Source organism: Gossypium arboreum, chromosome 7 (assembly GCF_025698485.1).
Source record: "Gossypium arboreum isolate Shixiya-1 chromosome 7, ASM2569848v2, whole genome shotgun sequence".
Taxonomy (NCBI): Eukaryota; Viridiplantae; Streptophyta; class Magnoliopsida; order Malvales; family Malvaceae; genus Gossypium; species Gossypium arboreum.
In genome coordinates this window covers 90,370,637-90,442,725 of record NC_069076.1, presented here as the reverse complement: position 1 = coordinate 90,442,725, position 72,089 = coordinate 90,370,637, and the positions used below count along the sequence as shown (strand labels likewise).

At 33.4% G+C, this 72,089-nt stretch overlaps 2 protein-coding genes and 1 long non-coding RNA gene across 13 annotated transcripts; 2 read left to right on the top strand and 1 right to left on the bottom strand.

Annotated features, from left to right (window-relative positions):
- Window positions 1-15,507: 15,507 nt before the first annotated feature.
- LOC108473174 (glutamate receptor 1.4-like) lies at window positions 15,508-21,322 on the top strand. The gene is made up of 4 exons (XM_017774718.2): window positions 15,508-15,763; window positions 18,954-19,796; window positions 20,090-20,481; window positions 20,957-21,322. Exons 1-4 carry the CDS (start codon window positions 15,508-15,510, stop codon window positions 21,320-21,322), a joined length of 1,857 nt encoding a protein of 618 aa, XP_017630207.1.
- Window positions 21,323-60,998: 39,676 nt separating this feature from the next.
- LOC108457719 (uncharacterized) lies at window positions 60,999-68,423 on the top strand. 11 transcript variants are annotated; one of them, XR_008285737.1, is made up of 7 exons: window positions 61,124-61,398; window positions 62,037-62,183; window positions 62,987-63,062; window positions 63,153-63,318; window positions 64,947-65,016; window positions 65,234-65,886; window positions 65,977-66,800. XR_008285737.1 is itself a non-coding variant. In XM_053030709.1 (5 exons), exons 3-5 carry the CDS (start codon window positions 63,011-63,013, stop codon window positions 68,266-68,268), a joined length of 828 nt encoding a protein of 275 aa, XP_052886669.1. In that variant the 5' UTR covers window positions 60,999-61,115; window positions 62,037-62,183; window positions 62,987-63,010; the 3' UTR covers window positions 68,269-68,423. The 11 variants fall into 11 exon arrangements, 10 of the variants coding, with proteins under 10 accessions (XP_052886669.1, XP_052886670.1, XP_052886667.1 ...); XM_053030709.1 differs by lacking the exons at window positions 61,124-61,398; window positions 64,947-65,016; window positions 65,234-65,886; window positions 65,977-66,800 and adding exons at window positions 60,999-61,115; window positions 67,659-68,423; XM_053030710.1 differs by lacking the exons at window positions 64,947-65,016; window positions 65,234-65,886; window positions 65,977-66,800 and adding an exon at window positions 67,659-68,423 and having other exon boundaries at window positions 61,118-61,250; window positions 62,061-62,183.
- Window positions 68,424-68,889: 466 nt separating this feature from the next.
- On the bottom strand, window positions 68,890-70,200 carry LOC128295629 (uncharacterized). Its single transcript, XR_008286184.1, has 2 exons — window positions 70,019-70,200; window positions 68,890-69,658 (listed from the first exon to the last, which is right to left on the bottom strand). It is a non-coding gene; the product is annotated as an uncharacterized LOC128295629 (long non-coding RNA).
- Window positions 70,201-72,089: the final 1,889 nt, after the last annotated feature.

The following is a 72,089-nucleotide window of genomic DNA, read 5'->3' as shown; positions in this document are numbered from 1 at the left end:
CTATCGTTAAATTCGTAATCATATCTAATGCTTTATTGAAGGTGTTAAATCAAGCTTATGTGGCCAACAACATATCCGTCGAGAAGCTTGATAGGTGGGTAAACAATCAATGCGGACAATTTCATCTCTTTTAGTGATGATGAGATACTGCCAAATGGTAGAGGCTTGGTGAAAGATCTGCATATCACGACTCGTTGTAAGGGATACATAATACCAAACGTACTCATCGATAATGGGTCAGCGTTAAATGTTATGCCATTGGCCACGCTTTCTAGAATACCGATAGATTTGTCCTACTTAAGGCCCTGTCATTCCACGGTAAGGGCATTCGACGGGACGAGGCCGAAGTCATGGGAAAGATTGAAATCCCTTTGGAAGTGGGCCCTTACATTTCTGATGTCGAGTTCCAAGTCATGGACATTACACCTTCTTATAATTGCCTTCTGGAAAGACCTTGGATCCATTCTGCTGGAGCAGTCCCATCATCCCTCCATCAAAAGGCGAAATTTATCATGGATGGCTGTTTGGTCACAGTCGAGGGCGAAGAAGACATTGTCACATCTATCTCTGCTGATGCACCATACCTGGAAGTAAGCAAGGACGCAGTGGAATGTTCCTTTCGATCCCTTGAATTCGTCAATGCCACTTTCGTCGCTGAGGGAAACAGAATTCCAATGCCAAAACTATCGAGAAATACCGAATGGGTGTCAAGTTGATCAGAGGAAGGGAGCTCGTGCGAGAAGAGGTTTAGGAGACATCGCAAGGAATAGTTAGGGCTTTAAAGCCGATTGCACCACAAGGCCCGACACAGTTTGGGGTTCCAATGACATGCGTCAAAGAAGAAGACAGTGGAAGAAGGATCAAGAGAGAAGAATTGCAAGAACTTTGGGCCGAGAACCGGAAGGGAACCAATAGAGTACTCTCCTTTGTCAAAAACATTTACATCTCGGGAATGATGTACACCGGACAAGATGATCCACGAAACATATGGGGTTAATTGAAAGGGTTTTCGAATGTCAGTATAAACGTCATTGACAAAGGGGCTGGTGTAAGTAAAGGTGTCTCGAGGATACGCCCTTGTCCCCTGGGTTTCAAGTTGAACAATTGGACTACCGAGGAACTTCTTGTAGTTTATAAGTCTTCAGAGTAATGCTCAAACGTTAACATTCTGTTATGTCTTTAGATATAATAGAATTCTTTTGTAAGAGCCTGCATTCGCTCTTTATCATTCAAATGAATATCAATGAAGATGCATTTCGTCATAATCTTTCACATTATCACTAATTTCATAATCATTTTCTCATTTCATAGCCAATCTTTACATTTGCCTCATCCCATGCCATAACATTTCATTTGTTGGTTTCAATACTTGGATGCCCTCTATAGTTCCTTTTTCATTCAACTTTCAGTGCTCGGATGTCAACAAAGATGAACAAACCCGTTACAAGTCCCGAAATCGATTTTGAGAATTTGTTTGTTTAGGAGAATTAAGTCAAGAAAATGTCAAGACTATGTCTCGCCTCCGATTTGCTAAGAATGGTAGAAAAGAGGATAAACAGATTTTGCCTCATCAAGAATCCGTTGAAACAATAAACTGGGAACCAAGAAAGGAAACAAGAAGTGAAGATTGGGACTTCTATTTCAGAGAGTACCAGGCATAGTTTGATCACTTTACTCCGCAAATACAAAGATGTTTTCGCATGGTCATACCAGGACATGCCAGGGTTAAATGAAGATTTAGTGGTCCACAAGCTCCCATTAAAGCCAGAATGCAAGCCCATACAGCAAAAATTAAGATGGATGAGACCCGAAATGCTGCTAAAAATAAAAGAGGAAGTCAAGAAACAATTTGATGCTGGCTTCCTACAAGCTTCCAAATATCCAGAATGGGTGGCTAACATAGTCCCGGTACCAAAGAAAGATGGCAAAGTATGAATGTACGTGGATTACCGTGACCTGAATCGAGCAAGCCCAAAAGATAATTTTCCCTTGCCACATATTGACACGTTAGTGGACAACACAGCAAAACATTCATTGTTTTCTTTTATGGACGGATTCTCAGGGTATAATCAGATCAAGATGGCCCCTGAGGATATGGAGAAAACTACCTTCATAACAATGTGGGGAACGTTCTGTTACAAGGTGATGCCATTCGGGTTAAAGAATGCTGGGGAAACATATCAAAGGGCTATGGTGACGTTATTCCATGACATGATGCATAAAGAAATAGAGGTCTACGTCGACGACATGATTGCTAAATCCCGAGGGGAAGAAGAGCATGTAATGCACCTCAAGAAGTTGTTCGAAAGGCTGAGAAAGTTTTAGCTAAAGCTTAATCCAGCCAAATGCACATTTGGGGCTACCTCGGGAAAGTTGCTAGGCTTCATTGTCAGTGAAAGAGGTATCGAAGTTGATCCAGATAAAATAAAAGCCATCCAAGAGTTACCACCTCCGCGCACGCAAAAGGAAGTTAGAGGATTTTTAGGGAGATTAAACTACATCGCCTGATTTATCGCTCAACTTACCAACCAATGTGACCCAATCTTTCGGCTTCTTCGAAAACATAACCCGGGAGAATGGAACGAGGAATGCCAGGTGGCCTTTGATAAGATAAAACGATATTTGTCCAGTCCTCCAGTGCTAGTACCACCAACTCTTGGAAGACCACTGATTTTGTATTTAACTGTGTTCGAAAATTCAATGGGTTGCGTACTGGGGCAACATGACGAGTTAGGAAAGAAGGAAAAGGCGATCTACTACCTCAGCAAAAAGTTCACTGAATATGAGGTAAAGTATTCGTCCATTGAAAAATTTTGTTGCGCTCTGGTTTGGGTAGCTCGGAGACTCAGACAATACATGTTGTACCATACGACATGGTTGATTTCAAAGCTGGACCCAATAAAATACATGATGGAGTCGCCAAGCACTATCGTGAAGAATGGCACGATGGCGCATCCTCCTTTCGAATATGACATTGCCTATGTAAGTCAGAAGTCGATAAAAGGGAGCGCAATAGCTGACTTCTTAGCAACTCGAACGACAAAAGAATATGAGCCTTTAAGATTCGATTTCCCAGACGAAGACTTAATGTGCATCACAGAAATAGAATTCGAGTCATCAAAAGAGAAGTCATGGAAGATGTGCTTTGATGGTGCGTCAAATGCTTTAGGGCATGGAATTGGCGCAATCTCGGTATCACCAGACGGAATCATTATCCGCTCACCGCAAGACCGAACTTCTTCGTACCAATAATATCGCAGAATATGAGGCTCAGATCATGGGCTTCGTGCAGCTATCAAACGAAACATCGAAATCTTGGAGGTGTACGGGGACTCAACCCTAGTGATTTACCAAATCCGTGGAGAGTGGGAAGTGAGGGACTCAAAATTGATTAAGTACAGCGATTTAGTGGCTGGATTGATCAAGGAATTCAAATAAATAACTTTTCATTACTTCCCACGAGAAGAGAACCAACTGGCTGATGCCCTGGCCACTTTGGCTTCAATGTTCAAAGCAAGTAGAGAAGCAGAAATAATGCCCCTCAAAATGAGCATATACGAGGTCCCTGCACACTGTTGTAACATTGAGAAAGAAGTAGACAGACGGCCTTGGTTCCATGATATCTTAGAATATATCAAGAATCAAAGGTATCCCGAACAAGCGAATGAGAACGATAAAAGAACAATTAGAAGAATGGCAGCGGGATTTGTTCTTGATGGGGATATCCTGTATAAAAGAGGAAAGGATCAGACTCTTTTGAGATGTGTGGATGATGTTGAAGCCAGAAAAATACTTGAAGAGGTCCATGAGGGAATTTGCGGAACGCATGCCAATGGTTTCAATATGGCCAGAAAGATCATGAGACTCGGTTATTATTGGCTGACAATGGAAAGTGACTGCATCAATTTTGCCAGAAAATGCCACAAATGTCAAATCTACGGCGATAAAATTCATGTAGCCCCTTCACCCCTTCATGTCATAACTTCTCCGTGGCCTTTTTCTATGTGGGGCATGGATGTTATAGGGCCAATTTCTCCAAAAGCATCAAATGGACATCGATTCATTTTGTGGTTATCGATTACTTCACAAAATGGATAGAAGCCGCTTTGTTTGCCAATGTGACGAAGACCTGCAGTTTGTAAGTTTTGAAAAGGAAATCATTTGCGGTATGGTTTGTTCGAAAGAATCATTTCAGATAATGCCACGAATCTGAACAATAAGATGATGAAAGAAATGTGCGAGCAATTCAAAATAAAGCATCATAATTCCTCGCTCTATCGCCTAAAGATGAACGGGTCATTGAGGCGACTAACAAGAATATCAAGAGGATCATTGGGAAAATGATGAGACATATAAAGATTGGCACGAGAAACTTCCATTTGCTTTGTTTGCATATCGGACATCCGTGCGAACATCTACGGAGCAACTCCTTTCTCTAGTCTATGGAATGGAAGTGCTACCTATCGAGGTTGAGATCCCCTCTCTGCGAGTATTGATGGAATCAAAGTTAGAAGAAGCAGAATGGATTCGAGCTCGATATGATCAGTTGAACCTCATTGAAGAAAAACGCCTAAGGGCAATTTGTCACGGGCAAATGTACCAAAAGAGAATGATCGCAGCCCATGACAAGAAGGTACGACCAAGAGAATTCCATGAATGAGAACTCGTGCTGAGAAAGATTCTCCCAGTACAAAAAGACCTGCGAGGAAAATTGGCACCAAATTGGGAAGGACCATACGTTGTAAAAAAAGAGCTTTGATCCTTACCGAGATGGATGGGAAAGAGTTGTCGAATCCAGTGAACTCAGATGCAGTGAAGAAATATTATGCTTAGGATGAAAACCCGAAAAGGGAATCTAAAAAAAAAAAAGGATCAGAGCGAAAACCCGAAAAGGGCGCTTTGGTTAAACATAAAAGATTAGGATGAAAACCCAAGAGGGCGTTCTAATGAAGCAAATATTCGGCTTACAAGGCAAGGCGTTTTAAACTGTACGACAAACAGTGAGACTACAGTATTTGAAGCATCTTTGAAAGCTTGAAATCTTCTACGCAAGAAGCCATGCTCGAAAAGATTATTGATTGAGGAACGTGGAAGAGTTCATGTGTTGAATATCTAGAGCATTTGTATCCGTTGAATACGACCCTTTCTTTTTTTTTGACATTTTTTGTACTATCATCAGTTAACTTTCTTTGTTTGCCACATTTGAAATAAAGGAATACGAGATATCCTTTTTGTCCCTACCTGACTATTTTCATTATGTGTTTATTTACATGATAAATGGTGAAATGACATGCTCTAAACAAAAGAAATGTTAAGCATTACCTGGATGAAAAGTTAATAAGCGCAAGAGTCTCAAAGTAAGAACAAAGTTCAATCGGGGCAGAAGAGTGATATCGAGAAACGCCGATCACTCAAAGACGGCACGAGGCTCAAGAGGAAGTCGAGAATCAAAGCAATGAACGCAGATCCTCAACAATCAGGGCGAAAAGGACATACGACAGATATGCTTAAGGAGCACTGCATAATCACGTAGGGATTAAGCCATTTAAGATAAACATGTGCATATCATGATGACATCATGCATGGCATATACAGGTAATCCAGTAAAGCAAGAGGACGTGATGATAGCTGACCGAATCAAAGGAAAAGACACCGAGTTCTACCAAGTGATGAGTAAAATCAACTCACATTGCGAGAGGTGAGTTGAGCCTCAAGACACGTTGAGGTAATTTCAATTTATGTTTCAAAATCAACTCATATTGCGAGAGGTGAGTTAAGCCTCAAGACACGTTGAGGTAATTTCAATTTATGTTTCAAAATCAACTCATATTGCGAGAGGTGAGTTGAGCCTCAAAACACGTTGAGGTAATTTCAATTTTCAATTTATGTTTCAAAATCAACTCATATGGCGAGAGGTGAGTTGAGCCTCAAGACACGTTGAGGTAATTTCAATTTATGTTTCAAAAATCAACTCATATTGCGAGAGGTGAGTTAAGCCTCAAGACACGTTGAGGTAATTTCAATTTATGTTTCAAAATCAATTCATATTGCGAGAGGTGAGTTGAGCCTCAAAACACGTTGAGGTAATTTCAATTTTCAATTTATGTTTCAAAATCAACTCATATGGCGAGAGGTGAGTTGAGCCTCAAGACACGTTGAGGTAATTTCAATTTATGTTTCAAAAATCAACTCATAGGTGAGTTGAGCCTCGGGGCACGCTGAGGTATTTTCAGTCTCTACTTTCCAATTCCTGTTTTTCAAAAATCAACTCACATTGCGAGAGGTGAGTTGAGCCTGTTAATTTCTGTCTTTCAAAAAGCAACTCATATTGCGAGAGGTGAGTTGTACCTTTTTGTTTTTCAAAAATCAACTCATATTGCGAGAAATGAGTTGAGCCTTAGGTCATATGTCGAGGTATTTTCAAAATCTCTTTTTCAAATTAAGTTTCAAAAGACTAGCTCATGTTGTGAGAGATGAGTTGAGCTTTGGCTCACGTGCTGAGTTATTTTCAATTTCTGTTTTTAATGTTTGCTTTTAAAGAGTCAATTCCTATTGCGAGAAATGAGTTGAGCTCAAGATCACATGCTGAATAAAGAATAAAGATTAAAGCTGATGGAAGACACCAGATTTGGCCTCCCTGAAGAGAAGACCCAAACCTTATTTCACTGAAGCAATAGAAGAGCAGATTGAAGTTGTAGATCTTATCTTCCTAAAGTGGCAGTGAAGCAGATCGAAGCTACAAATTTCATATCCTCGAAGTTACTTTGGAATAGATTAAAGCTACGAGGCACATATCAGAAGGTGCAGTGGATTGAATCAAAGCTACAGGATGCAATGGACTAGAAGGAGACTACCTGAGCAAGAAGAGCTGAGGAGGTCAAGATTCGCAAGACGGGCAAAATTGGTCTTTCTTTGTATCTTTGCTCTATTCCTGCTATACGACAATAAGCAAAGAGGGGCATTGTTGTAGGCCAATTTTGGCCCGCTTACAAAATACCCAGCCCATTAAACCATTTAACCCATCCTCAAACCCAAAACCTAAAATTAACCTAGCCCAACATCCAAGCCCAATTCCAAAACCCTAGACTCCCACTTGCCTCTTCCCACTCTCCCATGCATTCGCCACCAGCACCATTCCCACTCTCCCATGCCGCGTCTCGCCACCAAAGACCACTCCCACTCTCCCATGCCGTCTGCCTGCCAAAGACCATCACATACCCCATTGTCCATGCCCATTGCCCGCAAACAAGCAAAAATGAAGCAAGAATAGAGAATAATAATAAAGTATGTAAAAATTAGGCTATATAAAGCCACCCAAACAACAAAAAAGGGAAGGGATAAAAAGTTTGTATCAAGAACACAAAAAAGGAAAGCTCGGAAGGTGAACTTCAATTTTTCTCTGTTATCTCAATCTTTCTGCTTATCTTTGCTTTGTTTTATTTTTTTCTTTAACTTACTTTAAAACGAAAAAGAATCAAGGAAGAAAAGAGTATTACGGATCTACCCGTGGCTACTCCCTTTCCGTTCTAACACGGTGAATCATTGGTGATGATGGGTGTTAAAACCTTAATCAAGAAAGGAGGAGAGATAAAGAGGGAAGCAAAAAAAAATCCAAAGAAAAATTCCAGCCAAAAAAAAATTTCGAGAAAAAATTTCCAAAAAATAAAAACCAAAAAAAAACAATAGAACGACCCAAAACAAATTCAAATTAGAGATTGAAGAAACAAAAAATCTAAGGTGATTTTTTTATATTTTATTTTAATCCGATTTTAAGTTTTTAACCTATATATATTAAAACATAAAATATAAATAAAATAAAATAAAAAAAAAAAAAAAAGAAGATTTTTTTTTACCTTTCCTAAGAATCAGACGGTGGCGGTGGCACGGCCACGCATGAGCCTCCGGTGACCGGTCGCCTGACCGGATTTCCTTCTCTCTTCCTCTCTCTTCCTTTTTTTTCTTTCCCTCCTCCAAATGATTTTTTGGGTTATTTTTGGCCTATATAGCCTTTCAAAACCACGTCGTTTTGGGGTTGTCATTAACCCCAAAACGACGTCGTTTTGACTTGGACCTGTTCGACCCAACCCGACCCGCCTAGGATCCGCGTGTTTTTTAAAGGAAGGGCAAATTGCGCTTTTAGCCCTTCCGCTTTTATTACTTTACAATTAAGTCATTTTTGTTTTTTAATTTGGCCCCGAATTTGTCGCGATTTTCAATTTAGTCCACAATGATGTCTGCATTTTATGGGAAGGAATATTTGCTGTTTTGGTCCCCGATGTTTCGCGTGTGTTTAGTATAGTCCTTTCCTTTTATTTTTATTTCAATTTTGCCCCAAATATTTTGTTTTAGCTCAACTTAATCCTTTTTAGTTATTTTACTATTTAAATCAATTATTTTAGTATTATTATTATATTTTATTCACTTATGTAGTGTGTTAATATTTTTATCATTTCTAATATATATATATATATATATATTATGTGTATTATATATATATATTATGTATATATGCCATTAGTTATATATTTCTTATGTATATATTCTTAAATACTATTATATACATATATATATATATATGTATATTTTAAATTCCATATTGTGTATATATTATTATTACAAATTATTACTATTGCTAGTATTATTATAACTATTATTATATTAGTGTATATTTTATATACATATGTATATATATATATATATATATATATATTTTTGCACATATCATTATTTTATATTATTGTTATAAATTTTTATGTATATATTTTTATGTACGTTTCCCAATATTTTCTTTTATTGTAGATATTATTATTATTATTACATACTTTTATTATATATATATATACATATATATGTATTTTATGTACATATTATTATTTTATATTATTATTACCAAATATATCATTTTTCCTATTTTATTATTAGTACATGACTTGTTTCTATTTTGTAAATATCATTATTATTGTTATTTTAATATTCTAGTATTCCATGTTAATATTTTTTATTAATGATATCATTTTTTTTTGCGTTCTTTATCTATTTTAATTTCTCACTTTAAGAATATTTTTCTCATGTTTTAATTAATTTCAAAAATAAGGCAATGTACCGATTTAATATTAAGCTATCGATTTCATCGCTATGTTGGGTGAAATTGCCGGCTTGTGAAACGGGACACCCTTTCTAAAAAAAATCGAAAACTAAAATTCCTATTTTCAATCGGATCACGATTAAATATTATATTGAACTCGTATTTTGAAAATCAAGTCAATACATGTTTATGAGATACCAATTTTGGGCGCCGTGAGGGTGCTAATACCTTCCTCACAGAATCGACTCCGAACCCCAATTTTTCTCTCGAACTTTCACGTAGACTAAAATTTGGCCTTCTTTTTGTTTTAAAATAATTTTATTAGGTGTCCGATCACACCTATAAAAAGGATCGGTGGCGACTCCCTTTGTTAATAAAATCGGAAGTTGGTTTTCAAATGTTTAATAAATCACCATAATTAGCGACCAAGCGTAAAATTTTTTTTCGTCGCAACAGCAATATATTTATTTTATATGATGCATTGAATCGGTAAGTATTTTAATTTTTTTGAAGTTATCTGCAAATGGTAGTAATGCTCCGAAACCCTGTTCTGGCAGCGGATACGAGTTAGGGGTGTTACAAGATTTGATCCGACCTGCTGCAACTTCAAAGGTATAGGATTTATAGCTTTAATTTGCTCTACTGTAACTTTAGAGAGATAAGATTTGCTATCTTGAGTGTACTCCACTGCAACTTCAGGGAGATAAGACTTGTAACTTCAACCTGCTCCATTGTAACTTCAGGGAGATAAGGCTGGTGGTTTCAATCTGCTTCGCTGCAACTTCAGGAAAATAAGATTCGCCGTATTTGATCTGCTCCGTTGCAACTTCAGGGAGATAAGACTAGTGACTTCAACCTACTCCACTGCAACTTCAGGGAGATAACATTTGTAATCTGTAGCTTTGATTTACTCTACTGTAACTTCAGAGAGATAAGATCTGCTATTTGTAGTCTGCCCCACTGCAACTTCAAGGGGATAAGACTAGTAAATTCAACCTACTCCAGTGCAACTTCAGGGAGATAAGGTTTGAGATAAGGTTTGGTATTTGTAACTTCAGTCTGCTCCACTGCAACTTCAGGGAGATAAGATTTGTAATCTGTAGCTTTGATCTACTCTACTGTAACTTCAGAGAGATAAGATCTTCTATTTGTAGTCTGCCGCACTGCAACTTCAGGGAGATAAGACTAGGAACTTCAACCTACTCCACTGCAACTTCAGGGAGATAAGGTTTGTGATTTGTAACTTCAATCTGCTCCACTGCAACTTCAGGGAGATAAGACTAGTAACTTCAACCTACTCCATTGCAACTTCAGGGAGATAAGGTTTGTGGATTCACCGATCTTGCAACCCTGATCTTGCAACACCATTAATCAAAAAACAAAACAGAAGTTTCGAAAAAGTTGATCTTTTCACTATCTATTTTCATTTTTTTGCTTTTTTATTTTATTTTTTTTTATTTTTATGACACAAATCTTTCAAAATAAAAAAAGGGAGAAGAAATAAACTTACCTGAGTAGCCTCACGCCCCTCCGCCGCCGAGGGTGTTTCACCGTCGCCGAGGGCCTCAAAATCTTTTAAGGTTTGGCCTTGGCTTTGATGGCTGCGTCGGCTATGTAGAAGGACCGAAAAGTCCTCTTTTATTTGGTTTTTTTGTTGCAAATAAGAGGCTAGACCTCTAGATCTGGTCAAAACGGGGCTAAACAAGCCTATCTTCTCGCATCGTCAGCCACCGAGAATGGTGGTGGTGCGACGATCACGACGGTGGCAATGAAGGATTCTCCTAACCCTAGCAGAGAAAAGAAAATGGAAAGAGGGGTATCCTCTGAATTTTTTTTTAAAAAAAGGGGAAGCAAATGAAAAAAAAACAAAAAAAAAACTGACTTAAATATTAAGGGCAAAACGGTGCCGTTTTGCACCTGGGTGTCTAACGCCGAAACAGTGTCATTCGTAGTGTGCCCGTGAGCGACCCGACCCATTCCAAGGGGTCTGCGCGTTTCTTTTAAGTGGTAAAATATCCACTTTGGTCCCTCCGCATTTTTCTGTCCCTTTATTTAATCCCATTTTGTTTTTTTTGTTTTTTAAAATCTCGCCCATCCATGGCTTGGACGATTAAAATGCAGCGCATTAGGACTTGGAATATTACCCCATTTTGTCCTTGCGAATTTAAGCGCGTTTTGATTTAGTCCCTAGTGGCCTTCCCTTTTTTATTTGTAATTGGTACCCCGAATTCTGATCCATTCCATCATGTCCTGAATCCTTTATTTCATTTATTTATTTATTTGTTTTAAAATGTTTTATTAATATGTTATTTTAAATATTTTATAGGTCATTTACATTAGATTGTTTATGTGTATTATTTATCTTAACTTGTTTTAATATGTTGCTTATTTAAAATTGTGTTATTACTGCTCCAAATTGTTTCTTTTACATTATGTATTCTAAACTGCTTTTGTATATATTATATATATTTTGGCTCTTTTCATATATTATCTATATAGCATTTCAAATCGTTTTTATACACATATTATTAAAAAACTGCTTTTGTATATTGTTTCTTTAAATCTCTCTTTTACTTTAGATTCTTATTTATTATTTTTAAAATCTTTAAATCTCTCTTTTACTTTAGATTCTTATTTATTATTTTTAAAATTGACTTATATATTATTTATTTTAAAATTGTTTTATATATCTTATGTTAAACTCTTTTATTTATTTAAAATGGTTTTATTATTATTTACTTTAGGTTTTTTATATATTATTTATTTTACACTTTTGTATATGTGTATATATATATATTATCTATTTTAAAATTACTCATATGAATCCTTTTTAATTTGCTTTGTGTAATATAGATTTTAAAATTTTTTACATTATTTATTTTAAACTCGCTTTATGTATTATTCATTTTAAATTGTTTTATTATTTACTTTAAAATTTTATATATATTATCAATTTCAAATTGTTATATCTATTTTTTTATATATACTAGTTATTTCTTTGATATCTTGTATATTACCTATTTTAAAATTTCTTTTACATATACTCTATTTTTAAATTGTTTTGTACATTGTTGATATTAAATTTCTTTTTCACATTATTTATTTTAAATTCATTTATTATCATTTTAAAATTTGTTTTACATTTTATTTATTTTAATTTGCTTTATAATTTTTTTAAATTGTTATATATATTATTTAATTCATTGGTCTTTAATTATTAATGTTAGTATTTAAATGATGCATGTTGTGAGATTATTGCCATTGCATGTACTATGATTCGTTTATTTGTATTTTCATATTATTGTCATTCACTTGTGTAATTTTTTTATTCATGTATCATCGTTTCATGTCGCACTATACTTTTATTTCATATCATCGCCCCATGAATCAAGCCTCGTTACATTCATCCAATAAATTGTTTTATTTTTAATCCAAACGAATAACGTACTTTATTAAACATTATACTCGCTATATTTCAAAAAGAAAAATTTCTAAATAAGGCAATGTTTTGCGTTTTGGAACATTGAGGAATTGTGCCCTAACTTACGGGGTTTCGATTTTCTCGTTGATTCTAAATAGCCAAATATCCTTTCGAGTTTTAAAATACATGGAATTCCAATTGAAATTAAAGACAAACTTTCGCTCGGGAGTTCATGGTATCGTGTCCTAACTTACGGGATGTGATACTCCGATATCTCGAGACGAGGAAATCTTTAGCAATCGTTTTGATCTAATTCAAGTGTTTTTTTTAAAATTGAAGTTAACAAAAAAGGGATCGTATTTTAAATCTATTCCCAATTTTCAACTTTCGACATTAAGGCACTAACTAATCAATTCGGTACCAATTTTGGGCGTGACAAGGGTGCTAATCCTTCCTCGCACGTAACCGACTCTCGAAACCGTTCTCTCGAGTTTCGTAGACCAAAAACACCGTTTTAGTAAATTAAAATGTTTTATTAAAACAAGGGTGATCCGATCACACCTAATAAAGATCGGTGGTGGCTCCCGTTTTAATCTTCGCTTTCAAACAAAGTTGATTCCCGTTTTTCAAAAAAATAGTTTCGACAATTAACATATAAAGAAAAAAAATGATTGAATATTAATTCGGTTGGTATCCACATTGTTGCTAGTACAAGAGGACGAGGGGTTGAACACGCTAATGCTCGCCTTTATCCTTATTTAAGGGTTGAGGAGGGGTTTCTTAGATAAAACACCTTAGCTAACAAAATAAATTAATTATAAATAAACACATGTGAAATAAAATATAAATTTATCAAATACGAAAATCAAATAAAACCACAATAAACAGTTGAAATAAAGGAGAATCGAGATTTTACGAAATGATGAGGCTCGTGAAATACAGTTTCCTCAAAACAAATTCAGTCGCTCCTACGGTACTTAGAGTAATATACAACAACAACAGTGATCAATGTAGCAGCACCTCTACAACAATCAACAAATGAACAATGCCTTTTTCTTTCACCGGAATGTTTGAAAATACGAAGGAAGAAAGAAAGAGTTTTGAGAGGAACATAGTTTCGGCAAGAGAAATTATAAGAGAGTTTGAGGGCGTAAAAACCCTTCAGAAATCATGACCTTTTATAGGCATGGAGACTGTTGGAATTTTGAAAAAAATATCCATTAATTTTGCCATTGAATCAATTTGATTTAAAATTTTAATCAGATTTAGTGGAATAATTCTGCCATTGAATCAATTTGATTTAAAATTTTAATCAAATTTAGTGGAATCAAATCAATAAGATAAGTTTCCATATATATGCAGATTTTGTCTGTTGAGGAAAATAAATTCGTGTTTGGGCTAAATATCTACAAAACTATTTGGGTCCAAACATTTCGCATCACCCATGTCCTGAGAGTATGTCCCAACCCCGTCAAGTTTGGACCTATACCCCCCTTGTGTGCGAGCCAATGTTACAAGATTAGTCATTCAAATATCTTTTGAGAGAGTTCTCATATATAAACACATCTCACACTTGGTATCTAACTAATGTGGGATCTGAGCCTTTACTTTTCCTCAACAATATTTCCAAGTAGCTTACTTTGAGCATCAATTTCTCGTTCACGTACCATTCAACCATTTTGAACATATGATATTGTAAAGGTCTCATGGAGTAGAATATGAAACCATAATTTTATAATTCAACTCTCTACCTATACCTATTGAGAATATGCCTCAAAGTTCCCATAAAAGCAATTTTTTCAATAGGGTTATGGGTGGCTTTAAGCATTATATCCAAAAAAAATATATATATATATATATATATATATATATAAAAGTTTAAACAATTCAAAATAAAAGTTACATCAATTTGAATGGAGACAAAATCGACGGTAAAGTTAAAAACTTAAAGATGAAAATTAAATTATATATTTTCATAAAAGTTAAAATGCAATTTATGTTATGATTATTTATAGCCTCAAAACTAAGATTTCTAAGATAAAATTTATACCTCTCCTATGTATCACCGAAGTAAATTAATCAAATAATTTCATTATTATCACTTCAAGGGACGGATGCATCTTCCTTCCTAGTGTCTGGGTGCAAAGTTTCTAATATACTATTATTCTTAAAATAAAATAAATGATTATATATATATATATATATATATATATATATATATATCGATTTTCTCTATTAGTTCATATTTGAGATTTGTGGTTGCACATTTTAATATTGTCGTTTGATTCATTTCGTAGATTCAAATTAACATCATCTCTTTAATAATACAATATATATTATCAATTCATACTAATATTTGTCAATAATTATATACTAAAACCGATCTCCAATCCTTATCTCATGGCCGGCTATGGCTAACAAACTCTATTTTATTAAATTACAAAGAACCATAGGATAACTCATTTTACTGCATTTTTATTACAAAGGCTCAAATTCCAGTTAATTTCATCTTTGAAGTTCAATTTGTTTAATAAATCATTGGATAAAAAACTTGACTTTGTTATTGACCTGACCTGGTAAATAAGTTAAACTTAAATCTCAATTTTAATCATCTTTATTGTTTGTCGTGTGCTTCCCCTTTAAATTTATTTTACCTGGTGGAAATTACTTTGAACGGAGCAGTTGAGAATGAAAATTGTTGGAAATAAGTGCCATATACAAAATTGCATTGTAGCTTCGTCAATTAAAATAAAAAGTTTTATCATTTTGATTGGAGACAAAATATTTATCTTTCTTTTAAGTTAAAAACATGTAATTCTAATCAATAAGAAGCTGCGATGATGGTGTCATTTAGGTAAGGGCCTAGTGGATGCTGAGATGGTTTATTAGTAGATGATTGGCTGCCGAGGGGTTGAGAGCTTGGGATATACGTGTATATATATACATATCACCAGTTAGGTTACATATGGGAAATTAAATCGGATTACGTACCAAAAACAAAATGTTGCTGTTTTTTGCTTTCTACTTTAGTCTTCTCGGTGAACTAAGTGGCCAAGTTGGTGGCCTTAGACCGGCTGGTGGTGGCGAGGTTGGTGTCGGGTTAATCGTTGATACGGGATCGAGGGAAGGAAAGCTTATATATAGCTTTGTTTCCATGGCGATTTCCGATTTCAATAGCTTTCGTAGGGACAATCAAATGAGGATAGCTCTTCATACAATAGACTCCAAAGGGAACCCTTTACATTCTTCATCTGACGGTAAGTAAGCTATTTGAAGTTAATTTATCATTATTAATAAATATTGAATGCAATAATAAATCATATGAAATTGAATACGAATTTGTTGAGAGACGCAATAATAAATTTGGAAAAGATTAATCTCTATAAAATAAAATGGACAGATAAAATCCTTAGTATCTATTTTTTGTAATAAGTTAGATATAAAATTAAATTATATCCCACTTATAACGTGGATATTTTATAAAAAAATTTAAAAATTGTTCAATAATAATTATAGATGAAGTGATAAATAACTTACAAATTTTGAAATTGAAACTTCCGGTTATCCAATAAAAATATGAGATCCCTAATAATAAACTAAAATGCCTATCCGATTAGTTACAAACGCTTTTTGACAAGCGTTTGCCGCAGCGGGTTGTGTGAACCTAAAACATATTAATAGATAAGAACACATTCCAACTAATTCCCAACAAATATAAATTTGCATCAAATTCGAACTAGTAACTAATCCCAACATTGAAGTATTGAACAAACTCATATAAGCAAAAAATCTCAAATATTCTTGATCATGAGACATATAATTGTCACTATAAATAAGAACAAAAATTCCAACCGTAGTGATTAATATTGACATAATAGGGGTAAGTGAATCAATAAGGTAGCCAATTAAACTCGAAAGAAAAAATCATTATTGATGGTCCAAGACCATACATATTGATAGATAGAACTTCCATTTATTTGCTGAATAGACAGATTGATTGAAAAATTCATAACTACACTCAACAAAGCCCACATACAACGAAGATTTTTTGTTGTTGTCGGAAAAAGTAGGAGTCTTATTCCTATTAATAGGAATGGGAAGTGGAACAAAAGGTATGATCCATGAAAACTGATATGCATGTTCCATAAAAACTTAGTCTTAGGCTTTAAGTTAAAGGCATCATGGTATAATTGTCGAGGTACCGTAAGACCTAAGAGATCGAATGGAAGGGTGCATAAACAAGTAAATCTCTTATGGCACTCCTTTAATTTTAATATAAGAGGATTCAACATTCGAGGGTAAGTAGACTGCTCAAGAATTTCAGATTTTATTATGTCTTAATTATGAATTGAATAAAGAATTAAGAAAATCTAAATCTATAAAAGAAGAATAAATCAATGAAATGTTTCTTGGAACTTGAGTAAAGAGCAAACCTTTTTTGGGGTTCTAGAATTTGAAAGCAAGAATTCCTTTACTTTATCTTTATTTGGTGTAACTGCTTGAGTCTGATGAGAGGAAACTCTCATGTCCGATTTTGAGGGGGGATCTCGTAGGGCCCTATCCTAATTTTTCTTTTGATAAGTCATAGCTAAAAAACCTACTTTCTTACAATTACGAGGTTGTACATTAGTTTTATTAACCACATATTTGATACTTAGATATATTATTTTTAATTATTTTATTTAAATATTATATAAAATTATGAAAATACAAAAATACCCATCATAACAATATTGCCTATCATTTAAAAGAAAAAGTGTATTAACCGTTTTTCCAACTAACTCAACACCCCAATAAATGTAACACTAATTTAATCAATGTTTTATGATAAATATTGATAGAGATATCAATTTTACCAAAAAAAAAAATGTCTAATTTTGAAATGATTAGCATTAGTCCATTTTACTGATTGGTTAGCATTAGTCCCATAATAATATGGAATATTATATTTTAGGAATATCTAAATATACAGTATATTATCATATATCTTTTAGGCATATATTTAGGAATATATTTGTTACTCCAGACCATATTCCTGTTTCTCGATTTAGACGACCAAACATTTGTTGTCGGTGGTTGGTCGTCCTCCTTGTTTTGTTTTGTTTTCTGATATCTTCTTCTCAATTTAATAATCCCTTTTGGAGGTCTTGTCTGGGCTTTTTTCTTTTTTTGCCAGCAACTTTTCTTGTTTTTCTGTCTACTTGTATTTTTGAGTTAGTTAATTGTGATTTATAGGGTTTTTATGACATTGGTTGATGTTGTGCCTCGGTCTTTCGTTGAGGCTATGTTTAGGTTTATGACTTCTATCACTTGTAAGCTCAAGTGGTTGAAAGCCTTACTATTGAGTTTAGATGTTCATCATCCTAAAGTTTTTTTTTTTTTATAGTCAATTTGCATTATATATTGCAATTGAAGTGAATTGTCGCTTTGTTTGGAATGCAATCCGGGATGAGTTGATTGCACCTTCTTATGTTTAGACCTTGGTTCAGTTGGCTAATATTTTTACAAAGGGGGTGTTAGGATATTATTACGAGATACTATCTTTTAAAAATATCTAAATATATCGTATATTATTGTATATCTTTTAGGCATAATTTAGGAATATATATATATATATATATATATATATATATCTTTCCATATATTTAGTAATATATTATACATCTTTCCTATTCTTACGTGACTACTGCAATATAAATATTATGTATCTTGATAAGATCTCTATTAATAAAATTGAAAGGGATTATCTTATTCTTGTCACATACTGTTAACAAAATGGTGTTGGTTTTTTCCTTTCTACTTTAGTCTTCTTAGTGAACTAAGTGGCCAAGCTGGTGGCCATATAAAAATATTTTTTAAAAAGTTTATATATATTTGTACATATAAAAATATATATTATTTTCTCAATATTTTAATATTTACTAATTTTATATAATATTTATTTTATTAAAATTTTAAACATAAACAATTTAAATATGTTTTAATATTTAAATTATAATATTATATATATATACTTAAATCATATTACATAAATTTTATTATATATAATAAACATAACATATTATTAAATTAGAAAATAGATCAAGATTAAATTGAGTTCAAGTCTTGAATGTTAAATCTCAAATCTAACTGATTTTTAAAATAAACTTAATTTTTCTCTAAACCCATTTGATTACTTTCAAAAATATTCAATTTTTAATTTGACTGACTTTTTAAAATAAATTTTTTTCCCTAAACTCATTTGAATATTTTCTCTACCTTTATTTGATCATTTTGAAAGTTTAGTTTTCTATTCAAACAGTTTTGTTTAATTATTATATGAACCTTTTGAAAAGTTCAATATTTCTAATCAAGTACCCATGAACACTAGTTTTCTCAAATTTCAATCTAAAAATTTAGATTCAAATTTTTAACCTATTATCATCATGCTCTACATATCCTATCCAGCATTTTACCTCTTGGAGAAGGCGAAAGTCAAGGTCATCCTGATCAGTGCACAAAAATCAACATTAGACACAAAGGTTTTGGCTGAGTTTGGAAATCAAACCAAAATTCCAGTAATCTCAATTTCAAGCTCCACCATTGATGACGACCTGAACACATTACTATGGCCTGGTGGGACATCAACCATTACCAAAGGTCGAATGATGCAAACAAGAACTAATAAGACCCTGAAGATTGCTGTTCCAAAGTCAAACGGGTTCCCTCAATTACTGAAAGTGGACCCTGATCTTCAAACCAATACCACCATTTTCTCTGGTTTCTGCATAGCTGTTTTCGAAGCTGCAATAGCGGGTTTGAAGTATCAAGGGTCATATGAGTTTGTCCCCTTCGAATATAATAACCCAAACATCGGTGAGGCTTACAATGATCTTATCTACCAAGTATATCTCCAGGTATGGTTCGTAACAATTTTATCTGGTTCGTTTATGCCACTTGCTTTCACTGATTGTGCTATGGATAAACAAAAACAGAAGTACGATGGTGCTGTTGGGGACATAACAATCAATGCAAATAGATCTTTGTACGTAGATTTCACTATGCCATTTACCGATATAGGAGTGGGGATGGTTACTCGGTTAACTCCAAAGGACAACCAAAACTTGTGGATTTTCTTGAAACCACTAACACCAGGACTTTGGCTTACAATTGTGGGAGCTTATGTGTTAGCAACTTTTGTTATTTGGCTAATCGAACGTCCTGCATTAGCTGAGCAACAAACCCAGCAATCAAATGGGCAAATTGGAAGGATGATTAGCTTCTCCTTCTCCATCCTTGTTTTTGCACAATGTAGGCACACTCTCGCACATCTATTTTGTTCGAAGCGTAATTTTACTATTGGTGACTGAATTTTCACGTGATTTGATTGAGTAAAAATACATTTAGCAATTAAAAAAGTTTTTAGACATATTAAAATAGAGGGACTAAATCTTAAATTTTAGCATAATAGACGGATTAAAGCTATCATTAGACCCAAAAAATAATCCATTTGTTCAATGCCTTTTTCTATAAGCTGTTTATACTTGTTTTATTTATCTTAATTTTTTTTAAATGATGGTTTCTTTGAAAATGTGAATTTACAGGGGAGAAATTAACCAGCAATTTGTCGAGATCCGTGGTTGTTTTGTGGGTGTTTGAGATGTTCATAGTGGGTTCGAATTACACCGCGACCTTGACATCAATGTTGACGGTCCAACATATCGAGTTCATCTCAAAGGTGGACAACATAGGACATCGATTAGGTCCTGTTACCCAAGAAGTTGTTGGCATTCTAAACATCCAGAATTCTAGTTCAACTTCTAAATGGCTTACTTCACCTGCAGAATTTGAAAAAGCTTTATCGGAAGGTAGTAAAAATGGTGGCTTCTCTGCTATAATTGATGAGATGCCATACATCAACGTCTTCCTAGAAAAATATTCAACACATTATTCTATGGTCGGCCCTGTCAATCGTACCACCAATGGCTTTGGCTTTGTAAGTTATCAATTACTCCTAATTGTTTTACATGCATATACTTTTAGGGCAAACTTGATTATGGAGGGATCGAGTTGACTTACCGTTTAGCCCCTTTTTTTTTTTCGTTTAAGCCCATTGGACGTGAGAATGAAGTTAAGATTTTAGTGATGAGGTTCAACATAAAATTATAAATTTTAGGGTACACAATTTAAAATACTTTTTTTTCATTTAATCTAGAGGGTAAAAGGACTTGAGTTATTATCTTTTGGAGGGGTAAAATTGTGACTTTTGCATTGAGATTTTGTAAAAAGTCTCATTTAAGGTTTTAGGTTAGAATCCAAAAAATGCATGTTTCAAGATACAAAATTTTAAGATATTGTGAGTATTCGGATAATAAATGTGTGAAGAGATATCCAAATTTCGACACATATGAGGACTATTTATATGCTTGTGTATTAGACCTATTGTTTTAACTTTATTTTGAAACCTTCAGGTATTTTCAAAGGGTTCAACCTTGGCTCGAGACATATCAAGGGAAATAGCAAAACTCAGAGAAGATGGGAGACTTGAAATGCTTGAAAATGTGTGGTTCAAAAGTTCAACCACTAATTTCGATTCAAGGGATACTTTCAACAGTGTGAACCCACTTACAATAAGTGACTTTCGAGGCTTATTCTTTTTCAGTGGAACCTTTTCAGCTTTAGCCGTTCTCTTGTTTTTTGCTTCCTTGCTTCGCAAAAACTTTCATGTTATGAAAAAATGGGGACAACCTAAGATTGTGAAACAATACGTTTGCATGAAATTTTTCAAAAATAGAAAAGACGCCAATGTAATACACCCAGAGTTTGATAATCTCTAAAGTTCATGAAGTTATATCATGAGCCTCGAATTGTATGAAACTGTGATTCCACGTCATCCTTATGCCTTTTCAATAGGAGAATGACAAATCAGATTTTTCCTCCTGATTTTTAGCATTATTAGTTGGATTTGAATTTGTTTTCAGGAGGAAAAAGCTGGAAATCAAGAGGAAAAATCTGATTTGTCATTCTGCTATTGGAAAAGGATAAAAATAATGTGGAATTACAGTTTCATACAATCTTTTCTCCTCCTTATATATAAGTTCCTAGTATGTTTTGTTTCAAAAGAATATTTTCACTACTTCTTAATACCTTGTTTTCCGTCATATAGGTTATTTTGATGGTAATAAATTTATTTCATAGAGTATTAGTAGTTTCTAATCTCAAGAAATGTATTAGTTAAGTTGTATGTATCAATTAAAACATAATTATAATTATAAAATTTGTAGCATTTTAAATTTATTATAATTGAGAAAGTAAAAATAATATAATATAAATGTTTTATTTTTAAAAATTTAATATTTTGTATTACCATCAATTTAAATTAAGAAAAGTTAAATTTTAAAATAAACTTAAATTATTTACTAATATTCATCAAATTGACCAAAATTTAAAATTTAAAAAATCTTGAAATCAATTTACTCATTTTTAATAGTATAAATAGATGAAATTTTAATAGAAAAGTTCAGTTTACCCTTTGATCCTAACGTATAAAGATTAAATTATCTATTTTTTAATAAAATTGATCAAATACAATTTAACTCTTAATATAAAATCATCCATAATACTTTTATCATAAAATTTCCAATAATCATCGCATCAAACAACCGATGCCTCTTCTTTTGCCAGTGTCTAGGTGCAAAGTTTGTTAAATAAAGCTTTGAAGTTGAACTTGTCCAATTTTTGAAGTTACCTATTAATAAATGGTTAAATAAAAACTCGAACGTTAACTTTGTTATTGACTTTGATCATCCTTGTCGTTGCTTGATAAACACATTCCCTTTGATTTATTCTACTTGGGAGGAAGTTACTTTACTCGGAGCAGTTAGGAATGAAAATGTTGGAAAATAAGTGATATATCTAACTTCCATATTACATTATTTATTAAATCACCTCAAAATTATTTGTCTTGTGGATATCACATTAGTAAAGTTAATCAATGCTAATTTTTTCATCTATTTTAGGATGATTTGACAATCAATACGAAATTAAAAGCTAAAAGAGACAAAAAATTAAATAAATCAACTCTATTGTTTCAATAAACTATCTATTTGCTTTATACCATTACACCATAATCATCAGAACCTTTGTCTTGTAGTAAGCCAAATAGCTTCGATACAACTCACCAACCCAAACACTGAGTCTCAAGCTCAACCTAAGCGAGTCACAAGTAAAATAAACAAAAGAAATTGGTTGAATGGATCCAAGCTTCATGTAATGACTTACTTCATGGACGAGTCTATGGCACTAGATGGCCTTGGTTCATGGGGGAATAACTCCATTGGTAAAAGTTCAGCTCTTGCAATTGAGTCGTTGAAAAACACAAGTGAGACAAAAAATTTACTGAGTAATATAATTTATTTAGTCAACCTCTTAATTTTATTTGTTAAAAAAAAAAGAAAAACTCTTATTTTTGTTGCGTACCTATATATATGTATTGGAACAGTGTACGTACCAAGAACAAAAGCAATAAATATTCAAACAAGAAAATACAGCATTTGGCCAAATGATGAAGATGAAAAATCATATGTTGGTCTTATTTGCAGCCTACTTTAGTCTTGTTGGTAAATTAAGTGGCTTTAGACCAGCGGGGGGCGGCGACGAGATTGATGTTGGGTTAATCGTTGATATGGGATCAAGGGAGGGAAAGATTATTTATAACTGTGTTTCCATGACGGTTTCAGATTTCTATAGCTTACATAGGGACTACCAAATGAGGATAGGTCTTCATACAAGAGACTCTAAAGGAGACACTTTGTTGGCTCTATCCGCAGGTAATAAGCTTTTCTTCTGATAGGCAGAAGTCTTATGCGGATCTGAAGAGGAGAGATATTGAGTACTCTGTGGGGGACTTCGTGTTTCTTAAGGTTTCTCCATAGAAGAAAGTTCTGAGATTCGGTCATAAGGGCAAGTTGAGACCTAGGTTCATTGGGTCGTACCAGATTCTGAAGCTTGTGGGACCGGTTACTTATCAATTAGAGTTAGATCGTATCCATGATGTGTTTCATGTCTCAATGTTGAGACGGTATCGGTCTAACCCATCTCACATTGTTTCAATTAAGGAAATCGAGATTAGGCCGGATTTGACTTTTGAGGAGGAGCTGATTCAGATTCTGGATCGTGATATTAAGGTTCTGAGAAGGAAGTCCATACTGTTAGTGAAGGTTCTGTGGTAGAATCATGACACTGAGGAAGCCAAGTGGGAACTTGAGGACTCAATGCGTCAATAGTATCCTCATCTGTTCTACTTAGGTGAATTTTTAGGTCGAAATTTTTTTTAGAGGGTAGAGTTATAACGCCATGAATAATTTATTTCTGTTTCTGTAAATATCTTACACAACTGGGTATCTACTTTTATGGTTAAGTGTTCTGGGGTTGTGTATGAGGTCTTGAGTTCAAGTCCCAGATTTGTTAATTTTGTTATTCTTGATCTAAGCCTTACCTTTGTTCAATGGGCTTTTATATAACTTTTTGTGAATCTATATCAGAATGAGCATGGGCATTATTTTTGCTCAATTGTCTAATAGAGTTTCAGTGGAGCTAAAATTCTGAGGTGGTTGTGAGTTAGTGAGTTAGTGGGAGGAAAATTAGGAAGGTTATCAGATTGCTAAATCTGTCCAATTTTGAATTCTTTTTCCCAAGATTTCTGTTCCTGGCGTTTTTCTTTCTTTCCTTATCTCTCACTTTCGTTCTTTTTTTTTTTTTGTTCTTCTTTGGATTTCTGTTGTTCTCTTGTTCGACTGATTGTTGCTACGGTTTTTTTAGAATCGTTAATCGATTTGGAGAAGATTGTGAGGTAGGAAATCACTTCTCGACGGCTTGATTCGAGGTGTTGGTCATTTTTATGTAAGCGGTATTGGTGGTTTCGGGAGTGATTTCACAGTGAAAATGAATCAGTTATGTACTCGAAACATAGAAAATCGAGCTTCGGCGAAAGTCAAAAAACCTCACTGTCGACGCTACACTGGTGTGTGGCTGGCCGTGTGGCTGGCCGTGTGGCTGGCCGTGTGCGAGACACGGCAGTGTGATCGACGAAGGCATGGCTGTGCACAGGGCACGACCGTGTGTAGTAGGAGTGTGGCCGTGTAGGCTATACGAGCTAGGCCAAGTTGGGCGTGTGGGCCCACACGGGCATTCCACATGGGCGTGTGGGTTTTTGGGCCAGGCCGTGTGGGCGACACAGGTAAGGCCAATCTGGGCTTGTGGGCCACATAGGCATGTGGGCCCACACGGACATGTGGGCCCATATTTCTATAATTTTTCCCAGGGTTGTACGAGTCGCTCCGATCGACTATGAGCCTTCTGTAGGGTCGGTAAGGGCTAATTAAACCCCATTTCGTGTGTTAAGATATTTGATAGACTGAGCTGAGTAGGATACTAAGTGTATGCCTGACTGTACTACAATATGTATATCTGTATCTATATATAAGTCTGATAAGCATGTTTAAGCTGTTACATTTGTATCTGATTATCAGTATCTGTTATTGGGGTGGGATTTGGATATGATGAGGAAGTATTCTGTACGGCGATCATCGCCTATATTCTGGCAGCTGGGCTGCATATTATCTTACATGTGTCGTAATGGCACAATATGGTGTGTAAGGATGGGTGAGTGTTGTTAACCCTACATGGTGTGTTGAGATAGTCAGAGTTGGTGTGTAGAGGATGGAGGTAGGATTCTGTTTATGTAACACCCCATACCCGAGTCCGCTGCCGGAGTCGGACACGAGGGGTTAACGGCTTAAAACATTCACTTTCGCAGTCCATTTTAAAAATTTTCCAGGCAGTTGGCTAACTGCGTCACTGTCACTTTAAAAATCATATCTTGAGTTCCAAAACTCGAAAACCAGTTTCGTAATTTTTCTCTGAAACTAGACTCATATATGTATCTACAGATTTTTTTCTAGAATTTTTGGTCGGGCCAATTAGTACAGTTTATTAGTTAAAGTCTCCACTGTTACAGGGTGCGACTACACTGACCTTCATGCATTACGACCTGGATATCTCCCTGTACAGGGCTTCAATACTGATGCCGTTTGTTTCTATAGAAACTAGACTCAAAGAGGAATCTATAAATATATGGAATGACTCCTAATTATCTCTGGTTAATCTAAAATGAATTTCCAAAGTCAGAACAGGGAATCCAGAAACCGTTCTGGCCCTGTTTCACGAAAACCTAAATATCTCTTAACATACAACTCATATGACCGTTTTGTTTCTTCCATATGAAAGTAGATTCATCAAGGTTCATTTACATAATTTATTCACTATTTAATTCCATTCCTACTATTTTTAGTGATTTTTCACATCCACATCACTGCAGCTGTCAACCTCTGTCCTTAAGGTAGATTTTACCTACTTCATAATTTCCTTGATTCAACTAGCCCTTTTAGCATACATGGCACAAAAGATGATCACGATTAACCATTCCAAGGGCTAATCGATTCCAAACATTTCCACATCTCTTAATGAACAACATACAAAATGATTATGATACCATGCCAAAGTGTATACAAGCCATTTTCGCATGGCTATCCAAATTTATACAAAATCAAAGGGTCTATGACCAACAAACGAAAGAGTAGCCCTATACATTAACCAAAATATCCTCTCACTACTAGTCTATTCTATACATGCCATAAGATATTCCAAAACATAGCAGTACCAAACAGTGGATAGTGATAGTGTGACTAGTTGCTGACGATCCCCGAGCCCGGTAGCTTCGCAATGAGACCTATAAGGCGAGGAAACAGAGTAAACGGAGTAAGCATTACAATGCTTAGTAAGTTTTAAGCAGTGTCAACAGATAACAATCAAATTATAACATAGTTGTTCGTATTTTTATTTCACTCTTCCTTCGGGCATACCATCCCTTTACCGAATATGCACATCTCATCATATACAATAGACAGATAAACTCTCACACTAATCCGATGTCACATAATCATAGGAATAGTCCCATAGATTGCTCTCGTATGCATCATATATAAACTTGGAGTACATACCTGTTTAACCTTTCGCATTGCGTATATTTATAAGCAATTCTTATTACGAAGTCTTACCCGGACATAATCTCCACACGTAGTCATCGGGTCGTACCTGGACATAATCTCCACACGTAGTCATCGGGTCGTACCCGGACATAATCTCCATACGTAGTCATCGGGTCGTACCCGGACATAATCTCCACACGTAGTCATCGGGTCTCACCCGGAACATATTTCTAAGTTTCATGTACACTTAATCACATGTTACAACATTCACATTAGCCATTCGGCTTTACCACATATATATATACACTTTCACATTCATCACGTCGGCCATTAGGCCTTATCCCATATATATACATTTTCACATTCATCACATCGGCCATTAGGCCTTATCACATATATATACAGTTTCACATTCATCACCTCGGCCATTAGGCCTTATCACATATGTATACAGTTTCACATTCATCACGTCGGCCATTAGGCCTTATCACATATGTATACATTTTCACATTCATCACGTCGGCCATTAGGCCTTATCACATATATTATTATGTACAGACTTAGTCTTGGCCGAATCTACATCAATCATTTTCCAACGAATAATTCAATTTCACGCCATACTATCATTTCATATTCGAATACTCATAAACTTACAATTTCACAAATTTTGATATCAAAGATCCATCTAACACTCATGTATCATTTTACAATATCACAATTTAGAATTCAAGTATGGGATCAATCAATAGCTTATGAGCAACTAAAACAAGTTTTTATCCATGTTTACAACAAAATCACATATTCGCTACGAGCTGTTTTCCTGAGCAATGGTCACTAAATTATTTATACCCGGAGCTACAAGACTCCAAATCACTTGCCGTTAATTTTTTCAGAATGTAGACTCATATATCTTCCATACATGAAATTTTAAGAATTTTTGGTTTGGCCAATCAATACCATATTTTTCTTAAAGTTACCCCTGTTTCACTGTTTGACTAATCTGACCACTCTTCGCTACGAATCAAATTTTTCATTGTACAGAATTCATAATGTGTTCTATTTGATTCCATTTGAAACTAGACTCATTAACGAGTCTAAGCATATAAATCTTATCTTATAACCATTTTTGTACAAATTATAATGATTTTCCAAAAACAGAACAGGGGATTTCGGAGTCATTCCGACACTGTCCCGGACAACTTTAAATATCTCTTTATAGGAAATTTCTTTGCTTCCACGGTCTCTTTTATAAGAAACTAGACCAACTAAGCTTTGATTACATATTTTATTCAGCCTATAATTCCACACCGACAATTTATAGTGATTTTCTAAAATCACATTACTGCTACTGTCCAAGCAAATTATTACAATTTACTCTTAAATTTCCAAGTCCAAACACTTATGAACTTACCATTTGGGTTTAAGACATATCATAGCCACATCATATCTTATTAAATCAACTCATTATGTCCTATTATGATTGAATTTACTCAACATTTAATCACTTAAAACTTACCTCGAAAGTGGTCGACAACTAGATATCCACGGCTATTCGTTTACTTCCTCTTTTCCCTTATCCGACTTTGATCCTCTAGGCTCTTGAGCTAAATCAAACAATTTACTTCCCAATCAAACACAATCACACGGCATCCATATACATTTTAGAACCATTCTTAACATATTTACTACTCAAGCATGTAACTTAACAACTTAACCATTAGTTGCCGAACCACAAACAAAACATATTCATACGTCAATATCTCAAACCTTACCATAACAACCAATATGCAAGATATCACGTATACATAACTTAGCTTATGAGAACATATGTATTACATCATAAACACATCTTCTACCAATTACCTCCCTTAAGCCAAATTTTTATAATCAACCACAAAGAAAAATATACCACAAATCACACTTCCAAAATGAGCTACCTCCATGGCCGATTATACTTCATCATTAACATATCTCATTTTGAATCATATAATCAACATTTGTTCAAGACATCAAACCTCTTTAATTTGGCTATTACTAATATAAACATTCACAAATCATATTCTTAGGAAGACCGATTTCTTTTCATAACACATTCATCATCAATACATAGACGAAACAATCAAAATCCCTTCCTTTATACCCTAGCCGAATGCTCCAATCATCCATCAAAATTACAAATTTTAGCATGGGCTAAGTAAGAACCATGATTATTTACCTAAAACAAGTTAAAATTTCACCATTTGACATAATATACTAACCTTCTTAATGACTCAAGTGACCAAAATTCTTCCCCTCCTTTGTTTCTTCTATTCGGCCATGTTGAACAACCAAGAAAGAATTTTGTTTCTCCTCCCCTTTCTCTAGTCACGGCAATGGGGGGGGAAACATGGATGAGACAACTTTGTTCTCATCACCCCTCCCATCCATTTCTTTATTACTAACCCTTTGTTTTATTCTTTCTCCCATAACACACTAACACAACATGTTTCCAACATGTTTCACCCCATAACATTTTGTCCATCCTCATGCTCATGGCCGGCCACTACATATTAGGGGGGAAAATTGACATGCAAGTCCTCCCTTTTGACTACATGCACTATTAGATCCTTGTAGATTAGCCTATCACATTTCAAAAGTGTCACACAAGTCCTTTTGACTAAATTCACATGCAATTTACTAAATCGAAGCTTAAAAATTTTCGCACATTCATATTCACATATTTTAGACCATAAATATCACATCCAAATAATTTGGTGACTCGGTTTAGCGGTCCCAAAACCGCTTTCCGACTAGGGTCACTTTAGGGCTGTCACAGTTTATCTAATCTGTATATCTGATTATGTATACTGTATCTGAAAAGGGCATTAGCCCGACTCTGTATCTGTATGAGTGCATACTTAATTCTGTTGGGTTACACATTGAGTTTACGAAAACTTACATTCGTTTGTCTGTTTTGTTCAGGTAATCCACAGTCTTAGGCCGACTGGTGCGACGAAGCCTCTTGGCGACCACGAGTTCGTAAACTAGTTATGTTTATGGTTTTTATTTTAAGGATTATTTCTGGATTTTTGTAACAATTGGACTTTTCGAACTTTTTGGTTGATTTTCTTTTGGATTTGAATTTTCGTTTCAATACTTAATTTGCGACTGATATCTAAAAACTTTGGTTTCTACTAAAACAAAGGTTTTCTGAAAATACGAACTAATTTCTTAAAATACAATGTTTTCGTAAGCTTCCGCTATAAAATACGTTTTAAGGAAAATTAATTAATTGAATAAACGTTTTGACAATGGATAAAGGAAAATAAGAGTTTTAAAACTGAAATGGTTTTAACATGTAGAGTTCGGTATCAAAACCCATTCTTTTTGACACATCCTAATTTGGCCATAACGTTTAGGCCGAATTTAGAGTGTTACAAGTCATCCAAAAGAAATAAAGAAATAACTATAAAAAAGAACAAGGTAGGTTAAAATAAAGAAATAAATAATGAATATGTAAATAAAAGAAATGAATAAAATAAACGAATAAAGAGATCATATTAATTTCATCAATTTTGGCGCCGCTTTATGTAGGAATTGAGGCATGGTATAAGCTTTTATAAATTGTAACATTCAGTCAATACTTAAAATTAAGAAGGAAAAAATAAACATTAAAATGAATAATTTTAAAAAAGAAAACAAAATTACCTCACCAGCATTTGGATCAAGTTCTTCCTTATACATTTGAATCAAATTCGAATTTTGTAGTTATTTTTTTTAATTAAAAGATAATATTAAAAAAATCTAAAGCAAAAGTTCAATTGGTAACTAAGAAATATGAGACTCACGAGACTCAAACCAAAAGTATGAGGTGGAAATGAATTAAAACTAAGCAGGGAACATTCCAAGTTCACCCAGTCCCAATTTGGCAAGTCCATCAATTAAGCAATTAAGCAACTGATATCTCCTATGTCACTATGAAACGAGTCAATGTCAGAAACCACCTTCTAGAACCTCTAAGGCCTTTGAATAGTACTCAAACTTGGAGTCGATATTGTTGAGAGGATTTTACTTAAACCTTACTTGAACAGTATTATATTCAAATTGTAAAACGAATATTAACATTTTTTTAACAAAGTTGAATCACTCAAGTACTCAAGTAGATAACAAAAAATATATGAAATTTATGTTTACAATGGACTGCACCTATGTTCATGTTTAGGATTCGTAGATGCGCCTTTTAATATTGTCATTTGGCTCATTTCTTAGATTCAAACCAACATCATATCTTTGAGAATATAATATATCTTATCACTACATTTAATACATATCAATAATATATATATATATATATATATATATATACACATACCAAAGTTATCTCCCATCCTTATCTCACGGCCGGCCTCGATTGAAAAGAAAGTCTATTTGATTAAATTACAAACAACCATAAGATAACTCAAATTTTACTCTTTGAATATTTAGCCGGCCTCGATTGAAAAGAAAGTATTTTTATTACAAATCCCAGTTAATTTCATCTTTGAAGTTCAATTTGTTTAATAAATCATTGGACAAAAAACTTGACTTTGTTATTGACCTGACCTGGTGGACAAGTTAAATTTAAATCTCGATTTTGATCATCTTTGTCGTTTCTCATGTGCTTCCCTTATAAATTTATTTTACTTGGTGGAAATTACTTTGAACGGAGCAGTTGAGAATGAAAATTGTTGGAAATAAGTGCCATATACAAAATTGCATTGTAGCTTCGTCGATTAAAATAAAAAGTTATATCACTTTGATTGGAGACAAAATATTTATCATTCTTTTAAGTTAAAATCATGTAAATCTAATCAATAAGAAGCTGCGATGATGGTGAGGGCTTAGTGGATGCTGAGATGGTTTATTAGTAAATGATTGGCTGCCGAGGGGTTGAGGGCTTGGGGTATTTGTATATATTTACATATCACCATTTAGGTTACATATAGGAAATTAATTCGGATTACGTACCAAGAACAAATGTTGCTGTTTTTTGCTTTCTACTTCAGTCTTCTCGGTGAACTAAGTGGCCAAGTTGGTGGCCTTAGACTGGCCGGTGGTGGCAAGGTCGGTGTCGGGTTAATCGTCGATATGGGATCAAGGGAGGGGATGCTTCCATGGCCATTTCCGATTTCAATAGCTTTCGTAGGGACAATCAAATGAGGATAGTTCTTCATACAATAGACTCCAAAGGGGATTCTAATTTACATACTTTATCTGTCGGTATGTAAGCTATATTTTACTTTTGAAGTTAATTTATTATTATTAATAAATATAGGGTGCAATGGTAAGTCATAGAAAATAATATTGTTGAGAGGGTCAGTATTAAACTTTGAAAAGATTAATCTCTATAAACAATAATAAGATACATATTATCTATTATTTAATAAATTTAATATAAAATTAGATTACGTCACACTTATAATGTGGGTGAAAAATATTTTTAAATAATAATTATAGGTAGAGTGATAAATAAGTACTTGTATATAAATTTTATTAAACGCATGCTCAATATTTGGATATGTTATTTTTAGTTATTTTATTTAAATATTGTATAAAAGTATAAAATGCATAAACAACATCATAGTAATATTAATTATTTTTTAAAGAAAAGTATATTAATTTTTTAACTAACTTAACTTGATTAACCTATGACGCTAAATCAATATTTTATGATAAGTATTGATATAGATATCAATTTTGCCAAAAAATTGCTTAATATAATATTTGGTACTTGAACTTGACACTTTTTTAATTTGGTATCTAATTTTTTTGTCCAATTTGGAACCCAAACTTGACAATTTTTCCTAATTTGGTACATAAACTTGACACTTTTTCTTAAGTTGATACTTAAACTTTTTCGGGATCTAATTTGGTACCTAATCTTTTTTTTGTTCGATTTGGTACTTGTCAAACGTTTACAAATTACTCCAATATACTAATAATGTTATTTTTTATGAAGTAGTAAAAATAATCAATGAATGACTGACATGTGATAGATGATATGATTTTTTTGTATTTTATATATTCAATTAATTTTAGTTTTATTTATTTAATTAATTATTTTGTTAATTGAAAATAATAAATTTATTTTAATTTTGGGTTTTAAAAAAATCTTATTTAACATTAATTGTCTAATACTAATAATATTTTTGTAGCATAACAAAAAAAATTAACACCATTGATGTTTTGCATAATTTGTATAACATTTAATAAATTTAGGTACTAAATTGAACCTAAAAAAACTTAAGTACCAAATTGAGCCCAAAAAATTTAGATATCAAATTAGGAAAAGAGTGTCAAGTTCAAATACTGAATTGAGCTAAATTAAATACTAAATTAAAAAAAATAAAGTTGAAATACTAAATTAAGCAAAAAAGAAGTTCAAACTTTGAAATGGTCGGCAGTAGTCAATGTTACCGATTGGTTAGACTCGTTAATGGAGACGAAATTTCCTACAACTTCTATCGAAAGGTACATTATTAGTAAATTATTTTAGACATTCGGTTAAAAAAATTTTATCTTATGTTCTTAAATATAAAAATACTCGTCTTTTCATTTTTTTATGAATTATGTTTGTATTAAAAATTAATTGGGTTAAACTTGTTTGTATTAACTTGTTGTGTTCATAGATTTACTGTAATTGGATTAAGTTCAATCCAATTCTAAATATGAATTCAAATTTTATTTAAATTTATTTATATTTATAAATGATTAGTCGAAATTTATTATTTTATTTTTAAACTCATTTTATATAAAAAGAGCATATATTTTTAAAATTAATATTTATTAATTTTATATAATATCTATTTTATTAAAATTTTAAACATAAACAACTTAAATATTTAAATTATAATATCATATATACTTAAACAATATTACACAAACCACATAATATATAAATACTAAATAATAACATATTTTTAAATCAAAAATTGATTAGGCTCAAGTCGAATTAAAGCCTTTAATGTTGGACCTCAAGCCTAGTTGATATTTTGAAACAAGCTTTTTATTTTTTTTCGAAACCCATTTCCAAATCTAATATTTTTTAGGCTAAATGTTTAAATTAGGGTTTAATTTTTTAAGAGTTGTTCATATAAGAGCCTAACCTTTCAAAATAGTCATATAATGGTCAAATCTTTACAAAAGTGCTCAAATAAGAATTTTTCGCTCACTTCAATCCAATTTGTAGTAAGAATTAAGTCAATACTAATGTGTTTAAAATAAAACATATGATAGTTGAATCAGATGTTATTTGAAAATAAAATAAAATAATAAAAACATAAGTTCAAATTTAATGTACTCATTTGAAAAGTCGTTATTTGAGCACTTTCGAAAATGTTTGGCCCTTATTTGGTCATTTTGAAAGATTAGCCTTCATTTGAGCACTTTCGTAAAGTTTTGTCTATTATATGACCATTTTGAAATGTTGGACCATGAGCAACCCCTAAAAAATTGTGTTCTAATTTGAGCATTTAGGGTAAAAGTATCATGGAGGCCCTTATATTAGGAATTACATTGCATTTTGCCCATTCTACTAAAAAAACTGAGCAAATTAATCCCTATAAACTAAATCAAATAACAAATTGATCTTTCTGATAAAAATTCCATCTATTTTTATTGTTAAATATTGGTCATTGTACATCAGCATAAGGTGTACACGTAATACATCACATGTAGCTCTCATTATTTCCTCAACCATGTCAATTTTAACATAAGAAATGAGTGAATTTTTTAAAAGAAAGAATAAATTTACTATTTGATCTAATGTACAAAGATTAATTTGTCCATTTTTTAAATTAAATACAAAATTTAATCTAATTTCTAATATAGGAGCCTCCATGGTATTTTTAAGCATTTAGCCATATTTTTATCAAAAAAAAAAAGATTCAAATTGTTAACCTCTTATGCTATACATTTCCTATCCAGCTTATAACCTCTTGGAGAAGGCGAAAGTCAAGGTCATCCTGATCAGTGCACAAAAATCAACATTAGACACAAAGGTTTTGGCTGAGTTTGGAAATCAAACCAAAATTCCAGTAATCTCAGTTTCAAGCTCCACAATTGATGACGACCTGAACACAATACAATGGCCTGGTGGGACATCAACCATTGCCAAAGGTCGAATGATGCAAACAAGTACTAATAAGACCCTAAAGATTGCTGTTCCAAAATCGAACGGGTTCCCTCAATTGCTGAAAGTGGACCCTGATCTTCAAACCAATACCACCATTTTCTCTGGTTTCTGCATAGCTGTTTTCGAAGCTGCAATAGCGGGTTTGAAGTATCAAGGGTCATATGAGTTTGTCCCCTTCGAATATAATAACCCAAATATCGGTGAGGCTTACAATGATCTTATCTACCAAGTATATCTCCAGGTATGGTTCGTAACAATTTTATCTGGTTCGTTTATGCCACTTGCTTTCACTGATTGTGCTATGGATAAACAAAAACAGAAGTACGATGGTGCTGTTGGGGACATAACAATCAATGCAAATAGATCTTTGTACGTAGATTTCACTATGCCATTTACCGATATAGGAGTGGGGATGGTTACTCGGTTAACTCCAAAGGACAACCAAAACTTGTGGATTTTCTTGAAACCACTAACACCAGGACTTTGGCTTACAATTGTGGGAGCTTATGTGTTAGCAACTTTTGTTATTTGGCTAATCGAACGTCCTGCATTAGCTGAGCAACAAACCCAGCAATCAAATGGGCAAATTGGAAGGATGATTAGCTTCTCCTTCTCCATCCTTGTTTTTGCACAATGTAGGCACACTCTCGCACATCTATTTTGTTCGAAGCGTAATTTTACTATTGGTGATTGAATTTTCACGTGATTTGATTGAGTAAAAATACATTTAGCAATTAAAAAAGTTTTTAGACATATTAAAATAGAGGGACTAAATCTTAAAATTTAGCATAATAGAAGGATTAAAGCTATCATTAGACCCAAAAGATAATCCATTTGTTCAATGCCTTTTTCTATAATCTGTTTATACTTGTTTTATTTATCTTAATTTTTTTTAAATGATGGTTTCTTGGAAAATGTGAATTTACAGGGGAGAAATTAACCAGCAATTTGTCGAGATCCGTGGTTGTTTTGTGGGTGTTTGAGATGTTCATAGTGGGTTCGAATTACACCGCGACCTTGACATCAATGTTGACGGTCCAACATATCGAGTTCATCTCAAAGGTGGACAACATAGGACATCGATTAGGTCCTGTTACCCAAGAAGTTGTTGGCATTCTAAACATCCAGAATTCTAGTTCAACTTCTAAATGGCTTACTTCACCTGCAGAGTTTGAAAAAGCTTTATCGGAAGGTAGCAAAAATGGTGGCTTCTCTGCTATAATTGATGAGATGCCATACATCAACGTCTTCCTAGAAAAATATTCAACACATTATTCTATGGTCGGCCCTGTCAATCGTACCACCAATGGCTTTGGCTTTGTAAGTTATCAATTTCTCCTAATTGTTTTACATGCATATACTTTTAGGGCAAACTTGATTATGGGAGGGATCGAGTTGACTTACCGTTTAGCCCCTTTTTTTTTTTTTCGATTAAGCCCATTGGACGTGAGAATGAAGTTAAGATTTTAGTGATGAGGTTCAACATAAAATTATAAATTTTGAGGGTACACAATTTAAAATACTTTTTTTCATTTAATCTAGAGGGTAAAAGGACTTGAGTTATTATCTTTCGGAGTGGCAAAATTGTGACTTTTGCATTGAGATTTTGTAAAAAGTCTCATTTAAGGTTTTAAGTTATAATCCAAAAAATGCATGTTTCAAGATACAAAATTTTAAGATATTGTGAGTATTCAGATAATAAATGTGTGAAGAGATGTCTAAATTTCGACACATATGAGGACTTTTTATATGCTTGTGTATTAGACCTATTGTTTTAACTTTATTTTGAAACCTTCAGGTATTTTCAAAGGGTTCAACCTTGGCTCGAGACATATCAAGGGAAATAGCAAAACTCAGAGAAGATGGGAGACTTGAAATGCTTGAAAATGTGTGGTTCAAAAGTTCAACCACTAATTTCGATTCAAGGGATACTTTCAACAGTGTGAACCCACTTACAATAAGTGACTTTCGAGGCTTATTCTTTTCGGTGGAACCTTTTCACTTTAGCCGTTCTCTTGTTTTTGCTTCCTTGCTTCATAAAAACTTTCATGTTATGAAAAATGGGGACAACCTAAGATTGTGAAACAATACGTTTGCATGAAATTTTTCAAAAATAGAAAAGACGCCAATGTAATACACCCAGAGTTTGATAATCTCTAAAGTTCATGAAGTTATATCATGAGCCTCGAATTGTATGAAACTGTGATTCCACGTCATCCTTATGCCTTTTCAATAGGAGAATGACAAATCAGATTTTTCCTCCTGATTTTTAGCATTATTAGTTGGATTTGAATTTGTTTTCAGGAGGAAAAAGCTGGAAATCAAGAGGAAAAATCTGATTTGTCATTCTGCTATTGGAAAAGGATAAAAATAATGTGGAATTACAGTTTCATACAATCTTTTCTCCCTCCTTATATATAAGTTCCTAGTATGTTTTGTTTCAAAAGAATATTTTCACTACTTCTTAATACCTTGTTTTCCCGTCATATAGGTTATTTTGATGGTAATAAATTTATTTCATAGAGTATTAGTAGTTTCTAATCTCAAGAAATGTATTAGTTAAGTTGTATGTATCAATTAAAACATAATTATAATTATAAAATTTGTAGCATTTTAAATTTATTATAATTGAGAAAGTAAAATAATATAATATAAATGTTTTATTTTAAAAATTTAATATTTTGTATTACCATCAATTTAAATTAAGAAAAGTTAAATTTTAAAATAAACTTAAATTATTTACTAATATTCATCAAATTGACCAAAAATTTAAAATTTAAAAAATCTTGAAATCAATTTACTCATTTTAATAGTATAAATAGATGAAATTTTAATAGAAAAGTTCAGTTTACCCTTTGATCCTAACGTATAAAGATTAAATTATCTATTTTTTAATAAAATTGATCAAATACAATTTAACTCTTAATATAAAATCATCCATAATACTTTTATCATAAAAATTTCCAATAATCATCGCATCAAACAACTGATGCATCTTCTTTTGCCAGTGCCTAGGTGCAAAGGTTGTTAAATAAAGCTTTGAAGTTGAACTTGTCCAATTTTTGAAGTTACCTATTAATAAATGGTTAAATAAAAACTCAAACGTTGACTTTGTTATTGACTTTGATCATCCTTGTCGTTGCTCGATAAACACATTCCCTTTGATTTATTCTACTTGAGAGGAAGTTACTTTACTCGGAGCAGTTAGGAATGAAAATGATGGAAAATAAGTGATATATCTAACTTCCATATTACATTATTTATCAAATCACCTCAAAATTATTTGTCTTGTGGATATCACATTAGTAAAGTTAATCAATGCTAATTTTTTCATCTATTTTAGGACAATTTGACAATCAATACGAATTTAAAAGTTAAAAGAGACGAAAAATTAAATAAATCAACTCTATTGTTACAGTAAATTATCTATTTGCTTTATACTATTACACCATAATCATCAGAACCTTTGTCTTGTAGTAAGCTAAATAGCTCCGATACAACTCACTAACCCAAACACTAAGTCTCAAGCTCAACATAAGCGAGTCACAAGTAAAATATACAAAAGAAATTGGTTGAATGGATCCAAGCTTCATGTAATGACTTATTTTATGGACGAAGTCTATGGCACTAGATGGCCTTGGTTCATGGGGGAATAACTCCATTGGTAAAAGTTCAGCTCTTGCAATTGAGTCGTTGAAAACACAAGTGAGACAAAAAATTTATTGAGTAATATAATTTATTTAGTCAACCTCTTACTTTTATTTTTTTTTTAAAAAAGAAAAACTCTTATTTTTGTTACGTACCTATATATATGTATTGGAACAGTGTACATACCAAGAACAAAAGCAATAAATATTCAAACAAGAAAATACAGCATTTGGCCAAATGATGAAGATGAAGAATCATATGTTGGTCTTATTTGCAGCCTACTTTAGTCTTGTTGGTAAATTAAATGGCCTTAGACCAGCGGGGGGCGGCGACGAGATTGATGTTGGGTTAATCGTTGATATGGGATCAAGGGAGGGAAAGATTATACATAACTGTGTTTCCATGACGGTTTCAGATTTCTATAGCTTACATAGGGACTACCAAATGAGGATAGGTCTTCATACAAGAGACTCCAAATGAGACCCTTTGCTGGCTCTATCCGCAGGTAATAAGCTTTTCTTTTACTCTTTGCTTCCAGAGCATATCACTATTGTAAAGGCTCAAATTTGTAAGGACCCAAAAAAAATAAATCAAAAAATATAAAAATGAAATAATAGCAAGTTTAATTTAAAAAAATCAGACTCAAATTACAAGCCAAAATTTTAAAAACCTAATACAAAAATTACAAAACCCAAATAATAAAAAATCCAATGGCCCACAACACCTAAACAGAAAACAAAAAAAAACCCTAGCCTCTGCCGGCTCCTGCTCCACCACCTACTCTATCATCGTCGCCTGCAAAGAAAAAAAAAGAAAAGACATAAACCAAATATGAGCAGTTGAAACAGTAGAAATAAAAAATGTAAATCGGCTATAAAAGCCTGAAAACCGATTGAAAAGGGGTACCATTTTTGAAAAACATAGAAGAAAATATACAAAAAAAAAATCGATTGTAAAGGGGTTCCCCTTTTTGAAAAATATAGAAGAAAATATACAAAAAAAAGATTGAATATGATAAGAAAAGTGACTTTTTTTACATTCATTTTTATCTTTTATTTTCGAAATACATAAAATAAAATAAAAAACCAAATCTTTTACATCTATCGTCGTTGCTTCTCCCTCCGTTCTGGAAGACCGACGGGCCCTTGGGGGTTAGTTGAATGGTCGCGACGGAAGTGGGTAGAAATGAAGGATTCTTTTGTTTCTTTTTGAATTTTAAAGGCCTTTTTTTAGCGTATTAACCTCAGATCTGGATTCTACTCGAAAAAAGGAAAAAATAGGGTTTTGACATTTTTGACCACTGTGGATGGTGGAGCCATCGCTGATGACAGGCGGCCGATACTGTGGATGTTCGCCAGAGCCATGGCTAGCCGAAGGATGGCTTGTAGAGAAAAGAGAGAGGGATTTTTGTTTTTTATTTTTTTTGGAAGAGGTTTAAAATGATTATTTTTTGTGATTTTTTGGGATTTATAGGGATATGAAACGACACTGTTTTGGGCTTGACTCTCAAATGCTAAAACGACGTCGTTTAGACTTATAACCCGAAATCCGACCAGAAAGTGAGTAAGGTCCCTGTGTTTTTTCCTCTTAAGGGGGTATTTACGAATTTAGTCATTCTGCCTTCTGGGTCGTTTTAATTTAGTCCTAATTTCACTATTTTTTTAGAAATTTTGTCATTTAGGTTTACCCCACTTTCAATTGAGTCCTCGGTTCGCTGATCTCCTAGAGAAGAGACACGTGTCCTAAGGATCGGGATAATTGCTCATTTGGTCATCATTTGTTTTCACGCTTTTCATTTTAGTCTTTTATTTATTTATTTTTCCCGATTTATCCTTTTAATTCCATTTAAGTTACAATTGAGTCTTTTATTTATTTATTTATTTACTTATTTACTTATTTATTAGTTTTTTACCATTTTTAATATTTAAAACTGTTTTTATTTTATTTTCCTTTATTGTTCCTTTTTACTTTTTTTTATTTTTATTTTCTTTTTGTGCCTTTGTTATCATGATCATTATTTTATTTATTATTATTTTATTAGTATCCATATATTTATCTCATATATATATATATATATATATATATATATATTTTTACATACTCGTGAATTGGATTATACACATGCTTTTATTGGCACATTTTTATTATTATTGTCATTGTTATTTTATTTTTACTTTTTGGGGTGCTCTTATTACTTTACTATTTCCGATATTATTTTTGGTATTTTCATGTCATGATCATTTATTTTTAATATGCATCTTCCATGTTCTTATCTATTTTAAGTTACTTTATTTATTATTACTATGATATGATTGTTAATATTATTATTAAGATTATACTATTATTGTCATAGTATTCATTTATTTACTTATTATTTATCATTCCAATATTCTATTCAGATAGCCATTTTATATTATTTATTTATCACAACAATACATTAAGTTTAGATTTATACTTTGAGCTGGGAACTTTCTTCTGCTAATCACAATAAATACATATCGTTTTAAATATTACATTTGTTATTATTCAAAAAAAGGAAATTTTAAAAATAGACAATGTTTCGTATTTGGAGATTTGAGAAGTTGTACCCTAACTTACGGGGTTTCGATTTTTTCGTTGAATCTAAATGACCGAATATCCTCTTAAAATCAAAATACACGATATTTAATTAAATAATAAAAAATGTGAACTTATTTTTCAAGATTTCAAGGTGTCGTATTCTAACTTATAGGATATGACCTTTTGTTACCTCGAGATAAGATGACCTTTAACATACGTTTTAATTTATTCAAGCGATTTTTAAGTAAAAATAACATTGATGAAGAGGGATCGTATTTTAAATTCTCTTCGAGTTTTCAACTTTTGACACTAAGACATCAAGTAATCAACTAGGTACCAATTTTGGGCGTCACAAGGGTGCTAATCTTTCCTCGTGCATAACCGACTCCCAAATCCATTTTATAAATTTTGTAGACCAAAAATCGTTATTTTAGTAAATCAAACCTTTTATTAAAACGATTAAATTACAAGGTGATCCGATCACACCTCACAAAAAAAAATTTGGTGGCGACTCTCATTTTCGTTTTTTAAACAAAAAGTCGATTTCAAAAAGGGTTTCAACAACTATTACAAATTATCTATCTCATTCTTCCTCTACTCAAATTTCCTACAATTTCTACTGAAAGGGAAAGATCTAGCCAGATGATTCATTATGTATATTAATATATAATGCTATTTTTTTTGAAAATTTATGATTATATTAATAGTTACAATCAAATTTAATTATTATAAATGTCCTAATAAAATATTAATTAATCAAAATAAATTTAGAAGAAAATTCACAAATTAAATACACACGAAAAAACTTGATAAATATAATTAAATATAAAAGTTATTTGTTTTTATTGATTGAGTGGTGTTGAGAAGTAAGCAAGTTGTTAGATGGTTAGTTACAATTAGTTTGCATGGAATAGTTTGTTACGATAGTTAGTAGTAGGATATAAATACAAGCTTGTAAGTTAAGTTAGGGGTGGTTTTTTTCATAAAAGAAAATGTACTGTTAATTCTTGAATAATAAAAGTGTTCTTGATCAGTTTTCAACATGGTATCAGAGCAAAGATGATCGGTTCATCTCCAGTGATCAGTGATTCTTTTGATCATTTTGTGTTCTCCCATATTGTTGGATATTGATGTTGGTGCTACTGGTTTGCTTTGTTTGTTGTTTTTTTTTTTTTTTTGCTCTATAAGTTGACTAACGGGCTTCTAGATTGGCCCAAATTTAGTTGCTGGACAATTTTTTGGGGTTGGTAGTCTAGGGCACAATTTGCTCTTCATTGTTCTTCATTAATCGTTGTTTTTGTTTCTCTGGTTTCTGTTTCAATAGCAGAGGCTTCAAACCATGGTGAATCCCACTGAATCAGCCATTGATTTTAATCATCCCCTTTACCTTCATCCTTCCGATACTCCAAGTACCCTGTTGGTGACTCACCAGTTGCTTGGAGTGGAAAACTACAATGTTTAGAGCCGAACAGTGAAGATTGCGTTGTTGGCTAAGAACAAGTTAGGGTTTGTAGATGGTACTTATTTTAAAGGTTCTTTTCTGGATGAAATGGGTTATCAATGGGAATGGTGTACTGCGATTGTGTTGTCCTGGATTCTGAATACTGTCAGTAAAGAACTTTCAGTAGGCATCGTTTTCGCTTCTAGTGCAGCAGTGGTCTGGAACAACCTTGATGAGCGGTTTCATAAAATTGATAGTTCAAGAATCTATTTCTTGCATCGGGAAATTACCTCGCATCTTCAAGGGACTTCCTCCATCTCTGTATACTTCACTAAATTGCGATTACTTTGGGATGAATATGATATGCTTGTGCCAACTTCCACATGTGGTTGTAAACAATCTAGACAGAGTGTTGCGCATCATTTGCAACAACGCTTTTCAGTTTTTTATGGGTTTGAATGAGACCTATAATGCTGTGCGAAGTCAAATTTTGTTATTGAATCCATTGCCATCTGTTAATCACGCATACTCATTACAAGAAAAGTCGCAGAGGCAACATAGTCCCAATGATATTGGATCTGATCCGGTCTCGTTTCATTCAGCACACATGGTACAAAAGAAGAGGTTTAATAGTACTTGTGATCATTGCAAAATCAAAGGGCATAAGAGGGAGAATTGTTATCGACTAATTGGCCATCCTGCAGATTTCAAGTTTACTAAGTAAAAAGTAAACCCTGGGCCTGTATCTGTAGCAAATCATGCTACTGTCATTGATTCTACGAGTGGCAATGACTTGAACAGCAATGTTAGTTCTTGTTCACAAGCACCTTTCTTCACCCAAGCACAGTACAATCAAATCCCGAATCTATTGAACAAGAAGCCCACAATTGAAGCTGCTGCAAGCTTAGCAGGTATGGTTAATGTTTGTCATACTTGGATTATGGACAAAGGAGCCACTGATCACATACTTTCTGACTTTCAATTCTTAGAATCTCTTGTTGCATGTGCGTCACATCCATCTTGTGTTCGGCTTCCCAATGGCTCCTCTATTCTAATTTCTTATATTGGTACATATAATGTACTACCTGATTTACAACTTACCAAAGTCCTATATGTCCCAAATTTTTATTATAATCTTCTCTCTATTTCTAAACTTACTGCTGATCTCAATTGTATTGTTTCATTTTATCCTCATTTTTGTCTTATCCAGGATCTCTCAAGTGGAAATATGAGGGGGATTAGTAGGGCGCGAGGTGGTCTTTACATCCTCAATCCATCTTGGCAGACTAATGTGGATTCGACTCCATCAATTACTCCATCTGTTGCTTCCATTACAACTGTTGAACCTTCCTTTCTTTGGCACACTCGGTTGGGTCATGCTTCGGTTTCAAGATTGAATAAGGTGTCTAACCTTCCCTGTATAGTCTCCAATAGTGACAGTATTCACAAATGTTTTGTATGTCCTCTTACTAAACAAACTAGGCTTTCATTTCCAAAAAGTACATCTCGTGTCAATTCTATTTTTTCTCTTGTTCATATAGACTTATGGGGACCTTATCGAGTTTCTACTCATAGTGGTCATAGATATTTTTTAACTATTTTTGATGATTACTCAAGGATGACATGGATATACTTGTTACGGTGTAAAAGTGATGCTCTTGTATATCTTAAACAGTACTTTTCCTTTGTTAAAAATCAGTTTTCCACTAGTATTCAAATTGTTCGTAGTGATAATGGGTATGAATTTTTTAACACCGAATGCCATGAGTTTTTCAATATGTCAGGGGTTATACATCAGAAACTGACTTCAGTAGAGTATGATGACTCGGTACAAATGAAGACTGATGGGGATGACTTGCTCACGAATATTACAGTATATCAAAGGCTTCTTGGAAGGTTGTTGTACTTGACCAATACATGTCCAAACATAATGTTTGCAGTCCAGCACTTAAACCAGTTGTTAGAATTAAGTGACCTGAATCCTTATTTAAATAAAATACAATGGTAAAATAAAATAAAAGAAGAATCCATATAGAATTACACTTCTTTTATTTTTATTTTAGAATAAGGTTTTTTAAACCTTATTAAATTCCATATATTTGATATTTATTAGAATAAGATGTTTCAGTCTTACTAGAATATGGCTTTACAAGCCTATAAATAGATATAGTCTATTCCTCTTGTAATTAATTCGAATTCGACATAGTGAATTTTCTTCTCCTCTGCCCGTGATTTTTTCCCGAAAGGATTTCCACGTAAAAATTTGTGTGTTCTTTATTTTATTTTTTTTATTTTTTTCATAAATTGGTATCTGAGCTTCCGGGTTATTCATCTCGATCACCATAATGGCATCTTTGAAGTATGAAATTCCGCTATTAGATCGCAACACTAAATTTACGTTGTGGCAGATTAAGATGCAAGCAGTTTTTGTGCAGATGGATCTGGAGGATGCCCTGCTAAGGATAGATAAGATGCCTTCGACATTAACAGATGAATAGAAGAAGCGTAATGATCAAAAGGCGTTAACACAATTATATTTGCATTTGTCCAACGAAATTCTGTAAGATGTGATGAAAGAGAAGACTGGCGCTGCATTATGGAAGAGGCTAGAACAAATATGTATGTCAAAAACTCTAACAAGCAAGTTACATATGAAGCAGCGTCTTTATACTCATCGTTTGGAGGAAGGTGCGTCTGTACACGAACACTTAACAATGTTTAAAGAAATTCTCTCAAACTTGGAGGCCATGGAGGTTCATTATGATAAGGAAGATTTAGGGTTGATTCTACTTTGTTCGTTGCCCCCGTCTTATTCAGCCTTTAGAGACACAATTTTATATAGCCGCGAATCTCTCACAGTTGATGGGGTTTATGATTCTTTAACCTCGTATGATAAGATGAAACATCTTATGGTTAAACCCGACTCTCAGGGAGAGGGTCTCATTGTTCGTGAGAGACAAGATCGGAATGCTGATAATAATCATAGTAAGACACAGGAATGGAATCCTCGTGGTAAATCTAAGGGTAGATCAAATTCTTCAAATAGAGGTAAAACTTGTAACTTCTGTAAGAAGAAAGGGCACATTAAATCTGAGTGCTATAAGCTACAGAACAAGATTAAAAAGGAGGCTGCAAATCAAAAGAGAAAACAACTAGAAAATTCTGGTGAAGCTGATGTTGTAGAAGACTACAGTGATGGTGAACTTCTAGTCACTTCTGTCAATGATTCTATAGTAAGTGAGAGTGGATACTTGATTCAGGCTGCACCTTCCACATGAGTCCTAATCGGGATTGGTTTACAACTTACGAAACAGTGTCTGAAGGTGTTGTTTTGATGGGAAATAATACTTCATGTAAAATCGCAGGTGTTGGAACAATTAAAGTTAATATGTTTGATGGAGTTGTCAGAACACTTAGTGATGTATGACATGTTCCAGAATTGAAAAGAAATTTAATTTCGTTGAGTACTCTTGATTCAAAAGGGTACAGATACACAGCAGAAAGTGGGGTATTAAAAATTTCCAAAGGTTCCCTTGTTGTGATGAAAGGGCAGAGAAAGACTATCAAGTTATATGTTTTGCAGGGTTTTACTGTTACTGGTAATGCAGCTGTCGCTTCTTCTTCCTTGTCAGATGATGATATTACTAAACTTTGGCTTATGCGCCTAGGGCATATGAGTAAGAATGGCATGGCAGAATTGAGCAAAAGATGACTTCTTGATGGGCAAGGAATTTGCAAACTGAATTTATATGAGCATTGTATTCTTGGGAAGCAAAAAAGAGTTCGATTCACCAGAGAAATCCATAACACAAAGGGAACATTGGATTATATTCATTCTGATCTATGGGGGCCATCCAGAGTGCCTTCGAGAGGTGGAGCTAATTATATGCTAACCTTTATTAATAATTTTTCCAGAAAAGTTTGGGCGTTCTTCTTGAAGCAGAAAAGTGATATGTTTTCCGCATTTAAGTCTTGGAAAATTATGATTGAAAAATAGATTGGAAAACAAATAAAATACCTCTGTACAGACAATGGCTTAGAGTTCTGTTCTGATGAGTTTAATAGATTGTCCAAGTCAGAAGGTTTCGTGAGACACTTGACAGTTCGCCATACTCCACAACAAAATAGCGTTGCAAAACGAATGAACAGAACGATCATGGAGAAAGTTCGATGTATGTTGTCAAATGCCAACTTATCAAAGTCGTTTTGAGCCGAAGCAGCCTCTACTGCATGTTTTTTGATCAAATGATCCCCATCCGTTGCCATTGGGAAAAAGACTCCATAAGAGGTATGGTCTGGTAATCCTGCTAATTATTCTGATTTAAAAATCTTTGAGTGTCCTGCGTATGCTCATATTGATAATGGAAAATTGGAACCGATATCTATTAAATATGTTTGTTCTTGGTTATAAAGCACGTGTAAAAGGGTATAAGTTATGGTGTCCTAAACATAGAAAAGTTGTGATTAGTAGAGATGTTGTTTTTGATGAAACTGCTATGGTACCTAACTTATCTCTTAAAGACTCTTCCAATAAAAAAATTAAAAGCAGGTGGAGCATCAGATTAATACAGAGTCGACTCCTCAAGCCAGTACAAAAATTGAAAATAGAGTTGCTTATTCACCGCAATACTCTATCACTAAAAACAGAACTAGAAGAGAAATTAAACCTCCAAAGAAGTATGCCGAGGCTGATCTAGTTGCTTATGCATTAAATGTGGCTGAAGATATAGATGGGAATCAAGAACCATCTAATTATTCTGAGGCGATTAGTTGTGAAGACTCAGAAAAGTGGATGTTTGCTATACAAGAGGAGATGGAATCACTCCACAAAAACAAAATATGGGATCTTGTAAAACTTTCTAAAGATAAAAAGGCTGTTCGTTGTAAATGGGTATTTAAAAAGAAAGAATGGACTCTAGGAGTTGAAGAACCCAGATATAAAGTAAGACTTGTTACAAAGGGTTACAGTCAAATTCCAGGAGTGGACTTCACAGATGTGTTCTCCTCACCCCAGTTGTTAAGTATAGTTCGATTCGAGCTTTGCTTGGTATTGTGGCCATGCATGACTTGGAGCTTGAGCAGTTAGATATAAAAACTGCACTTTTGCATGGAGAATTTGAGGAGGATATTTACATGCAACAACCAGAGGGTTTTACAATCTTAGAAAAAAAGGACTATGTTTACTTGCTGAAAAAGTCTCTTTATGGTTTGAAACAGTCACCAATACAGTTGTATAAGAGGCTTGATTCCTTTATGACTTCTCATGATTTCAAAAAAAAATAGTTTTGACAGTTGTATTTACTTTAAGAAAAATAGTGATACTTCTTTTGTGTATCTACTTCTTTATATTGATGACATATTGATAGCAACAAAAGATAAAGAAGAGATAAGAAAAGTTAAAACCCAACTAAGTGAAGAATTTGAGATGAAAGATTTAGGACCAGCAAAGAAGATACTTGGTATGAAGATTCTCAGAGATAGAAAAGTAAGTAACTTGTACCTAAGTCAGAAGGCGTACATTGAGAAAGTTCTTTGCAGGCTCAATATGCAGAGTGCTAAGCTTGTTAATACTCCTTTAGCAGCCTATTTCAGACTTTCATCGGTTTTGTCTCCACAATCAGATGATGAGATTGAGTACATGTAACATGTTTCATACTCTAGTGCAGTGGGATCTCTCATGTATGCTATGGTTTGTTCACGTCCAGATTTATCATATGCAGTTAGTGCAGTTAGCAGATATATGGCGAATCCTGGTAAAGAACATTGGAAAGCAGTTCAGTGGATTTTAAGATATTTACGAGGAACTACCGATGTTTGCTTACAGTTTGGAAGAACTAGAGATGGAGTAATTGGGTATGTTGATGCTGATTTTGCTGGAGACCTTGATAAAAGAAGATCTCTCACAGGTTATGTCTTTACAATCGGAGGTTGTGCAATTAGTTGGAAAGCCACTTTGCAAACTAGAGTCACTTTATCTACCACTGAAGCTGAGTACATGGCGATTACTGAGGCTTGTAAAGAAGCTATTTGGTTGAAGGGACTCTTTAGTGAACTCAATGAAGACCTTCAAATCAGCCACAAGATTTTGTGACAACAGAGTGCCATCTTTCTTACAAAAGATCAAATGTTTCATGAGAGAACAAAACACATTGATGTTCGGTATCATTTTGTTCGTGATATTATTGCTCGTGGTGATATTGTTGTGAGCAAAATTAGTACTCGTGAAAATCTTGCAGATATGATGACTAAGTCACTTCCTATAACCAAGTTTGAGTATTGCTTAGACTTGGTTAGTGTTCATTGTTGAAGTTAAACCCTTAAGGGGTTTTATGGAAGAGGTGAAGAACTTGTTCGTTGAGAGTTCGCGATGAAGAACTTGTTCATTAAGAATTCGTGTCAAGGTGGAGATTGTTAGAATTAAGTGACCCGAATCCTTTTTTAAATAAAATACAGTGGTAAAATAAAATAAAAGAAGAATTCATATAGAATTACACTTCTTTCATTTTTATTTTAAAATAAGGTTTTTTAAACCTTATTAAATTCCATATATTTGATATTTATTAGAATAAGATGTTTCAGTCTTACTAGAATATGGCTTTACAAGCCTATAAATAGATATAGTCTATTCCTCTTGTAATTAATTCGAATTCGACATAGTGAATTTTCTTCTCCTCTGTCCGTGGTTTTTTTCCGAAAGGGTTTCCACGAAAAATCTGTGTGTTCTTTATTTTTTTTATTTTTTTTTCACACCAGTTCATGCACAAACCAAAAAAATCTCACTTAGAGGCTGCATTTCGAATAGTTCGATACATAAAGAAAAATCCTGGTCAAGGTATTTTGTTATCTACATCAAGTAAAACACAACTTATTGCTTTTTGTGATTCTGATTGGGCTTCATGTCCCATGTTTAGACGATCAGTTACTGGGTTTTGTATTAAGATTGGCGGTTCTCTTGTCTCATGGAAGTCAAAAGAACAATCTACTGTTTCTAGATCATCAGCAGAGGCCGAATATAGAAGCATGGCAGCTGTTGTTGCAGAGATAGTTTGGTTAGATGGATTATTGAAAGAAGTCAGCCTTAATCAGTTTGACAAGTCAGTTCTTTTTTCAGATAGGCCGAATATAGAAGCATGGCAGCAAATCCAGTTTTTCATGAACGCACTAAACATATAGAAATTGATTGTCATTTTATACGAGATAAAATTGGAAAGGGATTGGTTCAGATGCAGTATATCAGGACAACAGAACAACTTGCCGACTTGATGACTAAAGCTCTTGGAATCAAGCAGCATGATTTTTTGGTATCCAAGTTGGGGGTGTTGCGCGGAAGCGTGTGAAAGAGTAAAATTATTGTACTGAAAAATCACACCAAGTTCAATTCCCAGGAAAGAGAGGTAGATCACGAAGATCACTTAAATACCAAGTCTTTCCTAGCGAATATCCTCTATCGTAATTTAATAGCACAATAAATCACTACAATCACATTCACAAAATATGCAAAACAAATAATAAAGAACACGAGAATTTTAACGAGGTTCAAAGAAATTTTGCCTACGCCCCTCGGGCACTACCAAATATATTTCACTCCAAAATTACAAGTGAAATTTACAAATAGAGAGAGAATAATGCCTTAAGTAGAGAATGGCAATTATGGGATGAAGAAAGTAAGAAATGGTTAGGCCTATTTATAGTTGAGGTTCAAGGATCAACTTGCAATGTCCCTATACAATTAGGGACCAAAATTGCAATTATCCCATGCCAACTTTTAACCCAACTTGCCAACCAATATTACTTTCTACTTTCGGTGCCCACCCCATTTGACTTTTCAAAGAATGATGGGTTCCAATAATCTCCACCTTGAAGATTTGATTAGGATAATCTTATCTTCACACAATTCTTTCTGCTTTTGACAACAATACTTGATAGTGCCTTCTTCAACTGTTAAACTTGCAGGATATTAATCAAGTTCAAACAATGTTTGAACTTGGTTGTCATACCACCTTGGTCATCATATCTGCGGGATTATCTGCAGTCTTGATCTTCTGAAGACAAATTTTCCCCTCTTCAATAATTTCCCGCACAAAATGGAATCGTACGTCGATATGTTTTGTACGTGCATGATAGACTTGATTCTTTGCTAAATGAATAGCAGTTTGACTATCACAATACACGTTAATATGCTCCTGAACCAACCCCAAGGTTTTAGCCATACCTTGTAACCAAATAGCCTCCTTTACAGCCTCTGTTACAGCCATGTACTCGGCTTCTGTGGTTGACAATGCAACTGTAGACTGTAGTGTAGACTTCCAACTTATTGGTCCTCCAGCAAGTGTAAACACATAACCGGTGGTTGATCTTCGCTTGTCCAAATCACCGCATAGTCGTAATCAACGTACCCAATAACACCTTTACCAAGTGTATTATCCCGCTTGAACAAGTAATCCAACATCCACGGTCTTGAATATACCGTAGAATCCATTTCATGACTTGCCAATGTCCTTTTCGTGATTATGCATATACCGCTCACTATACTAAGCGCTGTGAAATGTCGGGTCTTGTACACACCATTGCATACATCAAGCTACCATTGCATTAGAATACGGAACTTGCAACATGTATTCTCGTTCCGTATTCGTCGAAGGAGATAGTTGTGCGAAAGCTTGAAATGAGAAGCCAACGGGTACTTACAGGTTTTTGTCCGCTTCGTTCATGCCAAACGCTGTAGTACCTTTTTCAAATCGCTTCGAGACAAGCTAACTCTATTATGAGCTCTATCTCTCCATATTTCCATGCCGAGAATCTTTTAGCTTCTCCTAGATCTTTCATCTCAAACTCGAGATTGAGTTGAGTCTTCAATCTTTCAATCTCAACTTTGCTCTTAGATGCTATTAGCATATCATCAACATATAAGAGCAAGTATATGAAAGTTTCTTCTTGTAGCTTCTGAAAATACACGCAATAATCAAATTTACTTCTTGTGTACCTTTGCCCTTTCATGAACTGATCAAATCGCTTGTACCACTGCCTCGGAGATTGCTTCAATCCATAAAGCGACTTTGTCAGTTTGCAAACCCAATTTTCTTTTCCAGCAACCTTGAATCCATCTGGCTGAGTCATATAGATTTCCTCTTCCAAATCACCGTAAAAACGCGGTCTTCACATCAAGTTGAACTAGTTCAAGATCATATTAGCAACCAAGGCTAGCAAAATCCGAATAGACGAATGCTTCACAACGGAGAAAACACTTCATTGTAATCTATTCCTTCTTTCGAGCGTAACCCTTTGCTACCAATCTAGCCTTGTATCGAATTTCAATTTTATCGAAATCCTTCCTTCTTTGCATATACCCATTTGCATCCAATTGCCTTCTTTCCTTGGGTAGTGTCACCAACTCCTGTGTCTTATTTTTATGAAGAGACGCATTTCTTCATTCATTGCTTGCTTCCACTTTACACCATCGGGGTTACTTATCGCTTCGTAAGTAGAAGGAACATCATCATCTGCAATTGGAAGTGCATAGGCCACTATATCATCAAAGCGAGCGGGCTTACGAATCTCTCTTCTTGGCCTTCTATATGCAATTGAATCTTGTTGTTGTAGAGGTTCTTGGGTAGGAACCTCTTCATCATTTGTCCCTCCAATATTAGTTGGATCATCGTTAACCTTTTCAAGCTCCACCGCCGCAAAGTACTCTGGTTTTGTCATCCTTTTGTGAATCCTTGTACTTCAACATGGTTGATTCATCAAAAGTCACATCTCTATGAAAACAATTTTCCTTGTATTAGGACACGAGAGACGGTATCCTTTTACTCCATCGTTATACCCAAGAATAATGCTTTCTTTGCTCTTGGGTCTAACTTAGATTCTTTACATGATAATATGCGGTGGAACCAAATACATGTAAAGAATCATAATCGATGTGATTTACATCCACATCTCCATAGGAGTTTTTCCATTTATTGCGGTGATGGCAAGCGGTTAATTAGATGGCACGCATATGTAATCGCCTCGGCCAAAATTCTTTGTCCAATCCAACATTGGACAACATACATCGAACTTTCTCGGTATAGTTCGATTCATGCGTTCTGCCACCCCATTCTGCTTGTGGTGTATCCCGAACGGTGAAGTGTCACACAATGCCCTCATCTTGGCATACTTGTAGAAATGGATCGTTTTGTACTCAAGTACCATTATCCGATCGAAGTCGTTTGACCTTTCGACCATATGAGTCTCCACCATCTTCTTCCATTTCGAAATGCATCCAAAACTTCACTTTTCTTTTCATTAGATACACCCATACTTTTCTTGAATAATCATCAACAAAAGTAACAAAATAGTGCATACCTCCCAAAGAAGCTACTTTGGTAGGTCCCCACATCATTGTGAACGTAGTCCGAATTCCTTTCGTATTGTGAATTCTTTGGACCAAATTTTACCCTCTTACGCTTGCCCGAACACAATGTTCACAGAATTCCATTTTGCAAGAATTTGCACCTTTCAACAAGCCTTGCTTCGCCAATGTCGCAAAGCTTTTTCACCAAAGATGTCCCAATCGCATATGCCATAATCGGTAGCCTCTGAATCTACATTTTTGTAGAAATTGTTGATGTTGATCCAATAACTGTACTTCCATTTAAAAGTACAAGTTATTTCTTCTTGTGCCTTTCATCACCGTCAATTGCCCAGCTACTACTTTTAGTAATCCATCTCTCAAAGTGATTGTGAGCCCTTTAGATTCTAGGGCCCCTAATGAGATGAGATTTTTCTTGAGCTAGGTATGCGTAGCGAACATCTGTCAAGACTTGGATTGAGCCGTCGTGATTCTTCAATTGGTATGCATCCACTCCCATTGTCTTACAAGCACTATCATTGCCCATAAGAACAATTCCACCTTCTAGCTCTTTAAGACTAGAAAACCGGTCCTTATTAGGACACATATGGTAAGTACATCCTGAATCCAAAATCCACTCATCCGCTTGACATGCCATTGCCATGCCAACCAAGCTAAAGTCGACTCCTCATCATGCTCACACACATGCATTAGAAATAGCCTTGCCCTTTTGTAGCTTAGGACAATTCTTTTTCCAATGCCCTTTTCACGGCAAAAGGCACATTCATCTTTGGCGGGTCTCCCTTTGGACTTTCCCCTTCTACCAGATTTGCTGTTGTGTGAACGACCTCTTACTGTTAAGACTTCTGCGGTTGTATCTCTGTGATCTCTTTTATCTTTCTTTCGAGTCTCGGATCTATACAACGACTACTGATCGCATCAAATGTGATCGTGTCCTTCCCATGAAGCAATGTGGTGGTAAGATGATCATATTCATCAGGAAGGGAATTCAACAACAATAATGCCTTGTCTTCATCTTCAAATTTCTCATCCAAATTTAGCAAGTCTGCTAAAATTTTATTGAATGAGTTCACATGGTCATTCATCGACATACCGGGTGCATATGTGAATCGATAAAGTTTCTTTTTCATATAAAGCCTATTTTCAAGACTTTTCGTTAGAAACTTTTCTTCCAGTGTATCCCATAACTTCTTCACCGATGTCTCCCTCATGATGAGTACTTACGCTCTTTGGCCAAACATAGGCGGATTGTACCACACACTGTCTATTGATCTTGGCCCTCCTTGTCATCCATCTTGTCGGGTTTTTCTTCAAGGGCTATATCTAGCTCTTGCGACATAAGACATCCAGATCTCACATTGCCACATACCAAAATTATTGGTACCGTCAAATTTCTCTACTTCAAATTTTGCATTTGTCACAGTAGTCCTTGCGATGGCGATCTTTGCGCGCCATTTTTTCTCAATCCCAACTATTGTATACGTGAAGCGATCAGTATTCAGTAAATAGTGCCGATATCGTTAATAATCTTGATATCGTGAATAGTGTTGTATACGTGAATAGTACAGTAAATGGTCGTATTCCCAAGTACGAATCGGCTCTGGTACCAATTGTTGCTTGAAGCGTGTGAAAGAGTAAAATTATTGTCTTGAAAAATCACACCAAGGTCAATTCCGAAAGAGAGGTAGATCACGAAGATCACTTAAATACCAAGTCTTTCCTAGCGAATATCCTCTATCGTAATTTAATAGCACAATAAATCACTACAATCACATTCACAAAATATGCAAAACAAATAATAAAGAACACGAGAATTTTAACGAGGTTCAAAAATTTTGCCTACGTCCTCGGGCACTACCAAATATATTTCACTCCAAAAATTACAAGTGAAATTTACAAATAGAGAGAGAATAATGCCTTAAGTAGAGAATGGCAATTATGGGATGAAGAAAGTAAGAAATGGTTAGGCCTATTTATAGTTGAGGTTCAAGGATCAACTTGCAATGTCCCTATACAATTAGGGACCAAAATTGCAATTATCCCATGCCAACTTTAACCCAACTTGCCAACCAATATTACTTTCTACTTTCGGTGCCCACCCCATTTGACTTTTCAAAGAATGGTGGGTTCCAATAGGGGGTTAAAGACTTATATCAACCCTCAACGTGAGAGGGAGTGTTGAGAAGTAAGCAAGTTGTTAGAGGGTTAGTTACAGTTAGTTTGCATGGGATAGTTTGTTACGATAGTTAGCAGTAGGATATAAATACAAGCTTGTAAGTTAAGTTAGGGTGGTTTTTTTCATAAAAGAAAATGTACTGTAAATTCCCGAATAATAAAAGTGTTCTTGATCAGTTTTCAACAAGTGGTTATTTGACATAGTTGCTAGCATGTTGAAGTGCATGATATCCTTCAGTTTGGTGTTTAAAGGTTTATAAATAAAAGAATATTTATTTTAATTTTTTTATAAAAAAAATAGAACTAATTGGTTTTAACTTTCCTTCGTATACCTATTAGCTTTTAGCCTCTTGGAAAATGACAAAGTTGGGATCGTCTAGGTGCACAAAAATCAAACTTTTGGAAGCAAAGTTTTTGGCTGAATTTGCAAATCAGACCAAAATTCCAGTAATCTCGATTTCAGCCCCATTTGGTTCATTTTCTGAAGTGAAAGGAATCGCTGCTTTCATTGAATTGCATAAATGGGAAAACATTATCCTTATCCATGAAGATGATCATAATGGCAAGTTCTGGGGTAATTTCTTTGAAGAAAAAAAATTTCAAATTACATATAAAAGCACAATGGCAGCTTCATCTAAAGATGATCAAATCATCGAAGAACTTCATAGGCTCAAAGCAATGGAAACTTCGGTATTCGTTGTGCATGTTGAACCTGTCTTAGCATCTCGTATTTTTGTACATGCGAAAAGGCTAGGAAAGGTTAGCCATGGTTATGCATGGATCGTGACTTCTAAGAGCATGAATCACTTGCACAATTTGATAGATCGTTCATCGATGCAAGGATTCATTGGTTTCAGGTCTTCTAATATTACAGAATCAAAGGAGTTGGTATGCTACAACTGATGAACTTCATTACTCAAATGGTCAATTTCGAAATAGTAAATGTGTTAGGTATTGAGGGGGAAAGAAGGGTGGGTTTCTGGACACCTACAGGCAAATTCACCAACAAATTATCACACGGGTTTGCCCATGGAAGGCATTTGTTTTCAAGCTCCACCATTGATGAGGACCTCGAAACAATAATGTGGCCTGGTGGGATTTCAACCATTCCCAAAGGTCGAATGATGCAAATGAGCAGTAAGATCCTAAGGATTGGTGTTACACTAAAAAATGGGTTCCCTCAATTGCTGAAAGTGGACCATGATCTTCAAACCAACTTCACCATTGTCTCTGGTTTCTGTATAGATGTTTTCAGAGCTGCAATGGCGGGTTTGAACTATCAAATGTCGTATGAATTTATACCCTTCGAAGATAATAGCCAGAACAGTGGGGAGACTAACAATAATCTTGTCTATGAAGTATATCTCCAGGTATGCATGGTTCTTTAACATTATCTAGGTCGTTAATGCAACTTGCTTTTATTTGATTTGTGTTGGATAAACAAAAACAGAAGTATGATGCTGCTGTTGGGGATATAACAATCACTGCAAATAGATCATTGTACCTGGATTTTACTTTTCCGTTTACGGACATGGGGGTCGGGATGGTTACTCGGAATTAACTCCGAAGGACAGCCGGAACTTGAGGATTTTCTGGAAGCCAGTTACGCCGGGACTTTGGCTTACCATTGTCGGAGTTTATGTGTTGACAGCTTTAGTTATTTGGCTAATTGAACGCCCTGCATTGGTTGAACAACAAACCCATCAATCAAATGGGCAAATTGGAAGGATGTTTGCATTCTCTCTCCATCCTTGTTTTTGCACATTGTAAGCACCATCTCACACAAGCATTTTACACTGATTAGGTCCAATTCTGTTTTTGGTCGCCCTAGGGGGTTAGATTGTATTTTCTCCGCAAATTAATTTTTTTGAACAGTCCGTCATAATTCATTTCAGCTTAGTTTCTTTCTCATTTTTTTATATTAATTTTTATTTTAATTTTTAGACTTATTTTGATAAAATGAACTTTATTTTATAACTTTTAAATATTATTTGACAAAATTTCATGATCTTTTTCATAAATACTTTTAAAAATAATAAATTTTCAATAACTTTTAAATTATTTTCACTAAGTTAAATATAAAATATTTATTTTTATATCATAAAAATAAAAAATTAATTATATATTAAATAAAAATAGAATTTAGGGTAATCACAAATTTTTAACTTACATTTCATTAATCATCCAAATATCTCTATTCGGGATGATTTTTTATTTTATTGGTTTTTACTCAACCCTATATTAGATTAAAGAATAAACTTATTTTGTCGTGTATCGCATACTAACATATAAGGGTCAGTTTTTAATAGTAAAAGTTGATGAATTTTTTAATAAAATGACTAATTTACTCTTTAATCTTTCGTATAGAGATTTATTTGTCATTTTTTTAGTAAAAAGAGCTAAATACATTCCAACTTCTAGTATAAATATCTTCTTCATACTTTTACTCTACTTTTAACAATGGCAATTTTGAATATTGAGTAGATTTTTCCTAAAAACATCGCTTCTAACTCATTATTCTAACATAAAATTTCCTCTTATTTTTTGCAGCTTAATCAATAAAAGGTTGACGTTTTCTGTTAAAATGTGAATTTGCAGGGGAGAAATTACCGAGCAACTTGTCGAGATCAGTGGTTGTTTTGTGGGTGTTTGTAGTGTTCACTGGGATAGAATTACACCGCCACTTTGACGTCAATGACGGTCCGACAGATTGAATTCAACTCCAAGTTGAGCAACATAGGACACCGAACAGGTCCTGTTACTCAAGAAGTTGTTGGCTATCTAAATTTCCAGAATTCTAGTTCAACATCTATATGGCTTACTTCACCCGAAGAATATGCAAACGCTTTACCGAAAGGTAGCAAAAATGGTGGTGTCTCTGCAATAATTGATGAGATCCCATACATCAAGATCTTCCTAGAAAAATATCCAGCACGTTATTCCATGATCGGCCCCGTCATGCCTACCACCAATGGCCTTGGCTTTGTAAGTTATCAATTATACTCCTCATAAATTCTACACATACATACATATATAATTGGAATACACTTATCTTTTCTTGCCCAATAAAAAGTACATAAGGTTAATTGCAGTATAAAATATTGTATGAATTAAGTCATTATTTTATCTATTTGTTAACTTGGACATTAAATATCAACTCAAATCTATAAATAAGGATGCATCTATTGCATAGACAGATTGTATGTGCCATGTTAGAAAAAATAATAATAATTTTCCTAAATTTTATTAACTTTGTATGTTTTTTAACATGTTAAGTCTAAACATAATGTCCATGTGTTTTAGATATACTTTATTTCAAATTTGAATGGATAGTTAAATTTTGATTTATGATACCTTAAAGACTCCGTTAAAATATTTTGAAGTTTAATGACCAAAGTAGAATCTAAGCATTGATTTGGAGAAATCCCATGATCTTTGATTTGTTTTACATGTTGGGAGGAAGTCTTTAGATTCTAGAAGAAACAGACTTCTAAAATACAATACTTTGAGATATCTATAAGTGCTTATAGAGATATCCAAATCTTGACACCTAAATCGATCTAACTGAGTGTATATATATATATATATATATGCAAGTGAGTATATTAGCTCTAGTGTTTAACTCTATGAGAAATTGCATGTATTTCCAAAGGGTTCAACTATGGCTCATGACATATCAAAGGAAATTGCAAAACTAAGAGAAGATGGAAGGCTTCAAATGCTTGAAAATTCATGGTTCACAATTCCAACCACTAATTTCGATTCAGGGGATACATCGAACACTATGAACCCACTTACAAGAGGTGACTTTCAAGGCTTGTTCCTTATTAACGAACCATTTCAGCTCTAGCCTTTCTTTTTTTTTCGCTTCTTTACTTTACAAAAACTTCCGTAATATGAAAAAATGGAGACAGCCTGATTTTGTAAAAGAATACATTTGCATGTACATTTTTAGAAACAAAAGAGAGGTAAACATAATACACCCAGAGTTTGACAATCTATGAAGTTGATAAGAGCCTTTTATTTGTAAAGTATTTGCTAATTGGTTTTATAAATTATTAATTTGCAACTTGTTGTACCAACAATATAGATTCTTTTTATGATGTTTCCTTATTGCTCTAATTAGCAATTCCCAGAAATGATTCTTCTAATAATTTAGGTGTAATTATGCTTTCAGCTCCTGTACTTTTGAGAACTTCAACATTTAGCCTGCTACTTTTAATTCCATAAATTTAGTCCACCTACTTGTTTAATTTAATAATTAAAGCTTAACTGATAACATTGTCAATTAACTTCTATTAGATATGAATATGTGTTATTAATTTGATTTTAATTTTAAATAAGACCTTTGAATTTCTTTTTAAATGGAAAGGAAGTAAAATTTTTATTTAATAAAAAGCTTGGATACCAATTTATGATCCAAGTGACATTAGCCACAGTATTTGAATATTAAAATTTCATATACTCAAATTTAATAATATTGTAAATTGGAGTTTAATTTATTAAATTTTAAAAGTGTTAGACTGAGAGTAAATAATTTATAACTTCGTCAATTATTATCAATATGATATTGAAAAACAGAAAAGAGAGAGAATAGATAAATTTAAACCCGTATCATTTAAGTCACTAACAGGAACTCTAATCACTTCTCCAAACAAATGTTGGCATACATATTATATAATTAACATAAATTCTAGAGCTAATTATTTAAATTCTGCACTTTCTAGCATTTATGTATGGTTCAAATCCTACAAATCCAGGGCAATCCTCCATTCCAAGGATTTCTAGCGTGACCCCTTTCGAGGTAACCTTTTGTTTTGAAATAGTAGCAAAAGACTTGTATTGAAATAAGATCAAATTTAAATAGAGTTATTTTTTAAGAAAATATCATATATTATTTAATAAAGTTAATATTTTATAATTTTTATGGTTTTTAAATAGAATTTTTGTTTGAAATTCAACTGTAATTGAAAAATAATAATTTTAAGATATTTTATATAGTAAATATTAACTTTATTATAATTTAGACTTATTTAATTATTTTTAATAATATAGAGACTAAATTGATCTATTTAATAATAAAAGTACTATTTAAGAATAAAAGGACTATTTTATATCAACTCCCATAATACAAGGACCTTCCAAATATTTTAACACAAAAATACACATTTTTATTAATAATCTGTAGAATCCATATTCGAAAAAAATATATATAATATTTAGATAAGGGTAAACTACACTCAAGGTGACTAAATTATTAGTAATTTTATATTTTGGTCACTTAACTTCAAAAAGTTACAAAATAATTATTAGACTGTTCAAAAGTTTTCATTTAAGTCACTTAATTATTAAAATAATTGTTGTATAACCTTCTCTGATTGTACAACATGTACCAACAAAAAGCTCTATTTCCCCTTCTCTTTTACAATTTAATTTTTTCATAAAACAGTTATAAATATCACGAATCTACGAACCAAAATTCAAATTACTTTCTTTTATGATCTTCGATATTGATCATCAGATCAATTTAGATCTAAAGTATCTTCTTCTACTCATCAATGTGTATTGATTCATCGTATAAGTTATCAAACCATCTATTGAAGCTTACTAGTTGGACTTTTAAAAAAAAACTATAATAGTCCAATAACTTAAATTCAAACTTTCAAATTATCTAGTGGTCACTTTATAATTTTTTAAAATTGACTGATCAAAACAAAAATTTACTAATAATTTATTAACCTTACCCTTTACATAAAAATATCAATGTGATCCGACCAACTTGGGGGCAATTTAGTAAATCCATCCCGAGACGAAAAAAAGGAATTCAACTTTAAGAGGACAACTTATTTTCAGCCCCCACCGCACTCACCATCACGTTCCCTCACATCCACATTTGACTTCTCACCAATCTCATAAAATGACCCTTTTAACCTCCTTTTACACCATACGTTTACATCACGCGCTATAAACTCGCGGTAACACAATTCAGTACATTTTATACAACAGCGAAAAGATCTAATTTGGTCTTGTACTTTTTTGTGGTTTTGATCTTCATTAAATCTTATCATTATCATCACGAGTAAATCATGAATCGTACATTTGTACCGATGAGCTACGTGTCAATATATGGACTGTTGATCAAACTACGTTTATCTTGATCCCAGACAAAGATGCGGATTTCCAGAACTGTACCTTCAAAATCATCTAATTATGCAAAAAAAGAAAAAAAATTATTCGTGCAAGTGCAAGTGGCCAAGTGGGTGCTTTATGTTTAATCTTCTTTTTTTCTCCATTTTTTCTGGGTTTTATTTGTGCTTTAATATGAAACCTTTTTTTTAGGTTTTTTTAATGGTTGATAAATTTGGTCTGGATCTGGGAATTAGGCTTCAAGGTTGTTCTTTTATAAATGTTTTTTATCTGAACTTTAATGCCCTATTTTTCTATTGAATTTTAATGTTAGGGTCGTTTATTGCTATTTTTTCTAGCATTTTTGAATTCTTTGTGCTTTCGATTTCAATATAAGTCTTTTTTGGCTTTGAGTAAGGATAAGCTGACCTTTGTTCTCTTCTAGAAATTTTAGTTCTGTTTGTTTACTGGGAAATATTAAGAAAAAAAATACAAATCCTGGAAAATTTTTAGTTTATTGAAGCTTGAAACAAACCCTTGATTTCTTCTCTTCTCTAAGCTTTTATTTAGTAAATTCAGCTCTTGAACTAGTGTTAAAATCCAATAAAATTTTCTTATTGACTTTTGAGTTAGTTAAAAAATATGGAAGATCATAAGGTGTTTGACATTTTGTCTTTAATTCTTAAGGCTTTATAATATGCATGATCATCACATATATATAAGTTCCCCTCTTTCTTCTTACTTGTCCAGCCAGCTAGGAAGATTACAGAATCTTCGGCGAGTTTTTGGTGAACAATTTGCTCCATTTACATTGAAATATCTATACATATAAATATTATATTGCTAGGATTGTCTAGGATTAGCGACTTAAATCGAAGTTATCATCTTTCATTGCATGTGATATTACTTCACTGTTTAATGCTCACAAAGTTATGTTTCTTTTATCTTTTTGAATGGACATATATATATATATGTATGTATATACATGTATATACTGTCCATAGTACTAATGTTGCTGTTAAGATCATAGTATATTGAATGTTCCATACAGTTGCGCTGTTGTGGTTATGAACAGTGTTGTCAAGGGCGCAAGGTGCATTTTGGGCGCTGGCATCCTTATATTGCCTCAGGTGCAAGGCGCTACAAAAAGCGTTAGCCTGAGTGAAGTGAAGGGCAATATGCATATGTGTGAGTTTTTGTAAGTGTTTGTGTGTATATATAATATATAAAGATAAAGATATAAACTCCAAAGTGTGGTCTGCAATTTATTGGTCAATATGCATGATTTCCTTATGGTCAATGTTGTTGAATGCTCAAATATTGAGAAATGTAGAGTTTGATATTATCTTTTTCTTACTGGTAAAGCTATATCTAATGAAAATAAGTGAAAAATAAAAGAAATTAAAGAGAAATTCAATCATGCGGGGTTTTTTTATACTTATCGCCTTATAAAAAGTGCGCCTAGGTGCACTGATCAAATGGGCCTCGCCTTGAAGGGTCTGAGGCGTTTTGGTTGAATAATGCTAAGGCACAAGGCGCACACCTTGACAACACTGGTTATGAATTTCTTAGGTTGTGTTTGGGAACTTAAATTTCAAAAGATGATTTTGGATTAAAAAATACTGCAATTGGAATGTAACATTCGTGATTATGCGAGTGTTTTGCATCATAAACACATGTAGGTGAAACAATACTATATCATGCATAAAACTATTCTTTTTTTAATTTTTATAAAGAAATTAAAACTCATATAAAACCATTACATATTATAATAACACAATGGTTCTAAAATGAATAAATAATTTTTTTTCGAAGAAAATGTGATTTTTGAACAAAAAAGTCTGCGACCACGACAGTAGCGACACGTTACCTCAACGAAATCCGCGATAAAATTCTCTACTGCAATTTAGATATGTGCATAAAGGATAATGTTGTTTTGAACAGTTTTTTCATGTTAGTACATGATTTGTTTTTTTTTACATTTATCTTCAATTTTTTCAGGATGGTTGGAATCACGAGTTATGGATGTATTTCTATTGCATTGGGGTAATGGCAACAGAATTTATCATATTCTATGGTAAGCAATCCATTATGATTAGAGTATTTTTCTACTAAGTATAGCTTCTAGGCAGTATATTCTTATTATTTACTTTTTTCCTGTTTGCAGAGATTAGTTTACTTAAAAGATATGATACATTATCAATTGACAACGAGAGAGAGCACGTTTGTAGCCATTCATACATGGTCATGGATGCATACAAGCGTGCTCTCTATCGTTGTCATGTGATTTGTACATGTCTCTCCTGGTGTTTATTTGCTGCAATAGCTAGCAGGTGATTCTTTCTTATTCAGCTCCGATTCCTTTAGTGAAATGTTAAAAAATAGATTGATCGTCATTATCGTGAATACAAGGAGTGGCTACGAGCATGTAACCTTAGAGTTCCATTATTAATGTTTGATCATGAATTTGTGGGGTTGAAGATATTTCCTTCACTAGAGAATAGAAATAGAAAAATTAACACGAATTTTAAACCCAAGTATATATTCTGTTTATTAACTAAAGTTCTGTTCATAATATCTACTATAATAAGTAGTATGCATATTGGTCCTTTCCTCATTGCACCAATATTCGCAAACTGCTTGCATCTTAAGATAAATAGGATGAAAGTTAGGTATGATGTCTTGCTTTTGTTCGTGGAGATGAAGTTAAACCATTTTGCTAGCTTTGAACCATTATGATCATTTGAAGCTCATTGAATGATGTTAAAGGAAGTAAGGAACTTCTATGGTCAGAATCTAAAATCAATGTCCTTAGATTCCTAATACACTAATCCTTCGTGTTTGATTTTCAGTTTCTTTTCATATTCCAACCTTATAAGACCTATTGTCCGTTTGAGTCAATTGTTCTTTGTAAGATGTACATGTATCAGGTTTATATACTGTTGTGTTGTGCAAGAGTTTCTTCATTGACATTAAGGAGAAGTTTCATGTAGGTAAATTCTTTGCCCGTGCTTGGTGAATGTGGCTGATATCGCAATGTAACTTGGTTTTATTTTGCTTGAAAGAACTAAAATATGACTCCAGACCGATTTTTTTATATGTAATCTCATTGGTAGGCAATTATATACTCTGATACTATAGGGAGAATGAAGAGTCAATGTAACATAGGGTAAATAGATATGGCAACTTATAACAATTCAATATGATATCCATGACCAGGCGGGTAACCCAACTGACCTGCACCATTGTTGTTCGCCACCCCCCTTCCCTTCCCCTTGTTTGTAGGCATGCATGCTTAGAAGTACCTTTTGCGATTTTTGTTGTTAGGACATTTGGCATATTGTTTTTTAGCACAAAATAGATACAAGGAGGTAGGTCTCTCTAAATTTTTCCTGCATAAAGGCTTATAAGATATTAATTGAATGCATCAATAAATAGCTCATCTTTGAGTGAAAGATTTGATATGTTATATAACTTGTGATAATGAAATGCATGCTCTTTGCATGACAGTTAAGATCAGTATAGTGCTACATTTGAAAAGGTATAAAAAGATGAATTTCAATTTCTCAAAACATATAGGTATTTTGGTTTACCGTTAAATACCTATCCGATGAATCCAAGGTATAAAAAGAAGCTGTTGAATGTATCAGCTACCAAGGAAGAAACACCTGGATTGGAACCAGGAGCTTGTTCAATTGGTTCAGGTACCCATCTTCTGAGAGGTGGTAACTATCATGCTTCAATCTATTCCGAGTCGGAAATGGCTTGAACTCTTTATCACTTTTCACTCTGAATTTTTGAATGAGGGAAACGAAAATTCCACTGCCCTTATCACTCATAATTATATGTTTTTAGGCTTTTTTTTATATGGCCATGATATCATTCATGCCCATTTTACCATCCATGAAGACTAATTTTTTTGGAGATTCATGGTTGTTCCTTTCAATAATGTTGTCTCCAGGAGTTTAGACCTAAGTTCACTCCATCCTTGGAGCATCTCATTCTGAAGTCTCATAATGATAAACATAGCGGTAAGTGCCTTCGTTTCAACACTTTAACACTGTTTTCTCTCGGGAAATTTAACTCCGTTTGAAGATGAGGGATTCATGGATTTCATACCCGATGAATGTAATCATCTTGAGTTGGTGTTATGCTTGTGACTGAACTAAGTGAGTAATTATAGCTGAAACCTTGTTTTAAAGCATGTATGATTGCTTGAGCATTGGTTATTGATGTTGAACTTTTTAGGTTTACCAGGCAATGTGTAGAACTGAAGTGAAGATCAATCAGTGAAACGTAATAGGTTAATTCTACGTCGAATAACATGACCCCCAATCTTGTATCTTCTTGTTTTGGAAGTGTTGACGAAAGACGTTTGGCATCTCGTTTAGTATCTCGTTTATTATTGGTCAACATAAAACCTAAAAATGTCACTGTTTTCCAAGAATGCGCTTGTATTGGATTGGTATTGGAGCTCTATTAGAAATTTTTTTCTCATTTCACATGTGGGGGTTGGCCTGCATGCCGTATCTCTCTTGCATTCGATGTGCATGTTTGTTTGCCCTTCATAGGGTGATAGCAATATGTATATATTAGCCTCTTTTTTATAGCAATATGTATTTGTTAGCCTTTTTGAGCTCTAAATATACTATATGCCATGCTTGAACTGTCGATGAGTTAGCCTTCCATATGTTAAGAGTTTCTGCATTCGATAGATTCAGTTATTGGTTTTGGCAGTTTTCTTTTTAAGTTCTTGTATAGCAATGTGCATGCTTGTAACAGAGATGAATGATAATCTAGGACCCCTTCCAAGGTGTCGGGACCACCACTAAATCCCCCATCCAACCCTTTCGGGAATGCATTTTACAGTGTTGGTTCTGGACTGAGTCGAGGAGGATTAGGTTGGTAGCTAACCATTCTATCAAATATCTTTCTTGTGCATCATTTTAGCAAATGCATTACAATTCTAGTATTTTACTTGCTTCATATAGGCAAACACGAGTGTAGCGATTTACAATTTCTTTTTCCTTTAAATCCTAACAATACCAATTTAGCGATTCGGATAGCTCAACAAAATTCTGAGGTAAAACTATTGAAGTAAATCTCCCGAGTAGTTGGTCTGCTTCAATTAACAGATAAGCAAGTACTTCTCTGATCCTCAGTATTACTTCCAAGTGATCGATCATGCATGTATGCATGTATGTGGATCATTTTATTGTTTTGTTGCATCTTTAGGGGCATTGACAATTACTGAGCCAGTTGGAGGGCAGCACTCCTATAAACCTCCCATTTATGGCATTTGCTACGAACTCGGTCCTTACTGGCATCTCATTAGGTCCATCAGGGAAGTAAGTTCGAATAGTTGTAATGCTTTAAGAGCTTCAAATTTGATCTTTGCATAAACATCTTCGACTCTCTAGTTCGTGCCGGGCTCAGTCCAGAGGGGCCGGTTTCTCCAAGTAGTGCTGCTGTAAAGGTATCATTGGTTTCATTAGGGGAAGGAGATGCCCCATTGCTTGAGTAATTGCATATGCCGAATATTCTTTCGCCGGATCGTATTACTTCATAGTTCTGTGGATTTGTTTGTGCATAGGCACCTTCTAATAGCAGGAGATTTATTTATTAACCCCAAATTTAATTTTTCCTTGTCTCAATCCAATCTTTTGTGCTTGGAAATTTTGATTAATTATCTTATTTTAATTGTGTTTTACACTTTGTTTCTTTGTTTTGAAATAAACAATGAACCCTAATTTGCTGCATAATTATTTGTTACTTGAATAAGTGAACAAGAATGAAGATAACAAGTTTATGCAAATTGCATTTGTTTGAGTAGCTTAGCAAATATTGAGAAAGGAAATGCTTTGACTGCAATTAATGGTATGCATATGTGTGTAACTTTCTAGTGTTTGATTAATATGTATTTTATTAAAAATATTTTAACTCAAGTACATGATTTTTTATTTTGGTTATGGGTATTTTAAGGAAAATTTTACATTAATATTCTATCAAGAATATTTAATGATGTTAATTATTTGTACTATTATAAAAATAGAAAGATTAAATTAAATTACCTCTCAGGATTAAATTTTAAATTTGAGTAATTTGAGTATGGTAAAAGGACTAAATCAAAAAATTTAACATCATTATATCTTAAAAAATTTAAATTTAAAGATTAAATTAGAAAAATTGTCAAAAATTAATATAGATAAAAAGAAATTTCTGAAGTTATCGAGTATTAATGTTGCCTTATATTTATTTATAAATTATAAATTATAATAATAAAATTAAATATATGAATTTTTTAATAATTTTTATATTTTTTATAATTTATTCAGAGTTTTCAACTTTCTTCCAACAATCTACCTTGGTCCAAAAGGAAAATATCCAAAAGCAAATGTAAAGCAAAGCATCTGTCTTTTTCTCACCCAAATTTCTTCGTAAACAAACAGAAAATATGTTACATAATCCTGGGGTCTACCTTGGGGCCATCTCTGTACCAACAACCATAAACCCTTCAAACAACAGAACCCAAAATCTTCCACGATTGATCAATAATGAACGAGGAGTAAACTTTCCTTTTCATCGCCTTTCCTTTTCAATATTTCATCGTAAACTTCCATTTTTTTTAATCCTTTTTAGGAACTTCAACACTGTAAATTCATTTGTTTTCCAGGTCCAACCAGCACCACCACCACAGGGACCACCGAAACAACGAGGGTAACCCGGCGGTCCAGTCCAGAAGACTAACGTCCACGCCTTCTTCTTCATCATCATCATCAAAAACAAGCGTCCACGTTACCGCCTTAGACGGTCTAGTCAACGTCAACTCCCTCTTCACCGTAGCTGTTTTCGTTGGCCTTTCTTTGACAACCCCAGGTCAACACAGTCTCGAGAACCGAGCACCATGCGACGCCGGCGTCGATGTCGCGAAAAAGCTCTTGGTCTTCGAAGTCGTCTCTTTCAGCTTCTTCCTTTTCTCGTCGTTGGTGGCGCAAGGACTGAAACTGGCCATCAATTTGTTGAACAGTAAAGACGTCGACGAAGCGTTCAGGGCGCACATTAACCTTAAAGTTTTGAGGTTCGGGATGATGGGCTCCGCTGTCGGGTCCGTCATGGGGTGTTTGTTTTTGATGCTGTCGATGGTGAATGTGATTGAGATACGGTTGGGGATGTTGTCTTGTGGGAGCAAATCTTCGGTTCATGCGGCGGCGGCGCTGGTTGCGCTGGTTTCTTCGGCTCTGTTGGTTTATATTTCCACGGCGGTTTACGCTTTCTTGCATTGAAATAATCGAAAAAAATGTGGCCAATATTTAAGGGTTAATTTCACAATAAGTCCTTAAACTATGATTGGGATTTTAAATTGAGATTAAACTTTAAAATGTTTTAGCGAATTTCTTAAAATAACATAATCGTATAAATGATGTCATTCTATATTAAATATTTGATGGAATAATATTTAAAATATATAAATCTATTTTTCTACCAAAAAATTTATAGGTATAGGTTGTAAAATATTTTCAAACTTTTTTGAAAAAAAATTAAATTTCTGTTTTTTTCACTCAATTGGAAATTTAAACTTTCAAAATGCATTAAGAGGGTTTTCAATTTTTTAAAAGAATAATTAAGCTCTTAATTTTTTCGGTAATTGAATTGTAAAATGTATTAAAGAGGTCTTTCGACCGTTAAAGCTAATTATCTCTAATTTTTTTCAATTAATGTGACCATGTGCTACAACCATGGCGTGACATGTGGCAAAATTGATAAAAAAAAATAAAAATCAACAAAAGTTATAAAAATTACTAAATTTTATTTAAAAATTATAAAATTGCAAAAAAATTACAAAAAAAATTGTAAATCTTATAAAATTCATAAAAATATATATAAATATAGAAAAGAATTATAAATTTTATAAAGTTAGTAAGAAAATTATAAAAATATAAAAAAATATAAAATTAGTTGTACGGGCCCAAATTTGCCCGGGCCCAACAAGCCCAAATAATAATAAACAAACCCAATACAAACCCAAATTCTAAAAGCCCAAAACCTAAAGCCAACTTAGAAACGAAACCCTAGAGGATCCCATGTGCGCCGCTCATCCTCGGGCGCCTAACCCGCCCCGTCCCATCGCCTGCGCCTCACGAACCTGCAAAGAAGACCAAAATAGCAAAGAGACAGAGGCAAAACAGAAGCAAAACCATACAGAACAGAGGCAGAAACAATACAAAGCAGGGATTGAACAGTAGCAAGGACGAAAATCACATGTAATGCCTCGGTTATATAAAGCCACCAAAAACTAATGTAAAAGGGGAGGGGGGAACACACAATCAATACTAAAAAAAAAAAAAAGAGATACAAAGCTTTTCAAAGGATTTTTGCATTTTTTTTCACTTCCTGCCTTTATTGCTCTTTTTATTTTTATTTTTGAATCTATTGCATGTGTAAACCCCAAATTATGCCTGGGCTAAAACAAAACCCTAAACCCAAATAACCCCAAACTAAACTCTAAATAAACCTAGCCCAAAACACAAACCCAACAACCCTAAGCCCACTAAACCGACCCAAGACCTTAACATACAAAAAAAAAAAAAAAGAAATAAACCCTAGCCACTGTCAAAGCCTAGCCACCGCCTCTGCTGCCACCTCCATGTCACATCCTCCGCCCTCCACTTTCACCTGCAGAGTAGATGAAGAAAAGACAATTAGTAATAAACAAAGGCTTGTAAATGGCTATAAAAGTCAAGCGAAAATGTATTGAACGATTTGGCATTTTTTAGCAAATACAAAAACACTTGACAACTTTTTTAGATCTAAATACATACAAAAGCAGTGATCTCAGTAATAACAAATCAGGAGAATAATCCCAGATCGGAGACTCTAAATATCAAAATCAAAAACCAAAAAACCTAAGGTGATCTTATTTATTTTATTTTTTTTCTTTTTTCTTTTCATTCTATTTTTTGAATCTAACCCTACCCATATATACACATATCAAAGGCTCATAAAAAGCACAAAATAAAAATAAAAAAAGGGTACCTTTTTGGAGTTCCTGCCACCGGCGTCCGACGGCGACCTTGCGACAGTCCGACGATCCCATTTGGCCAGCTACTGGGTTTACCCAGAGAGGGGAAGAGAGGGCTGAGTTTTTTTTGTTTCACAGAAGAGAGATGATTATTTTTTTTCAAAATCTTTGGCCTTTTATAGCCCCACAAAAACGACGTCGTTTCATTTGAGGGGGTTAAACGCCAAAATGGCACCATTTAGGCGCCGACCCGAGGACCCAACTCTCTCCACTAAGGATCCGCGTGTTTTTTCGACAGAAAGGCTATTTGCGCGTTCAACCCTTCCGTATTTTTTTGCTTTTAAATTTCGTTTTTTTTTTACTTTTAATTTATGCCCAGAAATTTTATTTCTTTGCCAATTTAGTCCTTTTGAAGCTGCGCGTTTTGGGACAAAGAGTTATTACCCATTTTAGTCCTTCCTGGTCGTTTGCGTGTGCGAATTAATCCCCTCTTCTTTTATTTATTACGGATTCGCCCCAGAATTTTGTTTTCAGATTCAATTATGTCCTTTCTATTACTTTTGATTGTTTTATTACATTATTTATATTATTATATTTGCATTTATATTTATTTTATTCTAATGCCATTATTATTATCACTTCTATTATTATTATTATTATTATTATTATTATTATTATTATTATTATTATTATATAGTAGTGTGTATTTCTATTATATACGTATATATGTATATTTATATATATAGTATTATTATTTACCTTACTTTAATATTATTGTTATTATTATAATCATCTTTGTAATTACTATTACCATTGTATTATGACTATTATTATATTTTCATTTTCTTATTACTCATCTCTGAGGGACGAAGCCGAACAATTTTTTTGGGGGGCCGAATGAAATTTTAATTTTTATAGTCTATATATTTATAATTTTTAAAGGATTAAATTAAATTTTTATAATTTTAGGGGGGACCAAAGTGTAATTTTATATTTACTAATTTAAAATTTTAAAAAAATCTAAAGGGCCTCAATGAAAATTTTCCTTTTAAGAAGTAGGGCCCATGCACCTTACTGGTTTCGCCCTGCTCATCTATTATGTTTCTTATCTATTTATATTTTCATTATTATACTATATCTATTATTTATTAGCATTTTACTATTACTATTATTAGTATTAGCGTTTTTATCAATACTTATATGTATGTATTAGGTTTTTTAATACTATATTTTAATACCGTACATGTTGTGTATATTCTTAATACTATATTGTGTATATATATTTTAATAACTATATTATGTATATATTTCGTATATATATCATGTATATATATTATATTTTATGTATATATCTTCAATATCACATTATTCATACATTCTTTATATTATCCCATGTAAATACTTTCAATACTATATTATGCCTGTATTTTCGTCTATATTAGATATATGCTTTTCATACTCGATACTATTATTATTTCTAGTATGTATATATTATGTATATATTGTTTTTACTACATATATATTTTTATTTCTATTATTACGTATATATTTTAATACATATATGTATATATATTTATGTATCGTTATTATTAGTTATTTTTTATATATTATTACTGTTTTCAATAAATATCGTATATATTTTTAATCTAGTATTATATATTTTACATATATATGTTCCCCACTATTTCATATTATTATTATTATTATTATTATTATTATTATTATTATTATTATTATCCTTTTATCACTATTTTTATTATTATCAATATTATTAACATTATCGTTTTCATTATCATTGTCATTTTTATTTTGTCATTGTCTTATATTTATTCATTTATGTATTCGCTTATTTCATTTTCCTTACGCGTTTGTTTTATATTTTATTAACCTTGTTTTTATTTCATCCTTTTGCTCATACTATTGTATTTGACATTATCGCACCTATTATTATGTTATTATACGTGTTAATATCATAATTTGTTTTATATTTTACTATAAATCGCATCATTTTTTGCTCGCTAACTCAAAATAATTCTTTCATAAAAGTAATATTCTGTATTTAGTAATTCGAGACGATCGTACCCT

Coding starts and splice junctions, on each gene's coding strand:
- LOC108473174 (XM_017774718.2), top strand. CDS start 15,508: ATGTTGCTGTTTTTTGCTTTCTACTTTAGTCTTCTCGGTGAACTAAGT. Junction 15,764..18,953: donor TTTACATTCTTCATCTGACG/GTAAGTAAGCTA, acceptor TATCCTATCCAG/CATTTTACCTCTTGGAGAAG. Junction 19,797..20,089: donor CATCCTTGTTTTTGCACAAT/GTAGGCACACTC, acceptor GTGAATTTACAG/GGGAGAAATTAACCAGCAAT.
- LOC108457719 (XM_053030709.1), top strand. CDS start 63,011: ATGTATTTCTATTGCATTGGGGTAATGGCAACAGAATTTATCATATTC. Junction 63,063..63,152: donor AGAATTTATCATATTCTATG/GTAAGCAATCCA, acceptor TCCTGTTTGCAG/AGATTAGTTTACTTAAAAGA. Junction 63,319..67,658: donor TTTGCTGCAATAGCTAGCAG/GTGATTCTTTCT, acceptor TTTGTTTTCCAG/GTCCAACCAGCACCACCACC.